Source organism: Choloepus didactylus, chromosome 1, assembly GCF_015220235.1.
Source record: "Choloepus didactylus isolate mChoDid1 chromosome 1, mChoDid1.pri, whole genome shotgun sequence".
NCBI lineage: Eukaryota > Metazoa > Chordata > Mammalia > Pilosa > Megalonychidae > Choloepus > Choloepus didactylus.
Genome location: NC_051307.1, coordinates 52,141,506 through 52,213,594, shown reverse-complemented (window position 1 = coordinate 52,213,594; position 72,089 = coordinate 52,141,506). Strand labels below are relative to the sequence as shown.

Sequence of the window (72,089 nt, the reverse complement as noted above, 5' to 3'; positions counted from 1 at the left end):
TAGTGTCCTCTGTGAGAGGATAAAAGGCAGAGACATTTTGAAGAGAGCTCAGGGCTGAAACATACCCAGACATTTGGAGTTGCTAAGCTAAGAGATGAAGCCCAGAGTTTACCCTGGAGAAGCTAAGTGAGAGCCAACAGATGCTTAAAGAGAAAGCCACTGGAATCAGAAGCTGAAAGCAATGTAATCCGGGAGCAAAGGACCAGCAGTGCCTTCCCGGCCGACAGAGGTGTTCTGGGTACCATCCATGTTTTCCTCAGAGAAGGTATCTACCTCGTGATGCTTTAATTCGGACATTTTCATGGCCTGAGAACCGGAAATTCGTGAACTAATAAACCCCCATTGTAAAAGTCAATCCATTTCTAGTACATTGCCTTTCCAGCAGCTTTAGCAAACTGGGACATATGGTTAAGGTAAATATAAATTTTTATGCTTGTTGGCTATTGGAATTTTGAGTATAAAAGAATTTCTTCTCCTTATTTATCTGTCTCCCAAGTTATTTTGGTAGCATTCATGTTAGGAATTGAACTAGATCAAATCAGTAAAAATGCTTCAAAAATTCAGAACCAATCTTAATTTCTCTATTTTTGCTTTTCTTTCCATAAATAATTGTTCCTTTATTAAGCCAAAATTTGCATATTAGGAAAGAATTATAAATATAAAATACAGTGTGAATTCCTATTTGGATAGAATTTATCAGTATTACTGCTTGTTTAACTCAGTAACCTACATGCTGGTCACAGGCTGGTTCTTGTAATTCACCTTAAATATATGTGGACCTTTGTGAACATTCTCTTGCTGCCTTCTCTTTGATTTCTATTTTAACTCTTGGGCCTTTAAATCTTCTCTGTGTGACTCTGGACATTTGTGAATGACAGGGAACCAAGCAGCTGCCTTTAAGAAACTTTAAATCACTCAGAAGCTAAAATCTCCAATCACTTCTTGAGTTCTTGTTTCTTGATTTCTCAGAACTCCTCTGCTATCCCTATGAATATTTGAACACAGTGCAATTGCTTAAAGATTCATATTTGATTTATCAGTTTTTTAGAAAGTTTTAAAAGAGCTACATTTTCAACTAAATTAAACTATAGAAACAGAGCAAGAAAGTATTATTTTTCCTCAAAGATGCTCTGCTATGGGTGATGCGACCAAATTCCATGCTTGTGTATGTTTTTTATACACAAACCCTTTAGTTTAAGAAAAAGAAATCCATCCTCTGTGTCTATCTATATATTTATCTATCTACACACATATAAAGAAATAGTTATGTAGCTATAAACTGGAGCTCCACATTTCTGTAAAGAAAATGATTTGAAAATAACTGTTCCCTGTTCCTTTGTTTATATCAGTTATCTTTTCTGTAAAATGGGGACAATAACAGTTCTAAATTATAGGATTTTTAGTAATTAAATGAGACAAGAAATATAAAATAATTCCTGACCCATGGCACCCAAGAATGTTAGTAACTCTCACTACCACAATTACTACTATTTCTACTATGACTATTATTATTTCTTTAGACTACTAAATGGGCATTTTAAAAAATGGTGACCTCTACCAATGACTAGCAATGACCCCTGCTCTCCTTTATTATAGAAATCAAAGCAGTCTTTTGGAATTTTTGTTAATATGATATGGTATATTGAAATGATATTAATGATCTTTGATCAAAAAAATTATAAACAAATTGAGGAAAAAAAAAAACAGATTATTGTAAACATGTTGACCACGAATAGGATGTAAACAAATTGAGAAAAAACTTGCTTTTGTAAAAAGTGATAACCCAACTTTTGTGGGAAGAAATGACATGGACTGCTTTGATACCAGCGAGATGGGTACTTTTCATAAAAGCCCAGTGCAGATGCGACCTCAGCGAACCTCAAGTTGAGGCAGATTGACACGTGGTCACCTTGATCGCTGGTTTCAATGCCTCCGCTGTGTCGTTCATGGGGCTGCACTGCAACCAGACCAGCGCCTCCCACGGGCGGCTTTCGAAACATCGCCGAACTCCGCATCAGACCTGGCTGCGGAAACTCCTGGTGAAAAGGACTGCCTGCTTTTCTCTAGCCTTAAAGCCGACAGACTTCCCAGACTCCGGTATCCTTCACCTTTAAATATCTTATGTGCCCTTGGCCTGGCTGTTGTTCATTGGTTGTGTTGTACTTGCAGCTTGTGATTTAACAAGTAAATAAATGGCATTGTGCATTCAAACTAGAGTTGGGTAGTATCTGGTTTCAAGTGCTAAATTTACTTTCCATTTTGATCTGCTCTCCATTTGTTACAACAACTATATTTATACAACATATCATACTCTTTGGTGTGGAGGGCTGGGGCTCTGCAAACCTGAGGGAAGGGATGAATTATTTGGGGAGTTGCCAAATAAAAAAAGGCAATGGCAGAAAACTAATTTAGAGATATCAGAAAAAGCCTTTGCCTAAAAATGTAGGAGTTTAATGGTACCTAACATTGTTCAAATAAACAAATTTTAAAAGCAACTTCTTTCAAGTTTTTCTTAAGCCTTAACAAAAAGATGTGTTAATGATGGCACCACCTTTTCTGTAGCAGGTATTGGGAAGAAAATAGAGAAGAAGAGCATGAGTCACCCAAGGAGAATGTAGGGAATTTGTACCGCTAAGCAGGAAAAGTCAACCAAAAGGGGATTGTTTGGATTGGCTTGTCCTGCATGGCCAGGACCCCAGAGAGCTCTGTAGTACTAAGATCCCTTGAGGCCTGGGCCTCTTAAAGCCCTGTAACATTATAATTATAAGTTTTCTTGCAGCTATTTTCACCCTCTAAATGAGCTTTAAAGAATGCAATAATTTGTGCATAGGAAGACAAAACCACTAAGAAGAAAGAACTGTGGAGAAACTACAGTGAAAAACACTGATTGTAAGATATTAGGCAAGTATACTTACTCACCTTAAACCTCAGTTGTTAGTTTTTTATTGTAAAATGACATGATTGCTTTTATTTTCTATTGTTATTTATTGACTGGACCTCAACTTGTTCAGGAGAATATTAAGGAAACTTTAAAAGAATACATAATTACAGAAGATAATGCAATTTAGAGAGAGAAAAGGATGAAGAACATATAAACTGATACATAAAAGGAAGCCAGGAATGAGGCCAAATCACTATGTATGCCATAACTAGGCATATATTCTAGTTTTAAAAAGGACACAAATTTGGAGATAATTATGACTGATTTTCATGAGAATTCAAATGAAACAATGTGTATAAAAGTGCTTCTAGTGTGTACAGCAAAATAGAAGTGCTTCTTAATTTTTAATAAAATAATACATTCTTCTTCAATAAATCCATTATTTCATTCTGTTCTCCAATCCATCTAGGTTCAATATTCACATACTATATGGACTTCTTCTTAAAGGTAGAGTAGAAATGGACTGAACTAAATTTCTGAAAGCCTGGGTGACATAGCTGCAATGAAAACTTGGGCCTTCATAAATCTGACTTACTTATAAAAAGGAGCCATGCACCTTACTTTTTATTTCCTTGAATTTCTTAAAGAGGTTCCAAAGGCTTTTCAACTACTAAACAGTTCTAATCATATAAATATAATCTAATATAAATCTATGAAATTTGCCATAAAATATTCACATGAGTATAAGAATGCAAAAGTATTTAAAAAATTATATTTTACATTCCTCCTAACACAAAACATTTGAAAAAATAATTCAAAGCAATAATTCAAAAAGTATTTCCATCCCCAAATATGCCTGGGTTCACTGCCCCCTTGTGTGTGTGCGCAGGCATGCAAGAGAAACACCTGGGCCACACCAGAATTGAAATAAAACTATACCACCTGTGTGGGGAGCCGCTTTCCGGGTTAAGGCCTAGTGGACACGCCGCGACCTGCTCTAGAGTAGCCCCCGCCCATCGTTTGAGCCAAGATGGCGCCCGTATCCTGCTTCCGCATATGACGCATGAGGCAGCGGTTGCTACTAGCCTATTGTACACGCTTACGTAGTGCCAGCACATTGGTTGTAACTGTTGTATATAAGAAATTACCTGGGCTAGCCTCGGGGAGACAGCCCACAGGGAGCCGTGCCTGACGGCCGCATAGAGGTTGTTCTCCCACGGGGTATAGGGCCTCGTGCGGAATATGTAACAGAGAAAGTTTTCTTCCTGGCTCCAGTAAAAGGCTTGCATTCACTGCCATTGTGTGCCTCAAGTGTCAGTTTGTCTGTGTCTCTCCCTCTTTCCCTCTGTTCTCCTTGCCGGCCGAGGACAGGACGCGCGGGACCGAGCGAGAAGGCGCCGGACAAGTGGTGGCCCGTACGGGGACCTCCTTTCGCCTCGCTCCTTTTTCATTGCAGCGGACTTCCCGCGCCTGATCAGCGCGAGAAGGTGAGTGTTTCTTTTACGTGAGAGTCAGGGCCCGTGGGTTCTCAGGCGGTCCCGGGGACTCGGAAGAGCTCTCCGAGTGGTTAAAGTACAGTGCCGACTGCAAGCATGGGGCAGTCTGGAAGTTCACCTTTGTTGGCTCCTTTAAAAACCCTCCTGAAGCAGAGGGGTATCTCAGTTAAGAAAAGCTCCCTACAGAGGTTTCTCGATGATGTTGAAACTTTTGCCCCTTGGTTTCCCTCCACCGGCAGCCTCAGTCTGCCCTCTTGGCTGAAGCTTGGTCACGATATAGACCGGGCGCGTCAGACGGGCGTTTGTCTGGATCCAATTCTAATCCCTATATGGGAGACCGTCCGCGCGGTCCTTGAACTGGAGTCGGCTACAGGCCTAAGTCCGTCCTCCGCCTTGCAAGAGGTACGGCACGCTCTCCAGGAAACCCAGTCGGTGTCATCTGCGGCCGGCTCCCATAAAGGCAAGCAGCCAGAGTTGAGTGGTGGTAGCTCGGACACCTCTGCCTCAGAGTCGGATAGCGTTGACGGTGAGGGAGCGGAAGCGCCTCCATTAATTGATTGGGAGGAGCCTCCCGCCCCACCCACGCGGCCTTCCGCCCCGCCGGCGCCTGTCGCCGCGTCGCAAAAAACGCCGCGGCTTCCGGTGGGCTGGTTGAGCGGTTCCGCCAAAGGCCCTTACCGAGAGCTCCCACTAGTGCCCGAATCCGATAATCACGATGGTCCGCCTTTGCGGGACCCGGAACCCCTTGCAGGCGGGCCGGGGGAGGGGCATCCACAGCCGTATCCCCCACCTGAATACTCAGGCCCCCTAGACCCCATATCATCAGAATGTGGAGGGAGGCATTTCTGGAAATGGGTCCCCTCTTTCACCTTTAGGCCTTTCGGTATACTAGGTGGGTACCAACCACTTAAGCCAGAACCATCCCCAGAAATGTACCCGGTTATTATTAACCATCAAGGCAACAACCAATATGAAGCATATGATTACAAACTTTTGAAGGAGCTAAGGCAGGCCGTCCATCAGTACGGCCCCAATGCCCCTTATACCCTGAACATGGTTGAAAACCTCTCCGCCCTAAATCATACGCCCGCAGATATCGTTCAGTTAGCCCGTGCTTGTTTGCCACCAGGCCGATTTATAGATTGGAAAGCGTGGTTTGAGGAGTTAGCTGAGGAACAAGCGGCTAAGAACGCAACGGGAAGACATGGCGCGTGGAATACAGACATGCTGTTGGGGAGGGGAGCCCATGCCCAAAATCAAACGCGGTTCCCTCAAGAGGTCTATGCCCAAATCTTCCGTTGTTTCGTGGGAGCTTGGAAAAAGCTGACAGGTGAGGGAGAGGCTCAAGCCTCGCTTAGTAATATTCATCAGGGCCCCACAGAACCTTTTGTGGACTTTGTAGCCAAAATGCAAACTGCAGCCGAGAGAATTTTCTCAGATCCAGGGGTAGCAGAGACTGTAGTTAAACAAATGATATTTGAACAGTGCAATAAAGAATGTAAAGTTATTTTAGCACAAAACAGAGGAAAACAGCTGACGGACTGGGTTCGGCTTTGCAGAGATGCTGGCAGCCCGTTAACTAATGCAGGTCTAGCTGCCATGCTAGCCAACTCCTTACAAGTGTCTGCAAAGAAATCTAAAGAACTAGAAATGAAGCCCAGAGGATGTTATCATTGTGGCCAGCTGGGACATATTAAGAGGAACTGTCCCAATAAAGGTCAACCACCTGCCACTCCACAGTTTGGTAGACCATATGCAGCAACCAGGCTATGTGGCCGTTGCCACAAGGGACCTCATCGCGCAGAAGACTGTAGGTCAGCCTTCGATGCGCAAGGTGTGCGCCTTTCTGGCCGTCCTGAACAGGACCCAAAAAACGGGCAGGGGGGGTCCACCCTTTCGGTGGGCCCCCCTGCATGCCATCCGGCGACACGACGCCCGCCCAAATCCGCGCATCCCCTGGGTCAGCGGGACTGGACCTCTGTGCCACCTCCAGACTCGTACTGACCCCCTCCATGGGTGTCCAGTTGGTAGGGACCTCCTTTAAAGGGCCCTTGCCAACAAAGACTGTTGGGCTCATAATAGGGAGAGCATCCACAGCCCTGAAAGGACTAAATGTCATACCAGGTGTTGTGGATTCAGATTTCACAGGTTACGTCCAGATTATGGTACAATCTCAGCAAGGTACGCTGGTCATTGCAAAAGGTGACAAGCTGGCACAGCTCTTGCTCTTACCCAGCTTACATACACTCTTTCCGAGTAGACCCAAACAGAGAGGAGATAAGGGATTTGGGTCTTCAGGAGAAGTTTTTGAGGGCCTCCATATGTCTCTGGAGTCTCGACCCATGCTGACTATCAAGGTACAAGGCAGATTTTTCCTAGGCCTGCTAGATACCGGGGCCGATCAGTCGATTATAAGACAACAGGACTGGCCCTCCACCTGGCCGACGTGCAAGGCGGAAGATACCATCAGAGGAATAGGCCAGGTTTCGGCACCCATGCTGAGTGCCGCTGCCCTTCATTGGGCAGACGAAGAAGGACACCAAGGTAGTTTTCAGCCATATGTATTAGCCCTGCCTGTTTCCCTGTGGGGAAGAGACATTCTTACCCAGATGGACGTTACCTTGACCAGTGGTTGCTCCCCAACCTCTAAGCGATTGTTAAAAGGAATGGGATATGTCCCCGGCAAAGGCTTAGGAGCCTCGTTACAGGGACGTGTAGAGCCCATACAAGCTACCTCCAACATTGTCAAGCAAGGCCTGGGTTTTTCCTGGGGGCCACTGAGGGAATGTTCCCACCCACACCCATAAAGCTAAAATGGAAAACTAGATCTCCGGTTTGGGTGCCTCAGTGGCCCTTATCACGGGAAAAGCTCTCCGCATTACACACTCTGGTGTCAGATCAGCTAAGAGAGGGCCACCTCATTCCCTCCACATCACCTTGGAACACCCCTATTTTTGTCATAAAGAAAAAATCAGGCAAATGGAGGTTGCTGCACGATTTAAGAGCCATCAATAATTGCATGGAGCCTTTAGGGCCCGTTCAGATGGGGTTGCCCCTCCTTTCGGCCCTGCCAGAGCGTTGGCCTGTTATCATCCTAGATATCAAAGACTGTTTCTTTTCTATCCCACTTCACACAGAGGATACCCAAAAATTTGCTTTTACTGTGCCCTCTCTAAACCAAGAGGAGCCCTGTCACCGCTTTGAGTGGACGGTCCTGCCCCAGGGCATGACCAACAGCCCTACCATGTGTCAGTTGTATGTCGCTGCACAGTTGGCCGATACCCGGCAGCAATTCCCCAAAGTAAGGATCCTTCATTACATGGATGATATCTTGCTGACTCATGAAAGCCCAGATCTCCTTAACGCTGCACTATCACATTTGGTTCTTACACTTAGAGAGGTCAATCTTGAAATAGCCCCAGAGAAGATCCAGATGACCGAGATTGTCACCTTCCTGGGAGCAAAACTTACGTCTACTCAAGTCTCCCCCCAAAAGGTGTCTCTCAGGTTAGATAAACTGAACACCCTCAATGACTTACAAAAACTCATGGGAGACATAAATTGGGTTCGCCCATATCTGAAGTTACCCAATGCCGAATTAAGACCCTTGTTTGACTTGCTTAAAGGGGATCCGGACTTAGCTTCGCCCCGGTCCTTCACCCCTGAAGCGAGACAAGCACTATGCCAAGTAGAACAGGCACTCAGTAGTGCCACGTTAAAAAGAATAAACCCTGATAAGCCTTTCAAAGCTTGCCTGCTGCCAACGGTGTCACAGCCCACGGCGGTGCTGTGGCAACAGGGGCCATTACTCTGGATCCACCCCGGAGTTTCTCCAAAAAAGATCTTAGAGCATTACCCTACCGCAGTTGCAGATCTGGCCCTGGAGGCCATCAAGAAGGCCATCCAACACCTTGGCCAACCACCAAAAAACCTTAGAGTACCCTACTCTCTCCCACAAATTGAGGTGCTTACCGGATGCATAGATCAATGGGCTGTTCTCCGATGCACCTTTTCGGGATGTATTAATAACCAATATCCCAAAGACCCCCTCTTACAGTTTGTCACCCAACATCCGGTAATCTTTCCCAAAGTGACTTCGTCTAAGCCACTAGTGAACGCCCTCACCGTGTACACGGATGGCTCCAGCTCCGGTACAGGGGCGTATTGTGTGGAAGGGGACACTCCCAAAACAGTGTTTTTTCAACCACAAAAACCGCAGTGGGTTGAATTGCAGGTTACTATTACAGTCCTGAGAGAGTTTCCTGGCCCCCTGAATATTGTCTCTGATTCCCTTTATGTCGTAAATTCTCTACAAATCCTAGAAACTGTGGGCATTATAAAATGCTCCTCCACTGTAAGCACATTCTTTCTCGAGCTGCAAAAGACGATTCGTACTAGGCAACATCCCTTTTACACAACTCACATTAGGGCCCATACAGGCCTACCTGGTCCCGTGGCCCAAGGAAATCACATAGTAGATGTGGCCACTCGACAGCCACACGTCTTCCCCGTGCTGACACCATATCAGCAAGCCCGAGAGTTCCACGCCAAATTTCATATCAATGCAGGTACCCTGGCTAAGCGGTTTAGTATACCGCGAGCGGCCGCTAGAGACATAGTCCGAGCTTGTGGAAATTGTGTTACTCAACAGCATATCCCATCTGTGGGAGTTAACCCTAGAGGTCTCGTCCCAGGAGACATTTGGCAAATGGATGTCACTCATCATTCAGAGTACGGAAAAATCAAATACCTGCATGTGTCAGTAGACACATGTTCTCATATATTATTTGCCTCTGCTGAGACAGGAGAAAAAGTCCACCAAGTCATTGCACACTGCCTTGCCGCTTGGGCAGCGTGGGGCAAGCCAAAAATGTTAAAGACAGATAACGGACCTGCTTATACCAGTAAAACTTTCCAAAAATTTTGTGATAATATGGGAGTACAATTGAAGCATGGAATCCCTTACAACCCTCAAGGACAAGGTATCATTGAAAGAGCACACAGGTCTCTGAAAGACTTGCTCAAAAAACAGAAAGAGGGGATAGGTCACGGCCTATCCCCAAAGGCTCAACTGTCTGTAGCCTTATTCACGTACAATTTCTTAAATGAAAATTCACAGGGCATGACACCTGCCCTTCAGCACACCACCCCGAGTCCTCCACATAGAGGTCTAGTCCGATGGAAGGATGTCCTGTCAGGACAGTGGCAAGGCCCTGACCCCGTGCTCAGCTGGGCCAGAGGCTCTGTTTGTGTCTTCCCACAGGAACCAGGACGTCAACCGGTGTGGGTTCCGGAGAGATTGGTGAGAACCGTATCAACGCCCGAGAGCGCTGAGAAGCTGCAGCCTGACCAATTGGGGAACCCCCAACATGACACAAGAGACCCAACCTTCAACGCTGGTGACGACCAGCAAGATGACCAGCAAGATGATGAGAATGATCCTGACCGCCTCCCCGTCGTCCAGGGGGAGGACCGGTGATCCCAACCCCTATTCCCCTATAAATACCCTCCTGATTTGTTTTCTCTTTCTCAGCAGTGTTGCAGTGGTTCAGGGAGAAGATCAGTTCCTCTGGGGCCTCTGGCACCATCCCCCGACGCTAGCTCCCTTTTCTGCGGGGTCCCCCGCCTCTCCTCAGTTCTTCACTCCTAATTTAACTCTTAGCCTCCATCATCTACCTTTGCCTGCCAATGTTTCCTCCATAACCTTCAACGAGACCTTTCCTCTAACCGATGATACGCTGATCCTTTCATTTGCTAATCGCTCTATAGCTAATTGTTCCTGCGCAAACAGCACAAGTACTGCCTGTGATACCCATTGCACTCAGGTGACTTTTGGAGTCTTGCTAGAATTTCTTAATACCTCGGCTGGCTATCAACAGGATTGTGAGGGGTTGCTTAACAAAAATGAGACGAAAAGATGCCTCAAGCTTTCTGGGTTTAGACCAACAGTCCTTAACTGCTCTCGAGATCCTGATGTCCCGCAGCCTCCTTTCTCCCCTTGCGCGCATGATCTGCACAGGAAAACCACTCTGGGGGACTTCTCTTGGCACAGCTGTATGCCCGTGAGGCACCCGTTCCTCTTAAGTGAGGACTGGTGGCTCTGGTCCGTGCGCCCTCACATACGTAATTTCACAGCAATAAGCAAGATCCGAAACTATACTGAGGCATCGGCGTGGGGTACCGTAAACCAATGTCGAGAACCGCTAATCGACCCCATAGCCTCCCGTATCCAAACCTTCGCTCAGCATTTGGCCTGCAACCCCCTGGGGGCATGTCTGGACCTGCGCTATTTCATGCTATTGAATGGTACCCTTACCAACACGTCAACCGACGCGACGGGTAACTCTACCACTGCCAATTGTTCTTTTTCGGGTGCAGAGGGAACATATGCTGATAAGAATTGTTCCTTCCCTTTGCACAGGCAGGTTTGTGTGCTCCCTCCCTTCGCCTTTCTACTCTCTACAGAGTCTACCTTCAACTGTTCCAGCGTCCCCTGTACCCTGTCTGAATGCTGGAACGGATTCCCTCCCTACGCCATCCTAGCCTACCGTCCCAGCTATGTTTGGGTCCCGGTCAACACCACTGATTGGGTAGGCCCTATTACCCAGGTTGTGTCAACGGAAAACTTTCCGTTTTCTGGACCTTTTAATCCCTCCCTTAACAGGAAACCAAGAAGTGTCAAAAGCTGGCTGTGGAACCTCGGCGGCATCGTCGCTTCAGTGTTCGTCCCAGCAGTGGGGAATGCGGTGCTTCAGGCCTGGACAACGGAGCAGATCGCCCTGACGATGGAAACAGTCAACACTTTAGCCAATGCCACCCGGGACGCGTTGCACGCCCACAATCTAATGTTAGAGTTGAATTCGCAAGCGATCCAGAAAATGCAAAGTGAAATACAGGAACTTGGACAGGAGATAGATGGGCTCTGGAAAACAGTCGAGCAACTGTGTGACACCCGATGGATCCTTTTCAGACTTTGCGTCACTCCGGTCAGGGCCAATGTAACTGCTAACACCCACAAAGTCTCTGACTGGCTTAAAAATACTTATCTGCCAACTTTTACCAATCTTACCCAGCAGGTGGACGTCAGCCTGGACAAGATTGGGACCGTTAAGTTGACCCCCGTTAAGTTCAACCTTGCCAGTTTGGTAACTGACCTGTGGAACCGAGTTACCTCCTGGTTTTCATGGCCCAATCTGACCACTTGGGTTCTCCTCGCTATAGGGTTGTTGGTGGGTTTAGTAATCGTCAAATGCCTGTTAGAACGCTTGTTTCAAGCACAGCAGCAACTGCGCGTTACCACTATGATGGCTATGTCTTCAACCTGTAGTACTTCTGACAGTAGCTTCTATACTGATCGATCCCCGTCCCGGCCACTCGGGGTGGGGCGCTCTGGGGCCAGGTTCGCGGCAAAGTCCATGGCCGTATCCCGGATATAACATATAACTCCAGCAGTCTTAATTTTTGTCTCAGGCGAGTCTCTTAGGCGGAGTCCCAGTTGTGGCCAGACTGGACTCTGGCCATTGCACAGAGACGCCTAGTGACGCCTTTGACGCTGGTTGCCACTCTCCTGCCCCAACCGTCTTTCCCCAGTTACGAGGCGAAGTACTGTAGGGAGAGTCACGTTGTTTCCAGCTCACGGGCTCTCCGGTCTCTATATGAGGTAAGCATTCTGGTCGGTGCCAGAGGTTCCGCCGTAAAATGGCAGGGGCCTAGTCCAGACTCCCCAAAGCACCAAAACATGTAGTGGGTCACTCAGGCCCACGGGAGTACACTCATCAATGGAGACACTGGGTTGAAATATATAAAAAAGGGGGAGATGTGGGGAGCCGCTTTCCGGGTTAAGGCCTAGTGGACACGCCGCGACCTGCTCTAGAGTAGCCCCCGCCCATCGTTTGAGCCAAGATGGCGCCCGTATCCTGCTTCCGCATATGACGCATGAGGCAGCGGTTGCTACTAGCCTATTGTACACGCTTACGTAGTGCCAGCACATTGGTTGTAACTGTTGTATATAAGAAATTACCCGGGCTAGCCTCGGGGAGACAGCCCACAGGGAGCCGTGCCTGACGGCCGCATAGAGGTTGTTCTCCCACGGGGTATAGGGCCTCGTGCGGAATATGTAACAGAGAAAGTTTTCTTCCTGGCTCCAGTAAAAGGCTTGCATTCACTGCCATTGTGTGCCTCAAGTGTCAGTTTGTCTGTGTCTCTCCCTCTTTCCCTCTGTTCTCCTTGCCGGCCGAGGACAGGACGCGCGGGACCGAGCGAGAAGGCGCCGGACACACCTGGAAAAAAAAAATGCACATATTTCTAATACCTCAGCATACCATGGAACCTAACAGAATTCAGATGTGTAACAAAATAATATTTTTGTACATGAGCATTAGCTTTTCCCTCCTTGACAGTACAGAACCTTGTTTTCTGTCTTAATAACTGTAAGGCACTTGGCAGAGACTATACATTTTTGTGCCTTGCACCCTGACAAAATGCACGCCTACATCCTTGTCATGGATTCGTGAGAATATTGTTCTCAATGTAGCTCAGTCCAGTTGAGTGTCATTCTTTTCATAATAATTCACCCCTTCTCACAAAAGTACAGTTTGAAAACTTCTGTCATCATTTTTACAGTAGTACAAGGGAACTGTATTTTTCCCTTATGTAATACAAATAAAAATTAGGACACATTTCCAAAAGTAAAGAAAAGTTTACAAGTAATGCCCATATTCAGTATTAATATTTTTGCTGTCACTCAGAATAATTCATAAAATTATTCAATGATTTGAAATCATTTAGTTATAATGCATCTTTTCTACCATCTTCAAAGGTCACAGGCATTTGACCTGGCCTATTTACTGCAGTTCTAAGAACATTCACATTTCACCAAACTCTTGTTGCTATCAATTGATGTATTCACCCCAGAATATTTATCCACCTCTGAATTTCCCCTATTGATTTAGTTAAGGTTGTTTGTGGCTATCTCACTACCAACTTGATAAAGGCAAAATTTCTCCTTCCTTTTCTACTTCTTTTCTTCTTAAATTCCTCATTGTAGTGACCTGTTCCACCTCAGTAAATCATGTTGATGGAATTTTTAACCCTGTGATGGCTGTGAATACAGACCTAGACTGTAATTAAATTTCCCTGTTAAATAGCTCCTAATCTCTTTCCAATATGCCCTCTACTTCTAACACCCAGTTAGTTATCTATGGGCTGCTGTAACCTCCTCCTGACCGGATTCCCTGCTTCAGCAGGATTCTCTCTCCTCTTAAGCCTCTTGTTTCCCTCACAGGGATCTTTCATATCTCTGTCAACACTGTCTTTGTCAATCATTTTGACCGCAACTCCCTCCCCACATACTCAGGTTAACTAGTCTCTGTTGTTTCATTCAACGCTCCAGGATTCACCTTCCTCATTTTCCTAACAACTGTATTTCTTTAATACTGTTTAACACTAGCTTACTGAAGGAACTGCTCTAAGCCTGCCTTATTCCTGAATTCTTTGCTAAGTATAAAAGAAAAATTTTGGTATCATCACCTCAGTATTTTAAGCTAGTCTCTCCTTAAATTTCTGTTAATTTTTTTAAAATTTTATTCACACACACACACACACAGTCACTGACATGCATTTTTACTGCACACACATTTTTATAATGTGACTATGATATTGTCAAAGTACTAAGGTTGGAAAGATTACATCTGTCTAAATCTTTATAGAATCAGTAAAACCTCGTATGTAGACTGGAAAAAAGCAGCAGAGTGGCAGATGTCTACCCAATCTCACCTAGTTTTTATATTAGTTATATCTATGGTTATATTCATTTTCTCAATCGCAATATTGTGCATTTGGAATTATATCCATTTTTCTTGCCTTAAACTACTAAAGTCTATATATTTTATCATAATTTTAAAGCAATCAAGACTAATCTACTGGTTTTATTTCTGTTTTCCTTTAGATTTTATACTTACAACTTGTATTTTATAAATCCCTTCCCCTCCCCAATTTCTTTTTTCATTTAAGACTTTTTGAGTTGAAAAATACAAATTTATTGATTATAATCATTTTATGCATTAGTAAAACACTTGAAGTAATCTTTTGTTTGTCTTTTTTTCTGGATTCAAGTTTACCTGTACCACTGAATTTTTAATAGTTAGAATTGTGATCAATGACAATTTCTAAAAAATCTGTTAGAAATACTTAGAAGAAAAATTTTAAGTTTCCATGTGGCTTCATATTTTGATGAGATAATGTCTAGATTTACATCATGGTGAACAAAGAATGTGGCTATTACAACTTCTAATTTAAAAAAAATATTTTGAGCTGTGATTTAATGCAGAAGTTACTTTGTATATATTCCATCAGAATTTGAATAAATGTGTAATTGTGTTCAATCTGACATTTAAAGTTACTTCTAACTCCTTAAAGAATTCTTTTTTCCCAATATAAATGATTTTTTTCATTTAATGCTTTTTGATGTAAATCTTACTTTGATATATTAATAACACCAACCTCTGGTTTATTTTTTTTTTATTTTCCCTGTATTTTGTTGCCCATCTTTTTAACCTAAAATTTTCTATCATGATCATTCTATTTTAGTGTCTTTTATAAGAAAATTGACCCAGAATTTGTATGCAATCTAGATGTCTATATTTTAAAATGCAATTAAAAAAAAAACTCACTTTTATGGCCACTTATTTTGGTTTTACTCCTGCTATGATAATTTTATTTCTATTTGATTATATTTCTTGTCTCTTCTCCCTTTTCCCCTATCTTTTGCTGAATAAATTAAGTTTCTTCTACATATTAAAAAGAACTGTATACTATTTCTATGTATGTTAAAATTAAACTTACTTTTAATAAGATATATTTTATCACTGTTTCTAGGTTAATAATTTTTAAAAATCCACAATCTCCTCCTTACCTAAGAAAATTAAATCTTTAGTGCATTTTTATTTCTTCCAAAGCAAAGCACACTTCACTCTCTAGATTTTGTTAAAATAATCTGAGATTTTGTTCCAGATTTTACTTTATTGCATTTTTGTGTTTGCTACTATTTTTTTCAAGATTCTTTCTAAACAATTGCATTAAACTTCCTAACCTTATAACCAATGGTTATTTAAATATGTATATATTTTTTTGTTTTCAATATTCACTTGTTTTTTATATACCACATCTTCCCATTACTGAGATTTTCATTCCAAATCACATTTCATTTGGCCTAAAATTTTTATTTATAATTTTTTTCCCAGAAAAAGAATGCAGTCTTATATAATCTGAGATAAATGTCAGAGATGTATATTACACAAAAAAATAAGAATAAAGATTCTTTGACCCTCTTCCTTCAAATTTCCGCTCTCCTTGAATGTGCTGGACTTAGTGACTCACCTAAAACAAATAAAGTATGAAGAATTGACCTGTGGGAGGCTTCTGGTGTCAGATCTCCAAGGCCATTGACACTTCTGCCTGACTTTCTTAGATTGCTCATTCCGAGCAAAGACAACTTCTGTCATCCAAGCTTCCTTTGGGGTAGGATTAGATACTTCCTACCAACAGCCAACACCAACTTGCCAACACTGAAATGAGGAACCACCCAGGAAGCTCGTCCTCCAGCCCCAACTAAGCCTTCTGCTGACTGATGTCATGACAACCTCATGAGAGCCCTTGAGTGTGACATCCTGGATGTCCAGCCAAGCTGCTGTAGAAATCTCTGACCTACAGATACTGTGAAGATAATCAATATTTATCATCACTTAAAGGCACTGACTTCTGGTGTAATTTGTTACACAGCAACAGATAATTACTAAAAAGAGTTTAGATATATTCTATTTATTTTATTTTAGTATTCAAAATAAGAAGACTGACATCAATCTATCTTTCCTTTGTAGGAAAATCACTGCTGTTGTTGCTGCCACTTTCTTTTCTGTTTGGTATATTATTGAATTTACTCTTTATCTTTGGCATTCAAATATGCACCTGTTGTTTTTTTCCTTCTAATATTCCTGCCTGACATTTGGTGAGCCTTTCTGATCGAATCACTCTTTAGCTGAGGGAAATATTTTTCTATGCTTTGTTTCTTAAATCTGCCCCTTTATTTCATTTAGGAATTCTTGTCATTTTAAGACTGTCTCCTATTGTAGTGCACACCACTTAAATTGTGGGTTGGTTCTGCCCAGTGCCACCAGACAAGTCTTTGAGCGAAAGACTGCATATTGCGTCTGCAGAGGCAAGAGACTGGGGTGCTATACCCATATCCAAACTGCTCCCTTTCTGTTGTGGAGTCTTTTATACTAAGGCATCTTCCCCCACCCCACCACCCCAAAGCATTGTGAAGGTTTCTGCAGGATGTTTTTAAAAGGCCTGGCTCCGTTCACTGCTGCTCCAGGATGTCGCTGACCCCAGAGTCCTGGGTTTCTGGTTTTTGCATGTTTTTCTCAGAAGGGATACAGTGGTTTCGCAGCCTGCAGGGTGCACACCTGGCATGCTCGGTGCAATGGGAAAGAGCAAAACAAGGCAAAAGGGTGGCTAGCTGTTTTGTTCAGAGGAACTGTGGGGGGAGTTCAGGCTGGCATCTATTTGGGGCCTTGCTACACTATGTATGTTCTTGTCTTAGTTTTCCAGGATGCTATGACAAATACCACACAATGGATCGGCATAACAAGGAAAATTTATTGTTTCATGGTTTCAAAGGCTAGAAGCTTTGCTTCTTCCCAGGGTCAGTAGCATCCCAGTGGTGGTTTGCCAGAATCCTTGGGGCTCCTGGGCATGTATTCCTACCTCATATCACATGGCAATGTCCTCTCCTTTCTTCTCCAGCTCCTTCCAGAGGCTTTCCCTGACTATGTCTGAATTTCTTCTGCTTATAGAGGACTCCAGTAATCCAGATTAAGGCCCACCCTCATGCAGTTGGGTCACATTTAAATAAAATAACATCTTCTAGAACCTCTTTACAATGGGTTCAAACATACCCACAGGAATGCAGATTACGATTAAGAAATTGTCTAAACTGGGGTATATAATTCAATTATCCACAATTTTCCATACCTATTTTTTTCTTTTATTACTTTTTTTTCTTTACATTTTATTTTCAGTTGTAGACAAGTTCCTGAAATTGGTCTCCTACTTTAGCTTAGTTATTAGCACCACTATTTCCACTATACATTTAATCTATTGAATTTCATTTAAAGCAACTTTTTTCTTATTTCCAAGGTTTCTGTTTTGATGTAATGATTGCTTCTTTTTCATTGCAGCCTGCTTATGTATTTTTTAAATCATCCAATATTCTCTTGTATCACACCAAGGCTATGCATTATAATTATTTTCTACCTTCCCCCTGCTTTTTTTCTCCTTTATGACTTTCTCCATTCAACTTCCCTGCTATCTGTTCATGTTTATATATGATTGATACACTAATCCATAGTTGTGTGAGTTCCTTTGAAGATAATATGTTTTCCCCAGCAGAGAAGGTGGCTAGGAAAGACATTCTACTCCTTGTTCCTCAAAATAAATATGGTCTGTGAACCAGAAGCTTTGTCACTATACGGGAGCTTGTTGTAAATGCAAAATCTTTGACCCCACCTCAGACATGATGAATCAGAATCTGCATTTTATAATTAGTATCAGGTAATTCATATGCACATTGAAGATGGAGAAGTTTTACTCTAGCATTTTACTGTAGATATGTTAAGTAGATGGTAACGAGCAGCAGGTGGTGTTCCCTCTAGCATGTAAAAGTAGAATGAACAGAAGACCCTGATAAATGACATAGGTGCAGCAAGCAGCCTCAGATTCACAGTCCCCATTGTACTTGAGGATTGCTCTTTACCTGGTGAATCCGGGATTAAATGCTAAGGACACAGCACTGGTTGAATTGCTAAAACCCTTTACTTGTTCCATGATCAGTGTTTCATAGGGTACTCAGTCAACTGAATTCTTCTGGTGAGATTTTAGGATGTTTGTTTCAGTTAGTCCTGTGGTTGCCTGTAATTGTAGTAGGAATTAGGAAAGAACTTGGGGGCTTTTACTGCTGTACTGAATCACATAATATTTTTCTTGTGCTTGCTGTGTCATTCCAAAGCTACTCGGTGTGGTCTTTCTTCCTTATTCCCTCTAGTCTGAATATTATTTATTAGGAGATTGCCATGGCAAATCCTGGTTTAGTTGTAAAGTAGGTATCTTTGCATGGAATGAAATTATTTTATCATATGTGATTTTTAATTCTTTCTGTGTTCTCTTAAGTTTCTTAACTTTTTGAATAAATATATATATATAACCCTGTACCCGGAAAACAATAACTGTTATTGTAAAAAACATTTAATTGTCTCATAAAAACTTTCTGACGCATTTATAATACAGTCTTCTTAGTTTGTGCAGATTCTCTTCAACTAAGTCTAAGATAAGCCTGGTTTTAAAACTGACTTCTTTATGACTGATTTAGGGGAAAAAATCTTAAAACAACATTTTCCTTCCCTTCTGTGTCTGTAGCTTCTTGTTCACAGTTAGGAATTAATAGATTCAATAGTGAAGTTCCATCCAATGTTAACTTTCTTAATTCCTTATTCTTCCTTATTTTTGTCTTGAAATTGCAGATTTTATGTTTTGTTTGTATTGCCGATTTGGAAAAAAGTCAACCTTAGCTATGCTGAAACTCATTCTCTAATGTACAAACCTCCTGCAGTGTTTACCTCTTTAGAAAGCCAAACAGTCCATTTCCCAACTGACTTTTTTTCCTGATTCCTTTCAGCTGGAAGAAAAATAGCCATAGACTTTGTCTGTTAATGGCAATATTAAAATAATTCTGACACATACAAGCATGATATTTTAGGGATTTTTCTTTATGTGACTTTCTTCTCATATATAGATCTCTTATGGGACCTTGGTCATCCATCAAGAAGTTCTTTAAGAGGCATATTTAATATCATAATAAACCATAATCTTACTTCTTCCGTTGTAAAATATAGTCTGTTGCACCTTTAGAATAGTTAATAAAATAGGTGTTCTACCCCTTCTGCTTGGAAGAAACTACTGTTACTATAGAGTGTAAGAAAAACCCTATTTGTGTAAGGCTATACTGATACATATTTCTTCAATCATAATATGAAGATTTACAAACCTCATAGAGAGGTTGTTTGATTCTATACAGTAAATTTGGCAATTCACAAACAGCAAACTAGTTTAATCTGACAGAGGGAACATTATCTAATCTGAAACAATTTTTCATTTCCTAACATCTTTTTAATCAACAGAACTATTTGTATGCTCAATTCACACTTGATTTACATGAGGTTTCCATAGTGGTGGGAGTTTTCATAACATGCATTTAAAACCACTTGGCATTTTTGTGCTGAGTCATTCAATCATCCTTTCAAAATTCTTTTTGAGCAACTGCTTTGTGCTAGGTTACTCTCTTAAATTAAGGAAATACTGCAGTGAAGAAAATCTTGTTCCCTCCCAAAAGAGATGAGGATGAGAAGAATGTATCATTAAGGGCAATAATTATTTAATTAAATTTTTGTAAAGTGAAAGTACACAGTACTATGAGAATTAGTAATGGGGGATTAACTAGGAAAAGGCATTTAAACTGAAATTTTAATGACTAGGAGTTGTCCCAGACAATGAGGAGCAACAATATTTAAGATACAGGAATAGCACATCTACATACATTCTTTAACTCTAGAAGGCTAGCTTTCTCCTTACCTACAGAAAAATTAATACATTCATAAGAAAGAATTAACTCACATATCAGAAATAAGGTTAAAACTCAGCTCATTATTTTTCATTTTAGATATTGCTATCAACAAAACAATTACATTATTCTCATCTGTCTCTATTCTCTGAGCTACACCAACATCTATAGTAGGTACATCTTCTAATCGTATTTCATTATATATAATATCTGCTACTACTTCCTAGAGTTAGTCATCTCTCTTTGAGTAGAATAGAGTCCAACTTTCTATCTCTTCCTTTTACTGGCAATGATCACTCTAATAGTATTATAGTAGATGATCAATAAATATCTAACTGAATCATAAAATTGAAGAATTTCAGAGTAAGGGTTGCAAGGTAATGTCCAATATTAAATAGCTTATTAGTGGCAGAACTGATTCCTGAGCCCTGATTTCCTAACTTCCTGTTAATTCTGTTTTTCAGTGCATCCAAAAGAAAGTTGTTAAATAAATTTTCTGTTTGTTATTTTGGTGTTTAATCAATTTAACATTCATCTGTGCACAAGTACAAAGTCTAAATTATCCATATTTGAATGGCCATTTTTATGATGTAAAGTTTCTACTGAGTTCAGAATGTTGATTTCAAAATATAATAAATTATATGCTTTTGATATTTTTTAAGTTTTAATATTGATGCTGAGAAGAAATAAGATTAAAATATAAATAGTAGAAACTATAATATTTCTGATTATCCTTTCTAAAGTTTTTGCTTAATATTGTCATAAAACTGGTAATAATATAACCATTACTATAATACCAATAATTATTATCAATTTCATAACTTTTAAGTTGATGTGTTGAAGAAGTTATAAATTGTATGATTAAGTGTACTTTTTATTAAATTTTTCATATAAAATAGTCATTCAATTTAATATTACTATATTATGTTATATATCACAAACAATTAACATGCATTTTGAAATTTCTAATTAGTCAATTTTTCTTTTATATGGCAAACAGGAAATATTTTAAAGTAACAAAAATTCAAAATTGTCTTTCACGTTTGTAGATATTTTAGGCAAACATTATTTGCCCAATAAGTGCTTATGGACAGCAGAGATATATGCATGGATCAGTGAGTGAAAAAATCATTTATATGGCTTACAAAGCCTTTCACAGACTCAGAAGTTTGGAAAGGAACATGTCTCCAAACCCTTCCCAGGAACCACCTTGTTAGCAGCCTTGAACTTTGGCCTGGAAGGCAGGAATCAATCAAGAAAAGTCTTCACATCCAGAGACTAGGATGTCACTCAGAAATGATCAGTGATCTTTGATGTTGCTATTGCAATTGTTTTGGGGCACCACAAACTGTGCCCATATGTGACAGCAAAGTTAACTGATAAGTGTTGTGTGTGTTCTGACTGCTCCACTGACTGGCTGTTCCCTCATCTCTCTCTTTCTCTGTGTCTTCTCAGGGCTTTCTATTCCTTGAGACACAACAATATTGTAATTAGGCCAATTGATAACCCTACAATGGTCTCAAAGTGTTCAAGTGAAAGGAACATCTCTCACTTAAACCAGAAATGATTAAGTTTAGTGAGGAAGGCATGTCAAAACCTGAGATTGGCTAAATGCTAGGCCGCTTGCCCTGAACGGTTAGCAAAGTTGTGAATCCAAAGGAAAAGTTCTTGAAGGAAATTAAGGTTGCGACTCCAATGAACACAAGATTGATAAGAAAGGGAAACAGATTATTGCTGATATAGAGAAAGTTTTATTGGTCTGGATAGAAGATCAAACTAGCCACATTATTTCCTTAAACCAAAGTCTAATCCAATGCAAGGCCCTAAGTAAGCTCTTCAACTGTCTGAAGGCTGAGAGAGGTGAGGAAGCTGCAGAAGAAAAGTTTGAAACTAGCAGAGGTTGGTTCATAAAGTTTAAGGAAATAAGCTATTTCCATAATGTGAAAGTGCAAGGTGAAGCGGCAAGTGCTGATGGAGAAGCTGCAGCAATTATCTAGAAGATCTATCTAGGATAATTGATGAAGGTAGCTACACTAAACAACAGATTTTCAATGTAGATGAAGCAGCCTTCTATTGGAAGAAATACCTGGCTTCAAAATTTCAAAGAACAGACTAACTCTCTTGTCAGGGGCTAATGCAGCTGGTGAATTTCAGTTGAAGCCAATGCTCATTTACCATTCTGAAAATCCTAGGGTCCTTAAGAATTATGCTAAATCTTCTCTACTTGTGCTTTGTAAATGGAAAAACAAAGCCTGGATAATAGCACATCTGTTTACAACATGGTTTACTAAATATTTTAAACACACTGTCAAAACCTACTACCCAGAGGGGAAAAAAAAAAAAAAAAAAAGATTCCTTTCAAAATATTACTTCTCATTGAAAATGCACCTTGTCATCCAAGACCTCTGATGGAGATATATAATGAGATTAATATTTTCATACCTGCTAACACAACATCTATTCTGCAGCCCATGGATGAAGGAGCCATTTCAACTTTCAAGTTTTATTATTTAAGTCTTATTATTTCATAAGGCTATATCTGCCATGGATAGTTATTCCTCTGATGGCTTTGGGCAAAGTAAATTAAAAACTTTCTGGAAAGGATTCACCATCCCAGATGCTATTAAGAATATTTATGATGCATGGGAGAACGTCAAAATATCTCCCTAACAGGAGTTTTGAAGAGGGTGATTCTAACCCTCATGGATGACTTTGAGGGGTTCAAGGCTTCAGTGGAGGAAGTAACTACAGATGTGTTGGAAATAGCAAGAGAACTAGAATTAGAAGTAGAGCCTAAAGATGTGATTGAATGGCTGCAATCTCATGATAAAATTTTCACAGATGAGGAGTTGCTTCTTATGGATGAGCAAAGAAAATGGTTACTTGAGATGGAATTGACTCCTGTTAAAGATTCTATGAACATTGTTGAAGTGACAACAAAAGATTTAGAATATTGCATCAACTTAGTTGATAAAGTTTGATAAAGTAGTGATAGGGTTTGAGAGGACTGTCTCTCATTTTGAAAGAAGTTCTACTGTGGGTAAAACGCTATCAAACAGCATTCTATGCTACAGAGAAATCTTTTGTGAAAGAAAGCCAATCAAAGTGGAAAATTCCATTCTTGTCTTATTTTAAGAAATTGCCACAGACACCCCAACCATCAGCAACTGCCATCTTGATCAGTCAGCAGCCATCCACATCCAGGCAAGGCCCTCCACCAGCAAAGATTATGACTTGCTGAAGGCTCAGATGATGGTTGGCATTTTTTAGCAATAAATTATTTTTTAATTAAGGTATGTACATTTTTTTAAGACATAATTCTATTTCACCCTTTTTAGACTTGTGTAAACATACCTTTATATACCCTGGTAAACCAAATAATTCATGTGATTCACTTTATTGCAGTATTTGCTTTATTGTGGCTGTCTGGAACAGAACCTGCACTATCTCTGAGGTGTACCTGTGTCTACATCCTCACTCTCCTCTAATTCTTAGATGACCTTAGATGATACCTAGCTCTCCACTGAGGATAGAACCCAACCATAGCAAGGAAAAACTGCTTATTCTCCAAGTGCCTTGCCCCTGAGGTTGATAGTGGCTTCAATACACCCCTTGATTTGCACTAAGATGTACAGACCCAAATTCCTCAGCAGATATCTGATGATCTTTACTTTTAGCTCCCAGATTTCCTCATCCCAAATTCTGCAGTCATTGTGGATTATTTATTGTTCACGTAGTTGATAGATTTTGCACTCAAGCCTCTAACTTTTGACTTGCATCTACTGGCTTTCACTACTTCCCATTTGTGCTAGTTTGGATATATTATGTCCTACCAAAAGCCATATTCTTTAATGCAATCTTGTGGGGGCAGATGTATCAGTGTTGATTAGGTTGGAATCCTTTGATTGTTTCCATGGAGATGTGACTCAATCAACTGTGAGTGAAATGTTTGATTAAATAATTTCCATGGAGATATGGACACCACCCATTCAGGATGGGTCTTGATTTAATTAGTGGAGTCCTATAAAAGTGCTCACAAACAGAAGAATCTCAGAGCAGCTGAGAGTGACATTTTGGAGAGCTGCTGAGAGGGACATTTTGGAGAGAAAAGGTCTGCTGGTGAAGCTAAGAGAGGAACCCAGATGCTTAGATGCACAGGAGATGGAGAAGCTAAGAGAGGACAAAACACCCCAAGAGCAACATTTTGAAGAATGCAAAGGAGCTGAGAGAGGAGTTTAAACATAACCTGGGATCAGCAGATGTCAGCCCATGCCTTCTCAGCTAACAGATTTTCTGGACACCATTGGCCTTCCTTCGGTGACAGTGTACTCATGTTGATACCTTAATTTGGACATTTTCATGGCCTTCAGACTGCAAATTTGTAGCCAGATAGAGCCCCTTTATGAAAACCGATCCATTTCTGGTATTTTGCATAACAGCAGCATTAGCAAACCAGAACACTCCTATCATGACCCACTTCTTTCTTCATCCAGCTTGGTTCCTGCAGTCCATACTTCAACCGTTCTTTTGTCTGTGTCCCACAGCTTCTTTGACTCATTGTCTTTCTACCGAACCTGTCTGGAAAAGCTCAACTTGTTTTTAATTCAATCTCACTCTGATGGCTGAGTAGAAATGGAGAAAAAATTCACAACTGTACAAATTAGGGCCCCTATAGATGCACTGTCTCTGAATACTGCTGGGCTACTCTGTGATCTTCCTCTGATCAGTTGGCTCCCTCATTTTCCAGTATGATTATGCTTTCTGCTTCAAGTACAGGTAAAAAACAAACAAACAAACAAACATCAGACAAGAACTGACACACCGACATGCATCTGCATCTACCATTTCCTCTTTTGCTCTATTGCAGTAAAATCTCTGCAGCTCCTTCTCCCATCTGAGCTCTGGATCCCCTCCCTTCTTCTATGCTGCACATCTTGTGCCCTCAACTAAACTTTCTTCTGTATCTTCAGGAGATTATTCTGCCTCACATGTCTTCTTCAATTTTTGACGTATTATTCTTAAATCACAGTGATCTTATTATTCTCTGCAACATTAAAACTGTTGTCTCCAAATTCATCTGATTCCTCTGTTCCACAATCAAGTGGAAACTTCTTGAGCCTTAATTTACTTATTTCTGGGCAACACTGGTCTATTTTTCTTATCACAGTCATTACCTTTGACTTTCATGGTGAGATACTGTCTACCTTCTTTTTTCTTGTTTTTCTTTTTTAGTAATTGATGAATTTTGCAAAAGTTTTCCCCCATGTATTACATCATGTTAAGCCAGATTTTTGTTGATAAATTCCTATACATCTATATGATTATTATTTGATGTCTAGTTCATTCTTAACTTTCTCATTTCTTTCCTCTAAGTTCAATTTTGCTATATGCACTTATAGCTCCTTGAGTTTAACATTTATCTCATGTATATTCAGTTATCCTGCCTGTACTTTATGTTTCTGTATTATGTGTTTCCTTCAGAAAGCCCCTTCAGATACATCCCACAGGTTGTGATCAGTGATAGACTTATTGACAGTTTGTCCATTATTCATTATTTTCAATGTTACTGTCTCTTCAGCTTAAGGGTTAACTAAAAGGATGGTTATCAAGAGAGGGTGACTTCTTATTTTTGTTTTTGAAATGTAATTTAATTTCAACCATGTTCTGTTTCCTTCCTATTTTTCTGGCCACTTTTTTTCACATGCATTTGTAGCTTCTTCATCTCCTGATTTTCTTATATTTTTCTACCTGCAAGGTTTTGTCCTAAGCATGTTCTTGTTGATCTGTAGACCTGCCTAGAATAACTAACTCACTTCCATGGCTACAATAAAATATTTAACTTTGAGATGATTGAATGCAGACAAGTTGACAACATAACATTCTAGTTGTTGAACTGTTATATATTCAAGAGTTCAGATATTTAAAAATAACTTTAATTTTAATACTTACCTCAATGGCACCCTTTTAGAATCCAGTATAATGATTTTCTTAAATATTCAAAATATGCCACGCTAAATAAAATGACAATGTCAACATCTACATTTAGCAATAAAAATTGACGAGAACAGTTTGAGTTATAATTTTCTAAAATAATATTAAAAATTACTCCCAATCATATGAATAGAGACAAATATTTTTATCAATAAGCAATGAAAAATTTCAAGATACAATGGTACTATTTCTATTTTCCCACATATTTTGCCTTGTCTACAAAATGCAAAATAGTGACAACTTTGGACTATACAACACAGCTCAGTAAGGAATGGAACAAACTTGGCACATAAACTAAGCATTAAATCATTTTTCTCCAAATGTTGTCCAGGGAAATCTTGCATCATCTGTGATAATTAAAAGCAATACAGATTCCTGGATGCCAACCTGAACTAATATAACAGAAATATCTGGGGATAGAGGCCTATGATTCTTCATTTAATAAACTCCACATTCTTCTGGCTCTTTAGTTTAAAAGCCACTACAATAATTTATCTGGTAGAACTATTGTGCTTGTTTACAACGTTTCCAGAAGATACACTCTTCAAGTTCTCAATTGCTTTATAAGAGCTTTATCTATGTTATCAGTAGAAAATGTATTTATTTATGAGGAAAAATAGATTTCTATAGTTTTAAGGAACTGTGGCAAATTTCTAGATGCAATAAGATGGACTATTATGGACAACTCCTAGCTCAAAGGTGGCTTCTGAGTGGGTAGAATGTGTCTAAATATATGGAGCAGTGTTTCCCAAGCTCTATGTGCATAAAAATAAGGTGTGGACTTTGGTGCAATGCAGATTTAGAAGGACTGGGGAATGGCTGAGATTGTAAATATCTAACAAGCTCCCCAGGTGGGTCATACTTTGAGTAACCAGGTGATGGAGAAAAATTGACTCAGAGTGGTTGCAGTAACACTTAGCAATGTTTCCATGTCATTGGCCTTTCTTTTATAAATATTTTGAAAGTATTTTCATTCAGTCAGATTAAAAAAATAGGATTTTTAATTAAAAGATAAAAATACACATTAGATATTTTTGAAACTCAAATTGGTTTTGAATTTGACAACATTATCTTCCTACTGCCAAAAGATATCCCTCTCAATTTATGAAATAAGGTATTAATATAATATAATTGATTAACCCAGGAATGAGTATCATTACAATATTATTGGAAGCAAATACTTCCTGAAGGAGAATGCAGAACACAGAATTGTTTTAAGTAATATTTGCCTGCAAATAATAACACATTCTAGTACTGTAAATAGAGAGAAAATGCATGGGGAACTTTAATTAATTTCCTAGGATTCAAATAAGGATTAGCATATTTTGTAATAACTCTTAAAACTTTATCACATTGCCTCATGTGTTTTACTTTCAAAATACAGGATTTTAATGTAAGAATATAAAAATTCTCTTTAATTCTGGAGATACAGAGTCAAAATAGATCTGACAAATAAAAACCAAAGGATAAGACAGCTGATTCAAGAACAGCATTCACAGTAATAACAATGAATGTGAATGGATTAAACTCCCCAATTAAAAGACAGAATTGCAGAATGGATTAAAAAATATGAACCATCAGTATGTTGTTTACAAGAGACTCATCTTAGACTTAGTGACACAAAGAAAGTGAAAAGATGGGGAAAAAAATGTTCCATGCATGCCACAGCTAAAAGAAAGCATGGGTAGCAATACTAATTTTAGATAAAATAGACTAAATCCAAGGATGCTATAAGAGACAAAGAAAGGCACTATATACTAATAAAAGGGAAAATTCACCAAGAAGAAATGACAATCATAAATGTTTATGCACCCAATCAAGGTGCTCCAAAGTATATGAGACAAATATTGGCAAAACTGAAGGAAGCAATAGATGATTCCATAATAACTGTGGGAGACTTCAATATGACATTCTCGTCTACAGATAGATCATCTAGACAGAAGACCAATAAGGAAACTGAGAACTGAAACAATGTGATAAATGAATGAGATTTAATAGATATATACAGAACATTACATCCTAAATTACCAAGATACACATTCTTCTCTAGTGCTCATGGAACTTTCTCCAGGATAGATCATATGCTGGGGCATAAAACAAGCCTCAACAATTTTAAAAAGATTAAAAATATTCAAAACACATTCTCTGACCATAATAGAATACAACTAGAATTTAATAACTATCAAAGAACTAGAACACTCACAAATACCTGGAGGTTAAACAACACACTCTTAAACAATCAGTGGGTCAAAGAAGAAAGAGAAAGAGAAATTGCTAAATATCTATAGGTGAATGAAAATGAGAACACAACATATCAAAATTTATGGGCTGTTTCAAAGGCAGTATTGAGAGGGAAATTTACAGCTCTAAATGCATACAATAAAAAGGAAGAAACCCTAAATTAAAAAAACTAATGGAACAACTTAAGAAGCTAGAAAATGATAAGCAAACTAATACTAAAGCAAATAGAAGAAAAGATATAACAAGGATTAAGGCAGAAATAAATGATATGGGAAACAAAAAAAAACAATAGAATGAATAAATAAAACCAAAAGTTGGTTCTTTGAGAAAATCAACAAGATTGGCAAGCCTATAATTAGATTGACAAAGTCAAAAAGAGAGAAGACCCAAACAAACAATATAATAAATGAGAGGGAGGATATTACTACAGATCCTGAAGAAATAAAAAAAAAAAATCAATAGAGGATACTATGAACAACTCTATGCAAACAAATTAGATAATTTAGAAGAAATTGATAATTTCCTGGAAACACACAAACAACCTAGACTGAATAAAGAAGAAATACAATAACTCAACAAACTAATCACAAGTAAAGAGCACCAATCACAAGTAAAGAGCTCCAATCACTTATCAAAAAGCTTCCTACAAATAAAACCCCAGGTCCAGATGGCTTTATAGGGGGAATTCTACCAAACTTTCCAAAAACAACTGACACCATTCTTACTTAAACTCTTTCAAAACCTTGGAGAAAATGGAACACTACCTAACTCATTTTATGAAGCCAGTATCATCACTCTAATACCAAAACCAGTTAAAGATGCTGCAAGAAAGGGAAACTACGGGCTAATTTCTCTAATGAATATAGATGCAAAAATTCTCAACAAAATACTTGCAAATTGAATTCAAAGACACATTAAAAATAATTATACACCCTGACCAAGTGGGGTTCATTCCAGGTATGCAAGGGTGGTTCAACATAAGAAAATCAATCAAAGTAATAAAACACATTAACAAATCAGAAGGGAAAAATCAAATGATTATCTCAACAGATGCTGAAAAAGCATTTGACAAAATCCTAAATCCTTTAATATGTTAAAAAAACACTTCAAAAGTTAGGAATAGAAGGAAACTTCCTCAATATGAGAAAGGACATATATGAAATGCCCACAACCAGTATGGAATTCAATGGTGAGAGACCGAAAGCTTTCCCTCTAAGGTCAAGAACAAGACAAAGATGCCTGTTGTCACCACTATTATTCAATATTGTGCTATAAGTTCTAGCCAGAGCAATTTGGCAAGAAAAAGAAATAAACAGCATCCAAATTGGAAAGGAAGAAGCAAAACTCTCACTATTTGCAGGTGATATGATCTTATATTTGGCAAACCCTGAGAAGTCAACAACATAGCTACTTGAGCTAATAAACAAATTCAGCAAAGTGGCAGGATATAAGATTAATGCACATAAATCAGTACTGTCTCTATACAGTAGAAATGACATAACTGAAGAGACACTCAAGAAAAAAGATTCCATTTTCAATAGAAACTACAAAAATTAAGTACCTAGGAGTAAACTTAACCAAGGATGTAAAAGACCTATATACAGAAAATTATGTTACTCTACTAAAGAAAATAGATGGTGACCTAAAGAGATGGAGAGATATTCCATGTTCACAGTTGGGAAGGCTAAATGTAGTTGTCAATTCTTACCCAAACTGATCTATAGATTTAATGCGATTCCCATCTAAATTCCAACAACCTACTTTTCAGACTTGGAGAAGTTCGTCATTAAATTTATTGGGAAGGAAATGTGCCTCAAATTGCTAAAAATATTCTAAAAAAGAGAAATGAAGTGGGAGGACTTACACATCCTGACGCTAAAACCTACTATAAAGCCATGGTAGTCAAAACAGCACAGTACTGGAACAAATGTAGACATATTGATCAATGGAATCAAATTAAGAATTCAGAAATAGACCCCAGATCTATGGTCAACTGATTTTTGATAAGGCCCCAAAATCCACTGAATTGGGACATAACAGCCTATTCAACAAATGGGGCTAGGAGAATTGGATATCTATATCTAAAAGAATGAAAGAGGACCCCTACCTCACACCCTATACTAAAATTAATTCAGCATGGATCAAGGATCTTAATATAAGAGCCTGCACCATAAAGCGCCTAGAAGATTATGTAGGAAAACATCTTCCAGACCTTGTGTTAGGAGGTCACTTCTTAGACCTCACACCCAAAGCACAAGCAAGAATAGAAAAAATAGATAAATGGGAGCTCCTCAGAATTAAAAGCTTCTCTACCTCAAAGAAATTTGTCAAAAAGGTAAAGAGGCAGCCAACTCACTGAGAGAAAATATTTGGAAACCATCTATCTGATAAGAGACTGATATCTTATATATATAAAGAAATCTTATAACTCAATGACAACAGTACAAATAGCCCAATTATAAAATGGGCAAAAGATATGAAAAGACATTTCTCTGAAGAGGAAATACAAATGGCTAAAAAACACATTAAAAATATGTTCTTCTTTGCTAAGTATTAGGGAGATGCAAATCAAGACCACAATGAGTTATCACATCACACCAATAAGAATGGCTGCCATTAAACAAACAGGAAACTACAAATGCTGGAGAGAATGTGGAGAAATTGGAACTCTTATTCATTGCTGGTGGGACTGTATAATGGTACAGCCACTCTGGAAAACAATTTGGTGGTTCCTTAGAAAACTAGGTATTGAGTTACCCTGTGATCCAGCAATTTCACTTTTCAGTATTTACCCAGAGGACCTGAAAGCAGTGACATGAACAGATATTTGCACACTGATGTTCATAGAAGCATTGTTCACAATTGCCATGAAATGGAAACAACCTAAATGTCCTACATCAGATGAGTGGGTAAACAAAATGTGGTACATACATATGATGGAATACTACACAGCAGTGAGAAGGAATGAGGTTATGAAGGTTATGACAAATGGATTGTGTCATAACCAAATGGATTGTTTCATCAAGCGTTTGAGGCCATAATGTTAAGTGAAATAAGTCAGACACAAAAGGAGAGACATTGTATGTTACCACTAATGTGAACTCTCATGCAGAATCTAGAGGACCTAAAGATAGACAGCAGTTAATGAAGGGGAACGATAATCTAATAAGAACAGATAAGATATTGAGGGTATTCTAATTGATATAGGAATGTTCAGGAATTACTATGGTTTGTTATTTTTTTTGTGGTACAGTAGGAACATATTGGAAGCAATGATGTTATTTTAGGATATTTGTTTATCCTGTTCCTTTGTTCTATTTTATCTGGTAATGTTTTTATTATTATTATTATTATTATTATTATTATTATTATTATCATCACTTGATAAAGAAAGTTAATAAAAAAAGTTGAGCAGTTTGGGGTTTTGAATTTTATCTCCAAAAGACAAAGGGTGTAAAAACATAGGAGAGTTCAGTTTTAGGGATAGTTTGAGCTATTCGTGAAAGCTGAAAACCTAGTTTCCAACTACAGTAGCCAGGGCTTGGTTTGCAATAACCAAAGGGATTGGCTATTATTCAGACTAATGACATTTTTAAAGGGTAAAGGCCCAAAAACCCAGGAATGCTGACTCATAAGCATACATTTGTTCTGGGCTTCTAATGGAATTAGGCATGCAACTCCCATTAACATTAACAGGAGACAGAAGTTCTATATCTAATTTCCCTCTCACCAGGCTGGAAACATACCCCGTAATTTGGAGGATTTGCAGCTTTAAGCAAAGCTACAATGTGATCAAAAATTGCATATGATGAAATGGAAATGATGGAAAAAAACTGCCTTATCCCTTATTTAAAAAGTCCTTGTGTTTCATCAAGTGTTTCAGGCACAAATTAAAATAAAGAACAGTTGTAGAGCCGAATAGCCTTTATTCTTAACCATGTGAGCCTCAGCCCCCAAACCCTGATCTATTAAAAATGTTGAGTTCAACTTCTTGAAATGCCACTTTGAAAATCTGTTCTGTCTGAACTGTACAATTTTGTCAGTAGAACAGCTCAATCTAGGTTTACTTCACAGAGTAGAATATAATGACTAAAAGAATTTTAATGCATCTCTTTTGAAGGGAAAAGCCACACATTTATAAAAATACTAATGAGCCATGGCTAGTGTCATTATTTTAATTGAGATCTTTGGGCCTATTTTTGTAGAGCTGTATCAAGATAAAGGAGAGCTTTTTCTTCCTTTCTGACACAGGTTACAATCATTAAAGATGCACAGGAGTCACTGAAGAGAAATAATGTTACGGCAAAAGTTAATACCACTCTTCATATTTACATGATTAACAAAAAAGATGCTGCCCCTACAGAATAACTTAAGATACTGGTTCCCTTTACTCCCTTGTTTAATAAAGATATAAATAAAATATAAATAAGATATAAATAAAATTAGTTTGAAAAATAATGGATCTGAAAATTGGAATTGAGTGGCAACTCTTTAAGGGTATGGGATAAAGTAGCATAACTTACATTTGATTTGACTACACTGTACTATAACTTCACTAACATGATTTTCTGAGCACAAAAGAAATTCCAAAATAAAATACCAAGGGAGAGCCCTCATTAAAGAAAGCCATTGAAGGAAGCAGAGAGGGGATATTAAGAGATACAGATGATGAAAGAGGGGAATCTAAGGAAGAAAACAGTACAATGTATTGATATTTTGACAAATTCAGGAAACTTTTCTCACTCACCATCTTCATTGTTTTTTTTGATCTGTCTTTTTCACTCCTTCAGCCCTCTCCCACCAAGTAAATACACTTTGTTCCTGTATTAAGCCCCTCCCTCTTTTTCCTGTTGCTTTTCCTCCTTGAAAAAGTAGCTATAGCCTTCCAAAACAAGTCTTCAATGATGTGCCTGCCATTTACTGGAAAAAGTTCACGAGTGTTGAACACGCTTTCACTCCTCCCACGATTGATCTGGCAATTATTCTGGCATGGCATACGTGCAGTATAGTTGTAAGAAACTTGTCAGTCATCTGTGCCTTCATTTACTTTCTGCCCCAGTGTAAACTGCTAGATTTATTTGCTAAAACAGACTTCAATCAAGACACTACCTTTCTTAGAAACCTTCTATTACTCACCATTTACTAGCAGCATATTTATGAGCCAATTAGTCTGGCTTTTGAGTCATTTCATAATGGGACCCTCTCTAACTTTTCTCACTGGATTTTTATGTATTAATTTTATTATCTCACATCACATCACATCACACCATAGCATATATTACATATCATAACATATTATATAGTCACCATTCCTAAATTTGATTTTTTAATTGAAACAGGTATATTAGTGCATACAGTAAAGAGCATTAATTTTAAGGCACATGTGGAGCAAGGTTTTTAAAAATCCTCCTAGATGGTAGGAGAACCCAAATTAGAAAGCATACAATTTGACATGAAAATAAATGTCTGTTGTATGAAGTGTATGTAATATACATGGAGATAAATGTCTACTGAATGAGGTGAAATTCCCTTCAGCTTCCAGTGGTGACCACTGGCCAGCCTAATGCCAATTGTATCCTGCAGATATTCTCAAGAAGACCTTTTGGTTAGAAACAGTCAGGACAGACATTTTTTATTATCACCTCTTTCATGCTTTGAAATGCAGCAGATTTATCGGAACTCTTAGAGCCATAAAAGAACTTCATATTATTTTACTAGAGTAACAGAAAAGGAACCAAAAATAAAATTTCCTCTCTGTTTCTGGTGTGTGAACACTTCACGTAGCTTTGTGATTTGACATCACAAGAAATTCCAGGGGAGGCTGTGCAAGCCGGGAGGAAGCCGAGGCCAAGGAGCAGCGGGCGCCGAACCTGTGCTTGACTTACTTTGATGATCTTATTTGTTATATCAAATGGAGCAGAAAAAAGGCTCTCCAATGAGCATAAGAGCTACTCTTGGTTTTAATTCACTCCCTTTGATTTCCCTCAGCAGCACAGATTAAAGATGGGTCTTTCTTCTTGCCTGGTGTGTCTCACTGTGGTACTTACTAGGAGAAAGAAAGAAACAGCTTTAAAGGATTCTTTGTCCAACAGGGTCTCTTTTACTACCAAAAACATCTTCTAGGATGAAGTGCAGAGGTGTTTGATGTTGGCTGGACTAGAAATCACTTTTTGTCAATCAAATACAAACCCAGTAACTGACAGCCTAGTTACGAAAACAAGCTAAAAATGATATAGTAAGGAAAAATCTTCGTATTAGAAACTCAGTTTTTAACTATCTTACTCCATTCATTTACATAAATATAGAAGGGCCAAATTGAAGAAATCGTTAAAAACAGCTCAACTGAAATGAACAGGATTGTTACAAGCGAGTGGTCTCCAGCTCCCTGAGCACACATCTTTCGTTAAAGCTTCCAGTCACGGCCCATTCTCCTATCAGTTGATAATGGCACAGCCAGCTGGGAGTTTCAGAATCAGTAGCCACGGCCAGCCAGCCCACAAGGGCAAACGTGTTTTAAACATATGTTTGACATGGTACAATCAATCCATATACAACTATGTATCTAACACTATGTACAAGGTACCAATGTACACTGAGACTTGTGCTATTAAGAGATAAGACATTTCCCAGATCATTGGAGGCTCTAATTCCCCCCTTACACCTCACAGCACTTTCCAAGAAGCATGTTATCTTGCAGTAACACACCCTTGACTTTTGACTTATTGTTTAATTATAATCCAAAAAAATGTCAGATCAGAATAATTGCCACCCCAATTTGCCATTACCTCTTGTAGGCTTTCTGACTTACCTAACTGAGCATTTGAAAATGTTTAAGTTTTACTGACCTTGGAGGAAGCGATCCATGCAGTCCTTCCAATGATTTTCCAATGTGAGCAGAGACTGCATGGGGAGAGGAGCAGAGAATCAGTGTTGGCTATTTCAAAACTTTTTGTGTTTAACATAATCCAGCTTCATAGCTTTACCTGCCTCTAGAGGGCACACTCTCCACTATATCAACATGAAGCCATGAATGCATATTCTCAGCAATATAGTCCTATATTCAGCAAAAGCAGACTATGGTTGCGTTTCACTGACTGAAAACAAGACTGAGTCAACTTGACTGATTATATCTCTAAGTTGTAACTTTTATTCTTCATCGTCTAACCTTCTATATCATTTATTTGCCACCATCCAAAAAATGAGTATGAACCCTTTTAATGCCTCGGCTTAACGGTACTAATGCCCCATCCTGTCCAATGCAAGAGTTTTCCAACTAGATTCACAGCTTGCTAGGAATCTTCTCTGCAATCCATCCTCCCCACCATTGTCAGTCATTTTTTTAGAATCACAGCTTTGACTGTGTCTTTTACATTCTAAGAACACTTTCTTTAGCTGCCTATTCCTTTTAGAATAAATATCTAAATTCCTAATCCTAGAATTAAAGGTATAAACAATACGGCCTCAATCTCTTTTCTCCAAATGGCTTTCCAGTTAGTCACCCTGTTTTAGTTTCCTGACTACTAAGAAAAATAGCACCCCTACTTAACTTATGATTAAACCAAATTGAAAACTTACTGCAATCATCTTGTGCTTTCCAGCCTTCATGTTTTCTTTGTATTGTTTCTACTTGGAATGATTCCTTGCCCTATTGCTCTGAGTCCAAATTCTTTTTCTTTTCCATTTTTTCCCCCAGTTTCAACTATTTCTGAGATTCTTAGCTGAATTAGTCTCTCCCTCGACTGTGGCAGGCACTGTGTTGGATGCTGATGATACCAAAGTAAACAAGAGTGAGGTTCTCCTGTGAGAAAATGAACTTGAGAAATCTTAACATTTACCAAGTTGTGTGAAAAGCGCTATAATATAGGCATTATTACCCAGAGGAAGGCCACCTAACTCAGCCTTTGGGATCAAAGAAGACCTCCTAAACGAGGTGACCCTAGTGCAGAAATTGGAGGGAGAGTATGGGCTTGGTCAGGGGGAAAAAGAGGAAGATTTTTCCAGGTGGAAAGGAGTGCACTGTTGGAGCTAGATTGTCTCTGCATCTAGAGCCATTGGTCCTCCTCAGGACCATCCCTCACTGGACTCTTTCAACAGCCCACCTGATTTCACTCTTGTCATACCACCTTACTGTCAGAGGCTTTTCACATTGATTGAATCTAACTGCTCTTGACCTATGTATCTTTTCAATCTTTCCTCGGCTCATTGGACACATTCACACCTCAATGGTGTATACATCTCAATGGCATATTCAATCTGAATGGCATGTCCTTGCCCTGATTATTCATCTAGTCAATTTCTGTGTAGTTCCTTCCTTGAACTTCACAAAGCAGGATTAGTTGATCGCTCCTCTGTGATCTTACACAAGTTGTTTATCCTTTTAGTATAGCTATTGCCATTTTACAGAGGGCTGGGAGTATTTCCTTCAAGTACCTCCAATATATGTCAGATTGTCCTTTGATATGTTGTCTGGATCACAAAGCACACACATTTGCAAACTATTCTCAGAAAAGTCATTTGATGGTTGTTTATTTTTATTTTTATTTTTTCTGTTAACATTATGACATAATCACTGAATAGATACTTAGGTAGCATTTAAACTCTCATCATGAGCTTAGAGGAAAAACTTCCTGACTTTTATTGGACATTTCTTTGTTCCAGGCACTGTGTCAACACACTTCCCAACAACAATGACAAACATTATGAGGGTATTAGTCCATAGATAAGGTAAAAGGCCAGTGACATAGATATTAAGGCAAAACCGATGTGTGAACCCAGTTCCTAAGAATTTTGCTCTTGCTTCATAACATGCAACTTATTAAAAGTCATTTTTTATTAGTGCTGTATTTTTATCATATCTTTGGGATTCATATTGGATGTCATTTTCCTTATATTAAAAAGTATCCAATCTTCTTTACTATAGATAGGGATTATTCCTTGCTGTCTATAATATGAAGAGAGAGAGAGGGAAGACTATCTTTTGTGTTCTTCAGCTTCATAATGAAATCTATCATCTTGTGATTAAGAAACAGGCCTATTCCTTATAAAATTTCTGGATATTTGAGGCCTCCTGTTTAAATATAATGTAAGATAGAATTTAATTCACTTAATTTTCTTTTGGAAGATAATTTGGCTTCAACTCAAATAATGACTCCCTCTATTAAGCAGGATTACACTAGCTCTTATAACAAGTCAACTCCAAATTTCAAAACACAATGAAATTTTGCATGGCAGGAAAAAATGCAAAACTGGTATTTTGCATGGGCAGCATTCCTAGTATGGGAGGAGAGGTGAATCTCTGCTCCATTGATTCATTCAGGTTGAAGGATGTCTTGATGCTTCTATCCAGCAGAACGGGGCAGGACAAACATGGAAACACACAACCAACTTCTTAAAGCCTCAGCCCACAATTGCAAACATCATTTTCACTTACCATCTTTTGATGGAAACTACTCACATAGCCATATCTGTGAAAAATAGGGGCCCCCAACTCCAAATATTGTGGGTTCTCATGCTTATGCCATACTAGTGAGACTTTTTACAGTTACAAATGCAAATTATTGTTACAAAATTATGTATAAGGATTTGAAAAAGGCCTTTGAGGAGTTTTAAGGCTTAAGCATTATTAGCATCACAGGAAGTCAGTCAGTGTGGACTAGAAAATGTACTCCCTGGTTTGGCAGCTACTTCCCAGTGACAGCTTCATGCAATGGCAGGGTATATATAAGGACAAATAAAATCGATTATTATCTATTATTTATTAAACAAGTTAAACCATGTAATCACTTTAAAGAAGCTCAAATGAATTCAAGAGGTTATAAATAAAATAGAATACATATTTGTTTTCATATCCCATTATTATGAGAGCAGAGCTAAACTTTAGTCATAGCTATAATGTCCATGGAACTACACACTGCCTTACTATTTAAATGTATGCTCAGTAAATATTGCATTCTAGTTAATTGTTCCAATTTATTTTCATTTATAGTGCCTTAAAGTGTGTGTGTGAGAGACAGAGAGAGAGAGAGAGGAGGGAGGATTTCATGAGACCTTTTAAATAACTAATTTTATTGCTATGATACAGTTAATTGACTTCTGTAAATATTCATGGACTAAGGAGTCAGAAAATCCCTGTTTCCTGCTCTGGCATTGCTGTTTCCTTGCTGTGACATATTACTTATCCGACCTCGGTCATTGTTTTGTCACTTTTAATGGGGGAGTACTAGTAGTTACCCTGTCTGCTTGAAAATTTTCTGTAAATATCTAACACGTTGCTGGATAAAAAAAACATTTAATGTTGATAAAGCACCCAACAGATGTCGTGTATTACTTCTCATGATGCTGGTGATAATAATAATGATAAAGTCCTAACCTTGTTAGGCAATTCACCTATGGAATGCCCTGAGTGTGTTATCTCTGTCAAAGCTCCCCAAACACCAGCTATGGGATTTCTCTGAGCTTTAGACTCCTCCTCTTTAACATGGTTTTAAAATACTATATATCCCACAGAGTTACTATGAAGAATAATGGAATTTATGCAGAGGGCTTAAAATGGTGCCTAGCACATAGGATGTACTATGTAAGTAGTAATTAGATAAAAAAAAAACAAACAAAAAAACAAACAAAAAAACATTTTAAATGCAAGCTTGCTTCCATTCAGAATTGTCCCAGTCTTTTAAAAGCAATTCAAATGCAAATTTTATTGTGCAGACTATATCTGCATGTCTACTTTAAACTATCTCTAAATATTAAAAAACAAGTCTGATAGTTGCTAGAATCATCTCTAGGTATACTTCTTTGGGACGATGACTCCAATTTGGAATCTGTTTGGTCCTTCTGAAGAGTGTGGTTTCTGTGGTTTCTTGATGTGAGAGTGAAATAAATTTACTTTCATAGTCTCTTTATCACTAGTTGCATGGAATTATATCTAGATCTAAACCTATATCCCAGTTTTTCTGGTTCAGAAGCATGAATTTTCTGAAACAATGTTGTTCCTATCAGGGATGTCACCAGTGATATTAGACAGCAACACACATTCTGTATTTTTTTCTCAAGTTTGCCAAAAACAGCCAGCACAATTGCTTTATCTTTTAAAAATTCTCCTACTGGAAAATGGTTTCCTCATTTTTTATTTATGCCAGAACTTCTTTATTTCATGTATGTGTTTTATACTCTTATAAGGAACTCCAGTTAAAGGATTAAGACCCACTTTGAATGAGGTAGATAGCATCTCAATTGAAATAACTTAATCAAAAGTTCCCACCCACAATAGGTCAGCACCCACAAGAAGGTATTAAAAAAATGTGGTCTTTTCTGGCATACATAACAGCTTCAAACTACCACAGAAACTAAGAACCAATTCAAAAGCATAGTTGTAGCTTATTTTTTTCCCTGTTTTCTCCATAACAAAGAGTACTAATCTTTGAGCTCATAGTATTTACCAGGAACTATGTTAAGCACTTCACTTACTTTAACTCATTTAACCTTTCAAGAGGGTTATATGGGAGTATTATTATCCCTATTTTTAATATCTAATAGTAATCATTAGTGATAGCTATAAATTATCAGAGAAAATATTCATGCTGACTAGCCATACACTCAATGTATGGTAAATTGGAGATTTAAAACATTGTGTAACTGATTTTAAGTTTCTCTATAGTTCCTCCCATTTGACTATATCATAATACCTATATCATACATTTCCTCCTTTTATAAATTCTTTATTTAGAAATGCAGATTAATTAAGATTTCTCTACAGAAAAATTTTTATATCCACAACATCCATAAGTTATAAGGTAGGCTCTTTGCTACAGATTTTCATTTCCACAAAAAATTTTAACACAGTAACTCATAAATATATTTGCAGAAGAAATACGTAAATGAAGATTGAGTAAACAAGATCCTAAATTAGTGATGGGGATAGAAATACTGATAAAAATGTACATCTTTGTCCCTAATGCTTAAATATTTTCCTGACAATTATGACTAGTAAGAACAAGTTATGACTTAAAAAGAAACCAAACCATAGCTAAGACTTTAAAGATATAAATATCTAAATGATGATCTAGACTTACATTTACACCTTTTGGGAGCCAGAGAAATGATTGTTGGGTCTACCTATCCCAAATACATATGTCTGATGATATCTTAAGTAGGATTTTTACTCAGGATGTGATGAATTTTCCTGAATAAGAAATATATATCCCTAAAATAAGCAGGAAAAGAAACAAATACTACAGTGTGTACAGAATAGATGTCTGGTGTCAATTTCTGGTTTCTCCTAATGGTCTAGTAACTACCCTTGGTTATTAAGGTCCAGTCTGGTTTCTTCTTCCTCCAGTTTGGACAGATTCTCCATTCTGTCCCACATTGTTGATCCCCTTTACTTCTCCTAAAATTGAACAATTTCTTAATCAAGGACCTTCTCCGTCCTTGTAGACTAGTTTCATATTTGGCTAACCTAATTGCTGGACATTTGCTTCAAGTATCGAGTCTAGCAATATTTCTTTTGAGGTTTGCTTCTGCTGGTAAACTGCAAAATGTCTGCTGTCATTAAGTCCTGATGGCTCCCCTCTCTCTAATCTGAGTACTCCAAGTTGGATCTGTGTGCTTTCTCTCCCTGCTTTGTTGTATTTTCTTTCATGTTGCAGAGATACTCTGTTCCTTGACTGGAAAAGTCATTCTCTGATTCAGAATAAAACAGCAAATGAATTTCCATTCACTGGGCAGAAACATGGATATTATCAATATACATTTCCCATCTAATGGAGAGGCTTGGCATGCATTTTATTTAATGAGGTAATGTCCAAACTTACTTTGGCTAACCTTAGGGAAAATTAAATTGCATAAATCTTCCCCGATTGGAACATTACAATCTTATAAGAGTCCTGTATTTGTTCTGCTATCAGCTCTATTAGTTGATGATATTCTACTTGTATCACTTTCCTATTAGTAAATTTACAGAACAATTTGGCAACTGATAGTGCCTTTCTTGAATATTTCCAAATTTGGAAATATCTTCTTAAATGAGCCTGTTTACCCATGAATATGAGCCATTAAGTTTGGGAAAACAAGACCTTCAAAGATATAGGAAACTACCATTTTCAACTTCTGCTTCTAATCTGTAACATTCTATAAGGAATATGAGAAAAATATCTTCAGGTTATTTTGATAAAGAAAAAAAAAGACTAATGATTTGACTTAAATTGTGGGTTTGTTGACATTTTTATTGGCTAAAACATGAACTGTCTTTGAGGTAGCTCTGTTGGGAATCTTAATTGAACAGTCATTGCTTGTTTTCTCATTCTTTGTGTGCAGGCAAGCTGTCAAGACTTCCAGGTTTCCACTGTTCCGCAAACTCACACTTTGGGTTTGGCATGCTTTGACAGACATTCAAAATGATGGCATGATTGTAAAATTGTCTTTTTCTTTAAAAGCAAGTAAAAACTAAATGAAGGTACTTTTTTTTGCTAAATATTGGGATTTATCCATTTTTTTTTCTTCTTGAGAACATTTCTGCTATTTTGTCTCTTTCCATATGAACCATTACAGTTAATAATATCATCTGGAGAGAAAGAGAATTGAAATGCTGAATATATGAAATCATATGATTGTGCTAGTATAGTCTTAAAAAATTTATGCTCAAGTGCAGCAAAGAATTTCAAAAAAAAGCGTTCCTGTGCTTTAACACAAAGTTCCATCCCATTTTCAGAACTGTCAGAACAAAAACTACTGTTCTATGGAAAAAGAAATCTCTTTTTTATTCGAACCAAGACATCTCATTTGTGCCCAAAACGTCATCATAATTCTCATGGAAGCTTTCTTAGAGGAACTAAACACTACTCCAAGGGCTTCAAAGATTGTGTAATGGTGACTCCTCATTTGATAAGAAACCCTGGAGAGGGTGATTGGTCTCTCCTGCCTCAGGGCATTGGCATTCACTGTTCCGGCTACCTGGAGACTCTTCTCCTCATCTCTCCATGGATCTTGGTCTTGCCACTTTTAAGTCTTTGCTCAAATGTCAGCTATCTGTGAGGTCTTCTCTGGCACAGTATAAATTAGTAGCATTCACTATCCATTCCCTTAATTCTATCTTCTCTCAATCCTATTACCTTGCTTTATTTTCGTTTTTGCAGATAATCACACTGGACATTTATGTACCTATTTGTTTACTCATTCATTTTCTGTCTCCTTCCACTAAAATGTTAATGTCATGAAAACAAATTTTTTCATTGCTGTGTCCCCAGTGCTTAAAATACAACTTGACCTCAACAGATGTTTGCTAAAAGAACGCATGGATAAATGAATGGATGTGTTTTAAAAGTCCTAATTTTATATTTATGTTTAATAAGACTGTCTCATAGAATAAATTACTGGTTCTGTTTTATTTAGTTAGTAATTCCACTACATGGCTTAATTTTCCTCCCTCCCGCTATAAGACAGATAACCATGAATTACTCCAAATTTTCCTAGTTTACCAAGTATGTATAATATCTGTGGTCATGCCAACATCTCAATGAGGAATACTTTTCCTACCACCCCCCACCCCAGTTACAGCTTCTCTTTCAACGTTCATATTAAAAGACATTTCCTTCACAAAGCTTTCTTTACTTCCCCCATAATATTCAATTGTTTCCTCTCCTTTGCTGTAGCATTTTGTTTATATTCCCACTACAGATTTTACTCACTATAGTTTTTGTGTACTTCTGTCCCCATCCAATACTAGAATTTAAATCTTTGGTCAACAAGAAAATTATTTTCTCTCTCAAGGCCATAAGGTACCCAACACAATGCATTGCATGTCTAAGGTACTTAAAATATTTTGCTGTAGGAAAAAATGAATAAGTGAACCTAATTTAACATCTACAGAAAATGTCCCTAATAATATTGAGGCTCAGAACAGTCGATGCTAGAATCACTTCAAATTCTATTTAATTGATTTGATCTACCTTCCAAAAACATGAGATTAATTTAGGTTGATTGATTTGTGCAAAATAGAAAATAAATCTGCAAAATTGTCTCTTCCCTCCAAAACGTCCTCTTCACACATGAATTTGGGGGGAGGATGTTTACAGACTGAATGGTGACTACTTTAAATATAGGAAAACCCATGTCATCAGCAGAAATTTACAGGCTGCTGTTTCTGTTTCTGTAATAATTCATGTGAGTTAGAAAATACTGATGCTATCATGTGTAGCTCTTAGTTTGTTATCAGATTTGTTCAATAATGTAGACACTCCACTTATAGGTCAAGGAATACATTTTGAGAATTCCTTGGAAGGAAATGTATGTCCTCCACTCTGTTTTTTGTTTCTTGTTTTTGTTTGTTTGTTTGTTTTGTTTTTTGTTTTTTGCCCAGTGATAATGAGAAAATTTCCAGAAGGGAGCTCAAATGGTGTCCTTGTCATCCGAGCCGTCTCAGTTTCTAAAGATATTTTCTGATGGGTGGACAGCCGATAAGTATCAGCATTTGCCACATCCTGACAGAGCATCTAATCCTGCTCTTTGTGGCCATTTCTTAACATTATTGGGAAGCAGTATATATTGACACTGAAATCTATTTAAAAGCAAGGTTCCTGACAACTAAACTTCAAGAAGGCAGAGCCTTTAAAAATGCTCATAGGCACATTGTGTTGACAGCAGGCACTATTGACTTTTTCCACCGAACAATTCCATGCCATGAGCTCAGTAACAACACAGGGACCCTAGGGGAGAAAAGTGGCTGATTTTTCTTAGAAACTACCTGCTGTCAGTCAGTTTGGCATCACTTTGGGCAGCAGGTGCTCCAAAAGATAAAATGAAAGATTGTTAGAGATTTTTTTTTTCTTTTCTTCCTGTTTTTTGACAACTCATTGATGGTGGGATCTACTTGAGATGAAAGTTCAGTTTACCTTGACAAGATAGCTTTTTCTTCAGGTTATTAACTTGATCACTGGCCTGTGACACATTAGGGAAGGGAAAAACATAGAAATTTGACTTTCTCTATCTTGACTGCCTTTTTTATTTCTGCACACACAAGCTATAACTGGAAAGAGAAGAACCAGGCCTGCATTTCGTTTCCCAAAACCAATTTCAATGCATGCATTTTGTTTTTACTTTGCTTAAGTCTGTCACTTTTGACATCTAAAATCTGCAGGAAGATTGTACTTTGTGTGATGTTACCAGGCTCTGCTGCCTGTGGTGGATGAACTGACTGTAAAGTCAGTAAATTAAATGCAAGTAATTCTAAGTTATGATATTGGTCATAATTTATCAACAGGAAAAAGTGACAGTGTGCAGAATTTCACAACTCAAAATTCCAATTCTGTGGTGATAAACCAAAGCTGCTTTGTGACTGATTAAGTGGCAAAAGGTGTGCATTTCTGCATAAAGGTTACAGAAAATTCCATGAAGGATTAAAACTGACAGAATGCCAATGTGACAACTGCGGGAAGCAGTGATATAATCACGGTTCCATTTGGTAAACTCACATGAATACTATATATACGTAAAAAACCCAACAACAAACAGATGATGAGGGCGTTTGGCTTGAATTAATTTTTAGTCAAATCTGTCACTATCACAACTGAAGAAAAGAGAGGAAGACTTTAAAATGCCTTGTTAAAACGGAATTATCAAGGGAAAGCAGGCAAGGAGCCATATGTAACCAGCAAAATCAAGAAAGATGAGATTTTGAAATCAAATGTTTATTCATTTAATTAGGTTCACAAGTGAACATATAATTAGAATGAAAAAAATCACTACAAATTACCGAACTTAAAACACACTGGTCAATACTACAAACAACAAGAAATCCAAAATGGCATAATATTCGGAATTCTTAATTTCCTGATACAGCACTATAATATTCTTTCTACATTTTTGAACTTCATTGTCCTTGATTGTCACTTCATATGACAATGATTTTTTTAATGTGTGCTTATAAGGAGAAAATAGAAAAATAGTTCAGATGTTCCTCTAGCAGAGTTCACCAAATTTTTTTTCTGTAGCATCGATAGCTTGGAAAAAATTTATTTGGCTTCACAACTCATTGGTAATGACATGAGGAGACATGATCTGATCTAGTGAGATGCATAAAACATGGAGCTTCACACACAGATAGCTTCAGCCTTTTGTCATACTACTTCAAGGTAATGGCCTACAAACACAGGGATCCTGGTAATGACTTTATGAGGAGTTCGTACCTGAACTGAAAGTATGGAGCATTTTTAGTTATTTACACTTCATTATCAAGAATATTCTTCACAGGAAATTACCTTTCAGCAGTCATCCATGAGTGCCAAACACTTCACCAAATTGTCTAATGATTGGAAGAATTTTCAACAGACCAGTTTCTCCCTCTGTGTATGACTGGGAGTGTTGAAGAAGTGGTAGGCTGTCTGTCTTGGGGGGGCTGTGACTAGGAGAACCAAAAGTCAGATGAAGGAGTTTGGGATTCTTATTATGTTGCCAATGGACCAGTCAGGAGATATCTGTTTTCTTCTGGAATTTTTTTTTTTTTAAGTAGCTTAATTGAGATATAATCCACACACCATACAATTCACCTATTTAAAGTGTATAATTTGATTTTTTTCTACACTCAGAATTGTATTAAATCTAATTTTGGGTTTCATCTAAAATTAATCCAATTTTAAAACATCACCAGAATCTAATCTTAGGACATGTTCATCACCCCAAAAGAAACAGGGTACCCATTAACAATCACTCCTATTCTCCCTACCACTAGCCCCTGGCAATCGCTAATCTACTTTCTGTGTTTATTGATTTGCCTATTCTGGGCATTTCCTATAAATGGAATCATAGTATATGTGGTACTTTGCACCAGGCTTTCTTTGCTTAGCAGAATGTTTCAAGGTTCATCCATGTCATAGCAGGTATCAGTACTTCCAGTCTCTTTATTGCTGAATAATATTGCAATATATAGGTAGATATACCACATTTATTTATCCGTTCACACTTGATGGACATTTGGATAGCTTCCACTTTTGGCTATTATGAATAATGGGTCTATGAACATTTCTGTACTTTTTGTGTGGACATAGGTTTTCATTTCTCTTGGGTATGTATTGAGGAGTAGAATTGTTAGGTCTATTGGAACACTATATTTAACATTTTGAGGAAATGTTTTTCCAGACTGTTTTCCAAAGCAATTAAACCATTTCATATTCCCACCAACACCGTATGAGGATTCCTAATTCTTCACATTCTCACCAACACTTGTCGTTTTCTGTCTTTTTTATTATAGCCATCAGAGTGGGTGTGAAGTAGTCTTGCATTGTGGTATCAGTTTGTATTTCGCTAATTACTAATGTTGAGCATCTCTTCATGTTCTTGGCTATTTGTGTATCTTCTTTGGAGAAATGTGTACTCAGATTCTTTGCACATTTTTATATATTTAAATATACATTTGAAGTATAACTGTCATGTAATGTAATGTACAGTTTGTAAGTGTTAAGTTCGGTGAAGTCTGACAATTACATCCAGCTACGTTAATATAACCCAAAACTACTTATAAGGCTTTTCCATTAGTCCAGAAAGTTCTATTGTTTCTTTTTCCACTAAGTTTTCTCACCTAACCAAGGTAAAAACTTTATGAGTCATATCACCATATTTTACCCATGGAATCATACAGAATATACTCTTTTGTTTGGGGGTTCCTTTCACTCACATTTTGCTTTTGAAATTAATCACTTGTAAAAATCAGCAGTTCTTTTATTTTTATTGCTAAATAATATTCTACTATATGAATATACCACAATTTGTGTATCCATTCTCCAGTAATGGACATATGGATTATTTCCAGTTTGGGGTTATTATGAATAAGATTTCTATAAGCAGTCTCAAATAAATACTTTTGTGGGAATATATTTTCATCTTCCTAGGAATGGAATTGCTGGGTCATAGTATGGATTTTTGTTTAATTTGATCAAAAATAGCCAAAAATTTCTCCAAAGTGATTTTACCATTTTACCGTTTCACCAGCAATGTATGAGGTTCCATTTACTTCACATTCTCAACAGTATTTGGTGGTATTTTCAGTCTTTTTGGTGTGAGTCATTCTAGTGGATATGAAATGGTAGCACATTGTGATTTCAATGTGTTTTTCTCTGAAGACTGTGATGTGCCTATTGACATATATATATATATATGAATAAGAAGTGCAAGTCTTTTGCCCATTTATATTAACTTATTTTTTCTCTTTGTGTAAATAGGAAACAAGTCCTCTGCCCTATATATACACACACATATTTAATGGCATATATATATATATATATATATATATATATATATATATATATACACACGTAGAGAGAGAGAGAGAAAATATTTTCTCCCAGTCCATCATGTCTACTTATTTTCTCAGTGTTATATTTTTATTAGTAGAAATTGTCAGTTTTATTAAGTCCAACTTTTCAATTTTTTCCTTAAAGATTATTACTTTTGTGACCTAAGATATTATTGCCTGCCTAAATTTATAAAGTTATTCTCCAATGTTTTCTTCTAACAATTTTATGGTTGTACCTTGTATCTTTAGGTCTACAGTCTACCAAAATTTACTTTTTTGCTTATTGAATGAGGTAGAGGCTAAAGTTCATATATTTTCCTATGCAAATATCCAGGTGATCCAGCTCCATTTGTTAGAAAGTCTATCTTGTCCCCACTGAATTAACCTTTGTTGAAATTAGTTACTATTATATAGTGAAGGTCTATTTCTGGAATCTCTATTTTGTTTCATTGATCCATTTGTCTATTCTTATGAAAGTACCCCCAAATTCTTGATTTATATAGTATCATAGTATTGAAATCAGGTACTATAAATTTTCCAGATTTACTCTTTTTCAATTTTGCTTTTGCTATTTGTACCCTATGAATTGCCATATAAACTTATAATTTGATTGAAAATTTCTTCAAAAACCTGAAAACTTTATTAGTATTGCATTAAATCCATAGATCAATTTTTGGAAAATGTTTCTTAAAAATATTGAGCCTTTAAATTAATGAACATAGTATACTACTCCATTTACTGAAAGTCTTCTTTAGTTTCTGTCGGCAATGCTTATTGTAGAGGACTTGCACATCTTTTATTTAATTTAGTTTTATTTGATGTTTTTTGTTGCAATTATAACAGCATTTTAAAGATTTTGTTTTTATTATTATTTGCTGGCATAAAGAAAAAAATTTGCATTTCAGTGCTATCTCACTGCCATTTTTACTTCCACTGATTTCATTCACTTTAGGGATACTATTTTCCCTATTCTGCAACACAAGGATATGCTCAAGTGTACATGCATGCACACACAAATGTGGGGGGAGTGATAAACTTTATTAAGAATCTAAGAGAAGCGGGATATTTGCTTTACATAATTTTGACCCTTCATTATTAAATATTAGGTATTCTGATTACTGGCTTATCTGTCCTCCTCATCCTCACTTTCTGCATTTTTCCAGAGTAGTTATTCTGGATGTCTTCTGTTTTTCCCTTCAAACTTATGCTCCTCCTGTCTCCACCATACTGTGTGCCTCAGAGCCTAATCTGATGATCTGAGTTACTTGGTTTCTTTGTCTTCTGGCTTTAGGTAAGTTCAGACAATGGGGAGTACTGACAAGAAACTGAAGGAAAGGATGACAATGAGGTCAGAGCAATTTTTCTTGCATCCACCCTATAGATTGCAACAGTTTGTATTTCTTCAGGTTTGGGGGAGTTTTTCTTTGCTTTGTGCATTTATGTCCAGGTGTGGTAAAGGTTCTAAAGCTGTTCTAGCCCTGGAGTACTTCATTATCCCTTGTTGGTATCCCTATACAGTATCCTCCCGTTTACTCTCTAGTTCCTTATTAAACTTTATTCAAACATCCCAAGTTGAGAATACTATTTCTGGCTGGAACTTTGACTGAATAATTCAGGTATTTCTCGTCTACTATGCACAATTACATCATCTCTTTCCAACATTCATTCTCAAATTCATCTCCTTGACCACCTTTGCATATTGTAAAACTTCAAGTTGTTAGCAAGAAGAAAGACTTTTAAATAGGACCAATCCTTCTAAGAACACTGGCATTTTAAAATTGAGATTTTTTACTTCCATCCTACTAATATGGGAAAAAAGATGATAAATGCCATGGTCTTAGTTTTGTTCCTAATTCTTATTTGCTGAATAGCTTTGAAAAGTAATGTAATCCTTAACAATTAGTTTTCATATATATGGAATATTGTAACTTTTCATCTATTATGTACATGATTAATGATGAAAAATAGTACATATACTCAGATAAATAATTTTGAAGGGGAAGTTAATTCTTACAAAAGCAATTTTAAAATGTAGTTTTAATTACAGTAATATGTAAAGAAACATTTACATTCAACATTTAACATTTTGGGCAGAATAATTCTTTGTTGTGGGGTCTGTCCAGTGAATTGTAGGATGTCTAGTGGCATCTTAAGCCTTTACAAACTAGATGACAGTAGCATTTCTCCAACTGTGAAAATCAAAAATGTACCCAGACATTACCAAATTCTTCCTGGGTGCAAACTATCCCATAGTTGAGACCCACTGGTTTAAATTATAGACATTGACAAATGATCAGATATCTTTTAATATTTTTTAATACTTAACAAATATAGAGGATCAGATGAATTGCTTATCAATTTTTTAAAAAGATATTAATTTAATTTTAGCACTCAGTTTGACAGAAGATAAGGAAAAATGGCTCATAATAAGCCACTAGAATTAATTTTCAGGAGGACTATGTGATAACATTGAAAGAATTTTAAAATTTATACTAGTGATCAGATAACATACTTCCAAATATTTGTCATAAGGACATTGTTGTGCAGGCATCAAAATGTATATATGGTATTGCAAATTGATCTAAACCACTTTGGTCATGCATGATTCTGAGATTTTTTTGTAGGAAACTGTGGCCACCAAAGAATTTTATGTTGGATTAAATAAGCAACACATAATATCTCATTGCATATAAGTATAGTAGACAGAATAATGTCTCCCCAAAGATATCTGAGCCCTAATCCCCAGAACCTGCAAGTATGTTAGCTTACAGAGCAAAGGGATTTTGCAGATATGTTGAAGGTTAAGGACCTTGAGATGGGAAGATTATCTAGATTATCTGGGTGGCCCAATCTAATCATATAGGTCCATGAAACTGGAACCTTTCCTAGCTATGGACTCTGGACAGAGCGAAGAATGCAAGATGATGGAGAATGGTCAGAGAGAGGCAGCATTGCTGGCTTTGAAGATACAGGAAGAGTGCCCTGAGCCAAGGACTGTGGGCAATCCCCAGAAGCTGGAAAAGGCAAATAAAAAGATTCTCCCCTAGAACAGAACACTGCTTTCCTGACCCTTGATTTTAGCCAAGTGAAACCCATGTCAGACTTCTAATCTACAGATCTGTAAGTTAATAAATTTGTGTTAAATCACTAAATTTGAGGTAATTTGTTATCACAGCAATAGGAAACAAAGTTGGGAAATAATTTTAAATAAATTACATTGTAAAAACAGGGTGGTTTATACAACATTGCTTATCTAACTGAAAAATCATAAGCAACATGAATGGTCAATAAAAGGGGATTAATTAAATATATAATGACTATAAATTATTCTAAAAATGGAATAGTAAACAATAATTTCAAATGGTTATACAATTATATATTTATAAAACTAAGAGAATGTTTATAATACATTGTGAAGTAAAAAACAGTTCAGCTCTTTGCACTAAGTTAACCCATTTTTGTAAAGTTAGATTTATTTACATATATGCATAATGGGAGGCATGTTAAAATTCTCTTTGTTCATGACATTGGAATGATGTAAATATTTTTTTTTTTTACTTATCTGTGTTCCCTAGATCCCAAACAGAACACCACTGTCAGAGATTTTTTGAGAAGATATTGTATAGTCACCTTCCACAAGCATAATTAAATTTTATCTGAGCATTTGCTCTTAATATTGATCTCATCCACCTTCCTCATTAGCCTAAAAAAGACCGAATGTCAAATACCTCATTCACTCCTTTAGCTTATCTCCTACACTGGCAACAGACATGTTCAACTGGCTTATTTCTGTTCTCTTTTCTTTATTTCCCACCTTAACCTTAATTTAGACCTTGGCAATGCAACTCTCATTAAAGAAGATCTAAGCCAAAGAACAAACAGCCAGAGTGTTGATTCTTTTTCTCCTTCCAGTACAAATTGTATATTTTATGACTTTTTCCTTGATGATTAGAGGTCTATATTGATTTTAAAATGAAGGATGAGTGTCTTATTTTGCCAGGCTATGCAGCCTGACTTAGTTTTCCATACAATGTGTTGGCTTAAACAATGGGAATTGATTGTCACAAGACTACGTCCCAGGGTTGATAATCTGGTTCTGGCTTGCAGGCAATCTTTGGTGTTCCTTGGCTTTCCCATCACATAATCATGTCCTCTCCTTTATCTGGCTTCCGTGACTTCTGGGTCCTCTTTATAAAGCTTCTAGTAATCTGGATTAAGACTCACCCTGTTTATGCTGGCCACACCTTAACTAAAATGACATCTGCAAGATGCAGATTAAGATTAAGGACATGTGTTTGTTAGGGTACACAATTCAATCTACCACAGTAAGGAAGTCATGTCACCACTTATTAAAAGAGAAAATAATAAACAGAACCCATGTGTTTACATTTCTATGCAGCTTAGTCTAGTCTGATTATCAGATACTAAAATAATTGATCAATAACATTTTAAAAGTTTTATTTTCACAGAAAGATGTTAGATTAATTCCTAATTCAACTCCATTGTAATTCAATCTATGAAGTTGGAATAGTTAATAGACATGTACTTGAAAATGTAAAATTTGAACCAAGTTTTTAAGACGGACAGGATTTAGATAAATGAAATGCTCTCAGGATTTTCTTTCATTTCCTCTGCCATCATAACCCTTTACTGAATCTATTCAAATCCTGTGAGCTAAGTATATTTATTGGCAATAAATGCATACCTTGCAATGCATTTATTCAGCAGTGTATGATAGGGCTCAAACTTACCTCGTTTGCTCTAGAGATATTAAATATCAGAATGTCCACAACTTTCATCACTCCATGCTTTGGTTGCCTGAAGGATACAACTATGAGACTTAATGAGGAATATGATGTACTGTATTTTAGCACAAAACTTAAAATACATCTCAAAAAATAGGAAAGATTCCTAAGACAAGGAATTATGGAATTTTAGCAATCATCTCCATATTTGTTCAATTTTGAAGTTCTGGCTTCAAACTAGACTGAAATATGCTTGTGGCCAACAAAAATACTTCATATTTCCTAATCACATGAAAGCATAATGAGGGCAAAAATTAAATAAACAAGTGCTCAATTGACATTACTTTGATGTTTGACTTACCTCTTCCACTTGAGTCTTATAAACCAGCATAAAACAACTGTAACTAATCTGAATTTTTAAACACACTTCTAATAATTTCATTGTTATATTTTGGATATGAGCCATAAATTATAACTATTGCCTGTTTGGGATTTAAATTTTTTTAGGGTTTTTTTTTTTTTTTTTTTTTTTTTTTTTTGTCATTATTTAAGAACTAATAATAGTTAGTCTAGGTTAGGGGTCAGCAAACTATGGCCTACATTCCAAATCCAACAGTAAATAAAGTTTTATTGGAACACAGTCATGCTCCCTCATTTATGTGTTGTCATTGGCTGATTTTGCATTAAAGTGATAGAGTTGAATAGTTGTGACCAATACTCCATAATGTGCAAAACCTAAAATATTTATCATCTGGCCCTTTATAGAGAAAGTTTTCTGATCCCTGGTTCAGATGCAAAATAAACATAAATGTTGTAAAAATCCTTTTTCAGTGGATTTTCATCAATTTAGACAAGCAGACTGAGTTAAGTGCATAATGAGTGGAGAGTTTCATTAGGAAAAGTCATTAAGTAGCTAGATGGTAATTGTATTTGAGTTTAAGAAACTATTGCATTATTGACTATTAATAGATTTTACTGAAATAGCATTTTCAAAATATTTAAATTATATATAAAAGGAAGTAAAAGTTGAGTAGTGTGATATCAATCAAAATCAAGCCACAAGAAGAATGAAAATCTGTCACTTGGTTTATTATTTAATATCATGATGTTTATCCTTCTCTGTTAATACAGATGTTTTCAAAAGCATGCATTACCATTTTCTACTCTAACTAAATAAATGTGTAGTTAGCTTAATGCATATTGACTTATTCAGGAAGAAATCAAATGTCCTAAGTAAATTCTCTACCTAAATGAATTATTTCTCTTGGAATCATATCCTTCTTTTTTTTCTCAGCTTCAAAAAAGATAATGTTTTCAGGTTTGACTTCAAAATAATAAAAACATAACGAACGTATACACATACAAAGTATGTGGATATGCCAAAAAGGCTCTTGTTTGCAGGAAAAAATGTTATACCAGCTCTCATTTGTTTCTATTATGCATTACAAACATATATTTGTGTTGCTTTACATTTGACAACTTGTATAGATCATTCTGCTAATGTTTTAAATTGGTCTTCATTTCATTTTAGCTTTCAAAAACACTGAATACTTGGTTATAAGTGGAATTTTATTTTACTGCTCTCTACAGTAAATTCCTATCTGTTAAGATTTCTTTAGGATTCCACTAGGTTTATTATCATCCCCCAGCTGAGAAATACCTACCAATTATGTTTCCTTACTTAAATGTATGTTTAAAGTGATAAGATTTAATTTTGACTCAAATGAAAATCTGCTAAATAGTAAGTATATATGTACTAATAATTAATATTCAGCTCATTTCTCATCCATTTAGCACTTCTTTGCAATTAATTTGAAATAATCCTAGTGAAACAGTGTAAAACATTGATGATTCTTTTAAAGCAAAATTTGACCACATGAAAATGTAAATCAGATGAATTTATACAATTTTTCATCATAAGTGTAATTATGTTTATCTTCTCTTGAAATAAGAGTAATAATATATAGTTTTTCTGCTGTGTAAGTGATAGTTAACAGAATAAATCCACCATTTTAAAAAACTATTTTTAGATATTTCTTTTTCTATCTCTATTATTCTGAGTCCTCATCTATAAAATATAGAAAGTGAAACTCACGGCTATTGAAAATATTAAAAGAGATAATATATATGAAAGTACCTTATCACCCACAAAGGAAAGAGATAAATCTATTATTTGGACATTTTTATGACCATTTCATTATGCCCATCATTATATCAAGTATTTTTAACACACCAATTTGTAAAATTCTAATGCTAAATACTATTGTTTTTAATCAAAGAAGGTTTTTACTGTTCATTATATAGAAAGGAAAGTATCAATGTGAATGGAGGATAAACAACTTTGCTAAATACCTGCCATGTTGGTCATTACAGTTGTCGTGTTATGCAAGAAATTTAAATGTCCTCACTTCTTACTAGCTTGTGACCATATCATTAATGCCATGGTAACCATTAAACCTAATGCCACAAGCTGAAAACCTACCTTCTCATGCAAGAACTCTAGCCCATGAATAATGCTCCTTCAAGTTCCCAACAATTATTTTGGTGCTTTCCAAGGAGTGTCTTTGCTGTGCTTATAACTTAGCCCTGGTCCTAACTTGGGAACACCATTATCATCTCTACTGAGCAGAAGTTCTGCCAAGCTGCACCCCTGGAAATCTATATCCATAACTGCAATTCAAGCTACAGATTTGCCAATGCTAATGGAGTGGAAATTCCTGTCATCAGCCTAGACCACTAATGTGCTCAACCCTCACAGCACACGATAAGGAAGAGGTCTTTCATGCAAGATTTCTTGGGCCTGAGTGGTAAAGAGTTTAGTAGGGTAACTACTGGACTGCACAGAACACATTCAAATGTGAGCTTTGTATCTGAAAGTGGAACTGCTACCTTCTTCTGACTTACTGACTTTCTAGCTGAGCCTAGCTCATTAAAACAGAATTATTTCTTTTGACTGTGAAGGTTTGGGTATTTCCATAATCATCTTCTTTCTTTACCAACTTCTTAGTCCCACTATAGTCCATCAAACATGCATGTCTATGTCAATCAACTCTAAGACTGAACATCATTTTTGTTCTTTGACAAGCATGAAGACATTCTGAGCTACCATGTAAATCCTGAAAAACAAATGAATGCTTGGTCCGTGCTAGGAGGGGTAGGGGTGCTTTAGGATAGAGTATCACCCAAGCATACATACCAAATATAAATGTATCTCAAGTCTATGTAGCATGCATTACCCAATATTATCTTTAGAGCAAACTCGTCAAGTTGTTTCAGTATAACTGCTCTTTTACAGATATTGAAATTGTAGTTCAGAAAACTGTAAGTGATGTGTTCCCAATCACATTGTGTGAGGTCTAGGATTCTAAATCAGGCCTAATGAGGCCAGTTACTTTACTTTTTTATTCTAAATTAGAAAATTGTAACATTAGCTATAACATGCATACATGTAAAATATAGACATATTACATCTAATGTAATATATAACATTAAACACACAGCATTATCATAACATTAGTAGAAAAAAATAAGGAGCACTGGGTTATGGGTTATTCTGTTCCCCTCTCCTGATTTTCCTGAATGTTTTTCTGAGAGAGAGAGAGAGAGAGCAAGAGAGAGACTGTGTGTGACTTCCTTGAATGTGCTATGTGCAGCAAGGTGGGGGGGTGGGGGAGAGTGCCAGTAAATAAGGTCTAAATCCTAAGGGAAGAAGATAGAGCATATAGAATGACAGAGAATGGCTGATGGCTGATCTTCACCTCTGTCCCTCTGACCCTCTGCGTTCAGACTAATTATATTATGCAGGAGTTCAAGTTAATACCTGAAGCCCTCCTCCCTAGAAATCATACAATGCTATAAGCTTCTAGAACCAAGAATTGATTTTTTTTAAATATGCCTGGTCTATTTTTAAATACACTAAATGTACTATTGTAGATTTCTTCTGAAATATGAATATCCCCTGAAATGAAATTGTTAAAAGAGGAAATAAAGAACATCAGTTGTCTGAGGTATCTTCAAATGCAAGGTTAGCCAGATTTTTACAAATGTCTTCACTGAATCCTCAATGCAATACAAAATTTCATAGGGCTTACGTGATGTCATGATGCAGGTAAACCACATTACAGTAGCTGCCAAGGAAGGTACATATTACATGCATACACTTGTGTGGCATTTTTCATAACATTATGCCACATGTTTTGGAATAGTCAAGTCTTAGATTGATTTCACATATCTAGGCTTTGACAGGCTCAGAATCCTAGCATTCCGGTAGATAATGTGATTGCCATGGAAAAATAACACGGACCCTCTTCTTTTCAAGTTTCAAGCAAGCAGATTCCATCACTCAGAGGACCAGTGACCTCTGGGTCAAAACTGGCCAGTGTGCTGTCGAATCTATTAACATATTGCCATTGTTTTTTTTTTTCCTTTCAAGCAACTATATTGTAAAGAACACTCATTCATCCTTTGGATGGCTCTATTTCTCCCAGTAGTATTCAATCTTACATTCCCTACAATTATATATTATTTCATATTTCAGAAATATGAAAGTAAGTTTATCTGTCCCAAAGATAATTCCCCATGTTTCTTCATTAAAAACAAAATAAAACACACTATAATCCTTCCAAAAAAGTATAAAAAAGTTTCCCAGTAATAATAAAATATACTGATTTTGCTATACTTCTCAGAGAAAAACAGCAAAGGAAAAATTGAAAAAGAGTCACGTCAATAGTTAGAAGAAATTCTTATTATAAGATTTTATTTTGCATATTCTATCTCTTGTGTAAATAGAAATATTTTTACATGTAAAATATATATGTTAATCTATAGCAAGATGTTCTAATTTTTTGGTTTTCAAAAGTAGGACACTGGTGACTTGGTATACTTTAGAATAGTAAATTCAAAACACCTGAGGAACTTGCTGAAATACAGATTCTGATTCAGTTATGCTGAGTGTGGCCTGATTTTCACATGATGTTGATGCTGTTGATCTGGGTATCATACTTTAAGTAGCAAGACTCTAGTAGAACACATAGAAAATTGCACCTACTCCAGATAAGCAACTTCTCTCAGACCATAAATATATGAGATGAATGGTTTGCAGAGTAGTTCACAATCTAGAAATACATAAAGTAAAAGCTTACAATGCTGAACATATTCATTTTATCATGCATTATTGAGTAGTGAAAACTCTAATCTATTTAATCAATTAATTAATTTAACAAGCCCTTATATGATGCTTACTATATACTAGGCCCTGCTCCACATTCTTAGGGATATGAACTCCTTTCTTCCTTAAAATACCCTTTTAAGATTGGTACAATTTTTATCCTTACTTTGCTACGGAGGAAATTAAGGCAAAAAATCATTAACTCATCTAATATCATACAACCTACTAACTCTAGCATCCTAGTGGCTAAAACATCTCTATATTTTCTTTATATTATTGCCAATTCCATTGTGTTAAGGCTTGTCTCACATTTGCTAAATAGGCTCAAAATAGTCATATCTGACTATTATTTATTTAGCACCTGATATGTGCCTAGCACCACGCTAGGTTCTTTCCTTAACTTTCTTAGTAACACTGTGAGATATTCTTTTATCACCATTTTCAGTTAAAGCTGCAAAAGCCAAAATGAGTAAAGTAACTGGATTGAAGTTGTAAATCATTGGCAGCAACAGTGTTCATGTCTACAGAATTCAAGCCAGCTTCTTTTTTCTGTATGCTATTGTGATGTTTAGTCTTATGTGTCAACTTGTCTAGACTGTAGTACCCTCTGAGACCCTGAGTCCCTGTTAGCACCCCAGGTGATCAGCCAATCTACCTGGTGACCGGTTGATTCAATGAACCACTTCCATCATGGAAGAGCAGCATTTTGTTCTCACCAGAACACTCTCTGGATATGGATTTGCCTTCATACATGCAATGCTTCTGGCCACACTGCCATCCAAGTACTTACAGAATGCCTTATCTACCATCATGGTATTCCACACAGCACTGCTTCTGGTCAAGGAAATCACTTCACAGCAAATTAAATGTAGTAATGGGCCTATGCTCATAGATTTCATTGGTTTATCCACTGGCTCCATAGATGGGTGAAATGACCTTCTGAAGACTCAGTTATAGCACTAGCTAGGAGACAGTATCTTGCAGGGATGGAGCAATGTTCCCCAGGTGGCTGTATATGGTCTAAATCACTGTCTAATGCTTGCTGATCTTTCTCGCATAGCCAACATTCATGGATCCAGGATTCCAAGGGTGGAAGTAGAAGTGGCACCATTCACTATTAGCCCTAGCAATCCACTAGCAAACTGCTAGCTTCCTGTCTGTATGAGCTTATACTCTGCTGATTTAGAGGTCTTAGCTTCAAAGCGAGGATATGATTCCACTGGGAGACACAACAATGATTCTATTGAACTTGAAGTTAAGAATGCCACCCAGCCATTTTGGGTTTCTCTTGCCTGTGAGTTGACAGGAAATGAAGGGAGTTACTGTACTTACTGATTGGGATAAAAGAGTGTGTCTGGAATACAAGCAATTACTCAAGGTGTCCCTTGGTACTATCACACCCTGTGATTAAATTCAAAGAAAAACAGCAATAACCCAGTTCAGAGAGTACTGCTAATATCCCAGACCCTTCAGGAATGACTGTTTGAGTCAACCTACCAGGCAAAGAACCATGACCAGCTGAGGTGCTTGCTGAGGGCAAAGGGAATATGGAATGCATAATAGAAGAAAGTAGCTATAGATGGAATGGGTAATAGAAGAAGGTAGTTATAAATACAGGCTACATAAAACCATGTGACTAATTGCAGAAATGAAGATGCAATTGTTATAAATATTGCTTCATTGATTTTTATGAATATGCTTGTGTGTGTATATATATAAGTAAATGTGCATGTATATGTTTTTCTTCTCTTTTTACTTTTATGATATCACAAGATGTAGTAATAATAGCTAACTTTATATTACAGTATTTAAGTTACAGGATATCAAGGAGAAGAGTGAACATTACCCAAGGACTTTTATGGAGTAAGGGTTAAAGCATTTTTGGTTGTGCGCAGGATAGTTGTATCACATTTAGCAGAAGTATGACTTACTCTATTTGGAGATTAAGTATGGTTTAAGATATGGATATGGGTGCCAGTTTGATGTGGTGGACTGTGATGGTTAATTTTATGTGCCAACTTGGCTAGGCTACAGTACTCAGTTATTCAATCAAACATTAATCTAGGTGTTAACTTGAAGGTATTTTGTAAATGCAGTTAAAATCTATAATCAGTCGACATTAAGTAAAGGAGATTAACTTCAATAATGTGGGTGGGCTTCATCCAACCAGTAAAAGGTCTTAAGAGCAAAAACTGAGGTTTCCCAGAGAAGAAGAAAATCTGCCTTAAGTCCATAGCAGCCTGCCAGATTTTGGACTCAAGACTACAACATCAGCTTTATCTGAGTTTCCGGTCTGCCGGCCTGCCCTGTCAATTTTAGACTTGCCAGGCCCACAATCACATGAGACAATTCCTTAAAATATCTGTCTCTGTGTCTGTCTGTGTCGCTCCCTTTCTGCTTCTCTGGAGAATGCTGATGGTACAGTTATGTTGTACAGAGTTTCTCCTAAGAAAACTGGACATTTGTTTAAAATATGTGTAATGTATGATTTAACATTTTGCTTCTTATACAATTGAAATATACTGATATCTTTATTTATATTGGTCAAAAAGCATATAATACTATGCCCAATAATTATTTCATTGCTTCTTTTTAAAATCATAACAGAATTATTTGCTGCTAATTATAAAAGGCTAAAAAATAATTTGAAAATGAAGACACACTACTTCAAATTATTGATAAAGTTGTTTATAAATACCTAAACTGGTTTTAAACTTAATGAAAAGTAGTTCATGGGAGTTGAATTAATATTTTCTTTTTTGGATACTATTGAGTATGCTTTTGATATTTAGTTAATCAAATCCAGTAACATAAAACTGCATTTCTTACTACTGATTTAATTATCAAAGCTTTCTGAGATGATTCAGGGGGGAAGAAAGAGTAGGAAAAAGCAACTAAAGAAAAGAAGATGTGATTATAAAAATGGAATAGTAGAATTAAAACCTGATCCATAAACACAAAAGTAAAAGGAGAAAAAATCCTGGGAGGCCAGTGACACTAATGGAACAGCCGAAGTGAGGAGGTGCAGCTGCTAGACGTAATTTACTCAGAGATGATATTATTGTAGACAAACCAATCTGCAACTGCCAGTCAAAGACATAACCTTGACAGTCACCTTTTGCAAATTATCAGGAACATATCCTCCTCATACTGGGAAAGCATACCTGTGAATATGTATTGGGAGTGACACTTGACATAAAAGGTTAACCACATTTTAAAATAAATGTCTCATATAGACATTATATACAATAAATTACTTTGGCTTTCAATTATCACTTTTTAAAATTTATGTTGGATCCATTGATCTCATTTACTCATTTTCCTTTTCTTTCTCTTCCTCTCCTCTCTCTGTTCTCACCTCTTCCTCTTTTTCTTTTCTTTCTCACTCTCCTTTTCATCTTCCCCAGGTTCCCAAGGCAGGGTTAGAAAAAGATAAGAGGATACATGAGCAAAATAAAGTGCACTGCTTCTTAAAACAGATAAACTGTATACATTTTCCCGTCATTTCTGTTGGGAGTTGGGAACAATTGATTTTCTTTTTATAAAAATTAAAAGCCTATTTATTTGCTTGTAACCCATACTCATGCAGTCTGCTCATGCTTTTCTAGCTCCCTACATACAAAGCTCCACTTCTAAAGAACCGTAGCAATTAAGAAATATTTTGCCAAGTATTCTATATGGGAGCTAGAGGAGAGAATTTACAAAAAAAACACAGCTTTTATTTTAAAAACATACCTTTATTCTCTCTTCTCAGCCTGCAGCCATCAAGCCCCTGCTTCCTCTTTTCCCACCATCCAGCACTCAGCCTTCTGGACTACCCATTCCTCCTCCTTGGATCTCATCTTCTGTGCCAGTTTGAATATATTGTGGCCCCCAAAATGCCATTATCTTTGATGCAATCTTGTGTGGGTAGATGTATAAGTGTTGACTAGATTGTAATTCTTTGAGTGTTTCCATGGAGATGAGATCCACCCAACTGTAGGTGATAACTCTGATTGGATGACTTCCATGGAGGTGTGGCCCTGCCCATTCAGCATGGGCCTTGATTAGTTTACTAGAGCACTATATAAGCTCAGACAGAAGGAGCAAGCTTGCTACAGCCAAGAGGGACACTTTGAAAAAAGCACAGGGGCTGCAGATGAGAGACATTTTGAAGATGGCAGTTGGAAACAGACTATTGCTCTGGAGAAGCTAAGAGAGGACAAATACCCCAAGTGCAACTAAGAGTGACATTTTTGAGGAACTGCAGCCTAGAGAGGAACATCCTGGGAGGAAGCCATTTTGAAACCAGAACTTTGGAGCAGACACCAGCCACGTGCCTTCCCAGCTAACAGAGGTTTTCTGGACATCATTGGCCATCCTCCAGTGAAGGTACTCTATTGCTGATGTGTTCCCTTGGACACTTTATGGCCTTAAGACTGTAACTGTGTAACCAACTAAACCCCCTTTTATAAAAGCCAATCCATCTCTGGTGTTTTGCATCCTGGCAACATTAGCAAACCAGAACACCTTCTCTGGGGCGTCTCAGTCCTTTTGTCTCCATGTTAATCTCTAAATGTATATACATTCCCACTACTGAATACCAGTTTTAATATGTCAAGGCCAGTATTTTAAGATGAATACATTGCTCTAAGAAAATAAAAATCTCCAGTCTCCTTGAAATAAAGCAAAAATATAATTCATATTCAAAAGATTTTCTGTCATATGCTCAGATTCAAAATAAACATTTATTACATGAACAAAATGGATGCAAAGTGAACATTTCTGAAGTTATTCATGAATTTGCACTTAACATGAAATAATGTTAACCATACTCATAGTTTATTCCAGTGATTTTTTTTTTACAGTTCATAGATTGGTACATCAAACAATTGCAATCCCTCCTATGGTAGGGAGGACCAGTCCAAATTGAATCTCAGTATTAGCCTGGGTCCTTTGAGCAGCTGACAACAAATTGGGATTATATTCAAGAAGGGAAATGGGAAGGAACCCCAGGTCCTCGGGGTGAGCTGTGAGACTGAAATAACAATATGACCCTGTAAAAGAGAGAGGCAAAGAAGGAAGGTAGGGTGGAACAGACTTAGGCTACACTGAAGTTCTAAGAAAGTTCTTGATACAATCTGGAGTTCATTATACAAAGTTGCCAATCAGTGTAGCTCATCATCTCCCAAGAATGACTTGCCTTAGCATTCCTGCCACACTCATTCATTGACTGGTAGCAGTTCATGGAAAGCATGGCCTCAGTACCCATCTGTCAATTATGCTCCCCATGGAAATCTGGGTGGCAAATTCTCAGGGCTGCCACAGTCCACCCTGCTACTTCACAGTTCTACTTCTCCACAGTAGAGAGGTTCGGGGAACAGCTTTTCCGTGGTCTCTCTCCTGTCAGTCTCCCTCCCTACCTGGAAACTCAGAAGAGATGATTAGATGAATGAACTATAGCCTCATCACTGCAGTTGATCTCAAGGCCATGCATGGTAATTCTTCTCTCACCCCAATCCCCCCAACCCCACCCCGTTATCCATTCCAAAATTCGTTCATCCTCAGCTATCATTGTCTCTGCAGAGCTGAAGTTTGTCTGGTAGTATGAATCAAACCTTAATTTCTGAGGAGTTTGAACTTTTGGTAATTGTACACTTAACAGGCCAAGGGTGTATAATGTGCTATTTATAGTGATAATGGGACAAGTGAGCACCAGGAGTTGGACACATGGATCATTTGCATTCCATGTATAGTCTTCCCTTCCCCCTCTGTGTAAAGCAGTCATACCTCCTCCTGATGATCAGGTTATTTAACCCTCCTCCTGACGACTCTTCTCTTGGCATGAGGAGTCCAAAGTGCTCTGACAACAACTGTAACTTCTGATGTATCCCCTGGAAAGAATAAGCCCCCTTACTGATCTGTGACAAGATTTGTGAGGCAGGAAACACAAAATCCCCCAGAGGGTAAATAAGGGTGATGTTAAGTGGGGCCACTCCCACAAAGTTCTCTGGATCTCTGAGACCCTTAAAATTGGATTTTTAAGACTACCACTCAGTTTGTTGAATGATTCCTATGTCTGTTCTTTGCCTTAAGAAGAGAAGGTCCTCTTTGTCATATGTTACAGAAGTTTTCTGGCTCTTATGTTCAACACTGAACTGCTTGTTTTCAGTTCCCAGTTTCTCATTATCTCTCTGTAAGGCAACAACGTAACTCTGCTGTCTTTGTAGATGGACATTTTCTCCCCCGTATAGTTCAGATGTCTGAATCTTCACATCTGCAAAGTAGTTCCCTCTACCAGGGTACCACCAGTAAAGCTTTTAGCAATGGGTCCACCATGTTGTGCCAGGAAACTACCTTTTCACCACCTTCCAATCAGGATGGCACCATCTTCATCTACTATGTAGTGAGTGAACCTGTCCCAAATCCCCATATTACAGCCTGTTTTTTCAGACTATTCTTGATGGCATTTGGGTTTAGTTCATATCTTCTGAGAATCAGATACCAAAATGGGATTAAATGTTCAAGAAGTTAACTAAGGGATGGGAAAATGAGGGAAAACAGGAAGAGAGAGGGATGAGGCTGGAGAGCTGTCAGACTGCTACGTAGGTCTGACCCTTGTGAAGGACAGAGGGAAGAAAGGAAGGTTGGGTGTCAGAGTCATAGACTACAATTAAGTTGTAAGAAAGCTCAGCAAGGCTGATGAGGAGTCCTAGAGCTAACGTCACCTGTCAGAGCTGTTCCACATCTCCAAGAAATGGGTATGCCTTAGTATCCCTGCCACACTCAGTCATTAACTTGGAGCAGCCCATGGGAACATGGACCTAGTACAAACATGAGATGTATTTTAGAGCCCAGCAGCTGGAACCACTGGTTAGTCATGCTCCTCACAGTCAGGGATCTAAGTGCATTTTCATGACAACCAAGTCTCAAACATAGTAGGAATCTATATATTATGTCTGTAGACTTGACTTGACTAGGGCAGGTATGCTGATTAATTTCATGTGTTGACTTGGCTACATTGTAGATGCACTGTGAGAGTATTTTGTAGATGGATTTAAATAATTAGTCAGCTGACTGCATCTATGGCTGATTACATCTACAATAAACAAAGGAGATTGCCTTCAGCAATGACAGGAGTCTCCTCTTACAGTTAGAGGTCTTTTAAAACAACAACTGAAGATTTCAGCAGTCAGAAAGAATTTCTAATCTCTACTTCAGACAAACAGCTTCTGCTGGGGAATTTGACGTTACTTTCATCAAGTTTCTAGCTTTCCAACTTGTGGCCTGCCCTATGGAATTTAGACTTACCAATCCCTAAGTCTGGGCCAAATCCTATAATATATCTGTATATTTAATATACAGATATCCTGTCAGATGTGTTTCTCTGGAGAACCCTGATTAATATAGCTGGGAAAGATAATTGTTTTGCTGAAGCACTTTATTTTATGTGGTTATAATAATTAAAAAAAAACATTTTAAGTTGCTACTGGTTATTTGCATAGATAGTGTGTATTTAAGATACATACACTATTATTTTAAAGGAATAATCAGTATGTTTCATATGCACATAGAAAACCCTGAGAAAATATCTCAAAGCAGGGAAAAGAAAAAAAGGAAAATGTATAAAGAACTATGCTGATCAAGTGATATATTTGAAGATTATTTTGGTTTATTGAAATCCTCCCCCTTCAACATGGATCTACCTGTATTATCTATAAGAGAACTATTCTTATCCAGTTCATGCATTAAACAATATTTAGTTCATGTTTTTGGCATGCATTGTGCTGGTTGGTAGGAAAATAATTATGTTTATTACACATATGATCTTACTCTCTGGGCACCTATAATTTAATGGGGATTAAGAGATCGTGAACAAGGAAATAAGCCAGTAATTTATAGCTTGTAATATAGTAAATCATAGTAACTAACGACAGCAATATGGGCCTGAGTTATGTCCAAGAAACACCAACAGGAAACCTGGAGTGGAAATCTGAAGAGAACACCATTAATGAGGAATATAGTCATCCCATTAGGGCAGAAAGAGGAAAGGGAGGTAATAGGACCCAGGGAGCCAAGAGCATGACCTGCCCGTCTCAGCTGGAGTCACTCTTCCCTCCTTACGAATATATTAGGGCAGACAGAATATTCCAGAATTCAGTAAGTGTGCTGAGGTGAATTATTGTGTCCTATACATTTGCCTGATGAAGTACAAAGTAAATTCTAGGACAAAATTAGGGGGAGGTAAGATTTCCCCGAAAGGGATAAAATTTCACAGAACGTAAAAAGCGTATGAACTTTAAGAACTGAATTATAGCCATAGGAAGAATCCTGTGCTGTATAGCCCTAAGAACCCAGGTAAGAGAAGCTCCTGCCTTGAGTCTCATGTTTTATAGAGTCCTGCTCTGACCCTGATCTACCGCCCTCCTTCCCAAAGGTCTACAAGTCTACATGTTGACACACATGTTGACATGCCTTTATCAAGTGTACGTGCCCTCCCCCGTACTACTTTCTTGTTTCCTGGAACCCAAACTCCCCTTTCCGATAGCTCTCAGAGCTTTTCCTTGAGTTCATCCTCCTGCACATAAAGGTCATTGCCAGTGTCTGCAACCCAGGCTCTAGCAGTTTCCTGGAAAGGTATCTGATAGTACAGAATTTTGTTGGAGGTTGCACATGAAGCTTTTCATGGTATAGAACAGAGCCAGGGGCGAGAGAAGAGGGGAGATGAGCTATGGGCTGGGTTAGGAGGAGGCTTGGTCTTCCTGAGTCACCACATTCATCCATGAAATAAAAACAATTCAACAATTTTGATTTAGAAAATGACTTCCATGTCACTCTGAAGATACATTTATCAAGATAGGATCACAGTACATATTTTACTTAACAGTTTATTTTCTTAATTTACAACTTTTAATATTTAAACATATGATCTTCAGGCCTCCATATGAAATCTTGATCTGGACCCCACAACTGTTAAAGGTAGTTCTGACCCATGAAGAATTTAATTCTTATTCTGCTTTTTCTTTGCAAAGAAAGCCATATTTAATATCTATTTTTCAGCCTCACCCCCACATGCACATTAAAATTACCTTTGGTTACCATCACATCTTCAGTAAACAGTAAACTCTGTTGTAAAAACATGACATGACCTTGTGTTAGTGATGTGATAGAGAATTAAATTAAAAACATTCATTCATTCAACAACACTTACTGGAAACTCCAATGTGTTATTGTGATAAACCCTTGGTTAAGAAAAATCTCAGAGTCTAATGGAGAAGCTGACAAAAAACAAAAAACAAAAAACAAACAAACAAAAAACTAGTAAGCAAATAAATACACAACTGCAAATTACTATCACAACACCCTCCATTCAAAGAAACTTGTAAAATGCATGATAGAGAATAATCAGATAGGCCTGGGAAGAGGTTTTAACTTTAAGAAGAATGCAATGGAAGTCCTGAAGAGATATTATTTAATATGAAGTCTAAAATTTATTTAGTGCTAACTGTATACCCAGCACCATATTAAACACTTTACTATTTAGCCATGAGAAGAATGACAATAACATTCCTGTCAAAACAAACTAAATTAAAGAGATCCAACTAGAAAGGTCCAGTGTGCCTTTTGTGACTACAGAGGATGAGTAGGTGAAGAGTGGTGGAAGATGAAATCCAAAAGCCAGTCTAGATGTGGGTCACACAGAACCACTGTGGCCAGAGTCAGGAGCTGGATTTTATTGTATGTGAAAAGGAAAACCATTGAAAATTTTTAAGAAAGCAAATAATATCCAAATGTCCCTTTTTAAAGTGACTCTGGCTGCAGTGTGAAAATATCACCAGGTAGAGAAAAGTTAGGAAGCTAATGAGTTAACCTTGATAAAAGATGATAGCAACTCATTTGTTTATTGTTCAGATGGCTCCTAACCAGATTATTAACAGGATTGGTTTCCTCCCTCATCTCTATCATTTATAAAGTAATCTCACCTGGAGGAAAAAAACCTAGTTGTTTCACAGTCATTCTTCAGGTCACTGCAAATTGCTCATTGGCTGTCACTTGACTTCCATTGATTTTTCTTAACTGTGCTTGGGAACTTTACTTGATTTATTTTTGGATAATGCCTGGAACTCCAGGATTCCTCCCTCATAGAAGAGCATATTTGACATAGCTCTTCTTTCCTGAGATCCAAACATCTCAGGTGAAAAATCTCAACCGTACATTGGGAGGACTCTCAATCCTTTCATCCATTGTTCTTCTCCAATGTATTCTTAAAAGTCCCAGATTGTCAGTCTAGAGGGTCCCTTAAGTTTCTATATGGTGGTATATGATAAGCAAGTCCTGATATATAAATCCAACTGAAACATCTGGAGAGTGTTGAGGAAGGGGGAATGGGGAAATGAAGACACATGGTGGGATATTCTAAGTCAGATTGATTTCTTTTGTACTACCCTTGCCTGTGTGACCTGAATACAGGCTTGTCTCACTAATTATTGTACCTACTGGATTAAATATATGCATACATATATTTATGTAGATTTCAATCATGTAAATGTAATGACCAATCTCATATTGAGAAACAACTATTGTATTTCCTGAACTACTTTGTAATTAGCAAGATGTATTCCTTTCTAATGGGATCAGTAAATCCAATTCTTGTGCCAAAAAAGTTTTGGATTTCTGTTACTTCTTGAAGTCTGCTAGAAAAAATAAAAGAGTTACATCACCTTTCAAAGTTTGTTCTCCTTTTTCAAGAAGAGAGGCTCTGGGTTAACAAATCCTAGTAAGAACTCTACAGCTTTTTGGTTGACCATAATGTCCAATTTGTTGTTTGCATTAGAAGTATGGGTCGGTAAAGGGGCAGAGTGACCAATTAATCCAACAGTTACATTAGGCAAAATATCACATTTACTATTGTTTAAATTAATATTTTCAGCTATCCTTTCTTGATGATTTTATTGTGAATTTTCTGGCCATAATCTTGCTCATTTAAATATTAAAGCATTAATGACTTTCTTATTTAAATCACAAAATCATTTATTTATTGCAGAAATTTAACCTCTGTTTTCTGGTGCTTGCTGCCGATGCTTGTTCCCCATTCATTGATGTCTTTGTTTTGAGTCTTTTTTTTTTTTTTTTAAATATACTGGCTTTTACTATTCTATGGAATCAACTCATATTTTCACCTTGTGAATACTGTATCATTTCCAGTCAACTTAGTCTTCAAATATAATATTTATAAATATCCAATTGTATTATGAGGATGAATTGAGATAGTATACATATACCAGTTATCAATTAATTGATTCTCTGCTCTCCTTCCACACTCCATTGCTCTGCTTTATGAAACTGGAACTGGACTCTGTAAACATTTCTCCTTTGCCAGCTTGCACAGTAAGTTTCATCATAAGAGGGCCATGGAAGGACACTGGAGGAGGAAGAGTCAACACTTTCTGATTCTGGTAGGGGTCCATTTTCTTGCTCTTATGGCACAGCTACCAACAATATGGGTTATGGAAACCCAGTGACTCTCACCCTCCAGCAAGTTTTATTGCCAGACTCTGACCCTCATTCCTGGTTCCAACAAGAGATTTGCTGGCAACATTTTGTTATCCATTTTGTTTGTTTGGTGTTAGACATGGCAAGAAGTACAAGTCTACACTGATTCACTGGCAGTTGCTAACTGTTTGGCTTGGTGATCTGAGACATAGAAGAAACAGAATTAGACAGTTGGTGACAAGGAAGTCTGGAGGGAATGTATGTTAATGGACCTCTCAGAATAGGCACAAAATATGAAGATATTTGTGCATATATTTTGAATACCCACCACAGGGCATCTGTCTCACAGGAGGCTCTTAATAATCAGGAGGAAAAATGACATGTTCCATGGCTGTCAGTCAACCTCTTTCCCAAGACACCCCAGCACTTGCTCAATGGGCACAGGAAAAGAGTGGCTATAGGGGCAGGGTGTAAGCTCAACAACATCTACTTCCCCTTATTAAAAATGGCCTGGCTAACACTAGTGCTGAGTACCTAAACTCTACCAGCAGAGACAAAATAAGCCCCCCAACATGGCATCATTTCTCCAGAATACTAACCATTCATCTGGTTCCAAGTTGATTATATGAATGCCTTCCTTCTTGGACAGGACAGAGATTAATCTTACTGAATAGACATATTGTATATATAGATTTGCCTTCTCTTCCCATAATGCCTTTGAAATCACCACCATTCTTAGACTCCAATGCTTATTCCACTTTCTTGGAATTCCACATTGCATTTCTTCTGATCAAGGAATTTATTTGATGTCAAAGAAATTGCAGCAAGTTAACTAATTTTACCACTTTCCCGACAGCCCAGAAGTGATTTGCCTAATTCAGTGGGAAATAGATAACTAAAGACTTAATTATGGCCAAAATTGGGAGACAGCCCCACAAAGAGATAGGATTTTGTCTTACAACATACAGTGTATGCTTTGAAATAAAGATCATTATAAGCTGCCATTTTCCTCATATCCAGAATACATGGATCTGGGAATAGAAGTATGAAGTGGGAATGACTACTCTCATTGTTGTAACTAATAACCCACTCACAGTATTTTGGGTTTCTGTTCTAGCAGTTTTGATCTCCATTAATTTAGAGATCTTGGTTACCAAAGGGGAATGGTTCCATGTTGGATCCATTGAATTAGAAGATGAGACTTCCAGCCAGCCATTGTGGACTTTGTATGCCACTGCCACAGGCAGTGAAAAAAAAAACACTGAACCAGCAGGCAGAAAAAAAGTGGTTACTCTATTGGCTGGAGTGATTAATCTCTGTTACCAAAGGGAAATTAGGTTGCTGCTACACCATGGGGACAAGGAGGACTGTCTAAAACTCAGAAGCTTCTCTAGGTACTTCATGGTTTTCTCAAATCCAGTAGTGAAGGTTAATAGAAGACTATAGCAACCAGAAAAGGGTAGATTTCAAGATTCAGACCCTTGAAGAATGAAGATTTGGGTGACCCTACCAGTTAACCCTGTTACACTAGGATTCCAGCTGAGGGTAGGGAAATACTGAATGGAAAGTGGAAGAAGAAAGTTACAGTTATCAACTATAGACTTACCATTAGTTACATAAACAAGGTCTGAAGAAGCTTTTCATGAATTTTCTTTACTTGTTAAACATGTGTTTATTTTTACAAACCATTCATCTTTTTCTCTCTCCTTTTATATTCAAGTTTTTGCAGGTTAACTGTACAATTTAATCTTTTGGTAACAATATATTTGTCATGGAGAGAATCATGTCCCCTACAAAGACGTGTTCAAGGCTTAACCCCAGGTCCTATGGGTGTGAATTTATTTGTCAACAGGATCTTCAAGGATTTTAAGATAAGCCAAACTGAATCAGTGTAGGCCTTAATCCAAAATGACTAGAGCCCTTACAAGCAGAGGAAATTTGGACTCAGAAGTCAGTAGAAGACAGAAGGAGATGGATGGCCATGTGACAGAGGTAGAGACTTGAGTTATGGATTGCCAACCAGCCACCACAAGAACTCTACAGACTTCAGAGAAAACATGATTGTAGTTAACACCTTGAATTTGGACCTCTAGCCTCAAAAACTCCAAGACAATAAATTCCTATTGTTTAAATCAGCCTGTCTATTGTAATTATTATAACAGTCCTTGAAAACTAAAATAATATTCAGGGGGAATGTGATTAAACTTGAGGAGAAATGAATACAAACAACATGTTCACACAGATATGCACTTTTGATAAATTTGCACAAACAAGATATTTTATATTCTTATCTGTTAAAAATGACACCCTCCATGCAAATTCTATCAGCCTAAGATCCACAAAACTGGTTCTACCCTGAAAGTGTATTCTTATCTTTAAGAAAGAAAGAGTCAGAAATTCCCCAGTGCAATTATGTTTGGTAGATAATGATGTTGCATATCTGAGAAGATTTATAAAGTCTATTTTTTAGATTTTAGAATATAGTTTTTCTTTTATTTAGTTCAGTTATTCTTATATTACTTCTACTATTATCAGTGCTTATTTTTTATTCATATGTCCCATTTCTTGCAATGCACTAAGAACATTCTTACATGTACTCAACTTGTCAAAAGAAATCAATACAAGGGAGAACCAAGTATCCTGAATTTATTCAAAGATTCCTCCTCTACTGAGAAGAAATGGATACAGAATTTCTCTAAAATTCCAGAATATAAAAAAGCATCAATATAGGTAGAAGTGCATATGAAAATACAGTGAGAGCATGAAGATGCCTTTGACTTCTGTTGAAAAACAACATTAACTACATCCATAAAAACAGATAAATTTACCACAAATGGGTTTATGAATAAGATAGGAAATCAGTCTTGTTATTCTAAATATCTAAAGAATCTGAAAGTTTAGAGAATATCAGGAACTATGATAACTTTGGAAAATGCTTTTTAAACCAAATAAACAATTACATGTAGTAAGTTTGGCCTCATCACCTTACAAATAGCTATAAAAGTTTCTCATGGGCTTGTCAAAATAACAATGATGACTTGTTCCTTAGTGCAGGTTAAAGGAAGGTGAGTCAGAACTGCCGTGACAGTCAGAACCACCCTTCAGAGATGCCAAGTGAAGACAGCCATCTTTGAGAGGGTT

At 37.3% G+C, this 72,089-nt stretch overlaps 1 long non-coding RNA gene across 1 annotated transcript; it reads right to left on the bottom strand.

The window, feature by feature from the left end:
- Nucleotides 1–34,295: 34,295 nt before the first annotated feature.
- LOC119529878 lies at nt 34,296–52,383 on the bottom strand. The gene is made up of 3 exons (XR_005215966.1): nt 52,316–52,383; nt 35,128–35,182; nt 34,296–34,328 (listed from the first exon to the last, which is right to left on the bottom strand). It is a non-coding gene; the product is annotated as an uncharacterized LOC119529878 (long non-coding RNA).
- Between the last annotated feature and the right edge of the window lie 19,706 nt (nt 52,384–72,089).